The sequence below is a fragment of the Glycine soja genome, chromosome 7 (assembly GCF_004193775.1).
Source record: "Glycine soja cultivar W05 chromosome 7, ASM419377v2, whole genome shotgun sequence".
NCBI classification, from domain to species: domain Eukaryota; kingdom Viridiplantae; phylum Streptophyta; class Magnoliopsida; order Fabales; family Fabaceae; genus Glycine; species Glycine soja.
In genome coordinates, this window is record NC_041008.1 from 37,178,578 (window position 1) to 37,234,401 (window position 55,824).

At 31.6% G+C, this 55,824-nt stretch overlaps 7 protein-coding genes across 16 annotated transcripts; 4 read left to right on the forward strand and 3 right to left on the reverse strand.

Annotated features, from left to right (window-relative positions):
* Window positions 1-53: 53 nt before the first annotated feature.
* On the reverse strand, window positions 54-3,379 carry LOC114419407. Of its 4 annotated transcripts, none has more exons than XR_003668254.1 (3): window positions 1,640-3,379; window positions 565-665; window positions 54-475 (listed from the first exon to the last, which is right to left on the reverse strand). XR_003668254.1 is itself a non-coding variant. In XM_028385054.1 (2 exons), exons 1-2 carry the CDS (start codon window positions 3,014-3,016, stop codon window positions 627-629), a joined length of 1,416 nt encoding a protein of 471 aa, XP_028240855.1. In that variant the 5' UTR covers window positions 3,017-3,379; the 3' UTR covers window positions 54-626. The 4 variants fall into 4 exon arrangements, 1 of the variants encoding a protein (XP_028240855.1); XR_003668256.1 differs by adding an exon at window positions 1,315-1,420 and having other exon boundaries at window positions 54-665; XR_003668255.1 differs by adding an exon at window positions 1,261-1,420 and having other exon boundaries at window positions 54-665.
* A 9,410-nt stretch (window positions 3,380-12,789) lies between these two features.
* LOC114419408 (MADS-box protein SVP-like) lies at window positions 12,790-24,751 on the forward strand. 5 transcript variants are annotated; one of them, XM_028385055.1, is made up of 9 exons: window positions 12,790-12,921; window positions 13,586-13,771; window positions 15,183-15,258; window positions 17,447-17,508; window positions 17,605-17,704; window positions 17,948-17,989; window positions 23,414-23,476; window positions 23,579-23,688; window positions 24,327-24,751. In XM_028385055.1, the coding sequence occupies exons 2-9, from the start codon at window positions 13,590-13,592 to the stop codon at window positions 24,334-24,336; spliced, it is 645 nt and encodes a 214-aa protein (XP_028240856.1). In that variant the 5' UTR covers window positions 12,790-12,921; window positions 13,586-13,589; the 3' UTR covers window positions 24,337-24,751. The 5 variants fall into 5 exon arrangements, with proteins under 5 accessions (XP_028240856.1, XP_028240860.1, XP_028240859.1 ...); XM_028385059.1 differs by having other exon boundaries at window positions 23,438-23,476; XM_028385058.1 differs by having other exon boundaries at window positions 17,605-17,698.
* A 1,999-nt stretch (window positions 24,752-26,750) lies between these two features.
* LOC114419410 (guanosine nucleotide diphosphate dissociation inhibitor At5g09550) lies at window positions 26,751-33,405 on the forward strand. The gene is made up of 13 exons (XM_028385062.1): window positions 26,751-26,963; window positions 27,906-27,968; window positions 28,091-28,174; window positions 28,617-28,724; window positions 28,874-29,046; window positions 29,431-29,542; window positions 30,331-30,411; window positions 30,487-30,549; window positions 31,038-31,139; window positions 31,302-31,426; window positions 31,940-32,150; window positions 32,805-32,879; window positions 33,130-33,405. The coding sequence occupies exons 1-13, from the start codon at window positions 26,877-26,879 to the stop codon at window positions 33,181-33,183; spliced, it is 1,338 nt and encodes a 445-aa protein (XP_028240863.1). The 5' UTR covers window positions 26,751-26,876; the 3' UTR covers window positions 33,184-33,405.
* Window positions 33,406-33,972: 567 nt separating this feature from the next.
* On the reverse strand, window positions 33,973-37,515 carry LOC114419411 (ycf20-like protein). Of its 3 annotated transcripts, none has more exons than XM_028385064.1 (3): window positions 37,184-37,363; window positions 35,338-35,554; window positions 33,973-34,676 (listed from the first exon to the last, which is right to left on the reverse strand). In XM_028385064.1, exons 2-3 carry the CDS (start codon window positions 35,517-35,519, stop codon window positions 34,232-34,234), a joined length of 627 nt encoding a protein of 208 aa, XP_028240865.1. In that variant the 5' UTR covers window positions 35,520-35,554; window positions 37,184-37,363; the 3' UTR covers window positions 33,973-34,231. The 3 variants fall into 3 exon arrangements, with proteins under 3 accessions (XP_028240865.1, XP_028240866.1, XP_028240864.1); XM_028385065.1 differs by having other exon boundaries at window positions 37,219-37,357; XM_028385063.1 differs by lacking the exon at window positions 37,184-37,363 and adding an exon at window positions 37,397-37,515 and having other exon boundaries at window positions 33,983-34,676.
* Window positions 37,516-37,623: 108 nt separating this feature from the next.
* On the forward strand, window positions 37,624-39,949 carry LOC114419414 (magnesium-dependent phosphatase 1-like). The gene is made up of 4 exons (XM_028385067.1): window positions 37,624-37,770; window positions 38,409-38,580; window positions 39,280-39,396; window positions 39,598-39,949. Exons 1-4 carry the CDS (start codon window positions 37,658-37,660, stop codon window positions 39,727-39,729), a joined length of 534 nt encoding a protein of 177 aa, XP_028240868.1. The 5' UTR covers window positions 37,624-37,657; the 3' UTR covers window positions 39,730-39,949.
* On the reverse strand, window positions 39,806-43,964 carry LOC114419412. Its single transcript, XM_028385066.1, has 6 exons — window positions 43,620-43,964; window positions 43,434-43,529; window positions 43,281-43,321; window positions 42,226-42,343; window positions 41,581-41,661; window positions 39,806-41,049 (listed from the first exon to the last, which is right to left on the reverse strand). The coding sequence occupies exons 1-6, from the start codon at window positions 43,812-43,814 to the stop codon at window positions 40,993-40,995; spliced, it is 588 nt and encodes a 195-aa protein (XP_028240867.1). The 5' UTR covers window positions 43,815-43,964; the 3' UTR covers window positions 39,806-40,992.
* A 6,233-nt stretch (window positions 43,965-50,197) lies between these two features.
* On the forward strand, window positions 50,198-53,838 carry LOC114419415 (beta-ureidopropionase). The gene is made up of 6 exons (XM_028385068.1): window positions 50,198-50,433; window positions 51,019-51,126; window positions 51,854-52,042; window positions 52,129-52,356; window positions 52,441-52,665; window positions 53,162-53,838. The coding sequence occupies exons 1-6, from the start codon at window positions 50,323-50,325 to the stop codon at window positions 53,525-53,527; spliced, it is 1,227 nt and encodes a 408-aa protein (XP_028240869.1). The 5' UTR covers window positions 50,198-50,322; the 3' UTR covers window positions 53,528-53,838.
* Window positions 53,839-55,824: the final 1,986 nt, after the last annotated feature.

The following is a 55,824-nucleotide window of genomic DNA, read 5'->3' on the forward strand; positions in this document are numbered from 1 at the left end:
CACTTTTCTGTTTTACTCGAGTAATTTTTTGCTTAATAAAAACTAAATACAAATTGTAAAAACATATGCTATATATCTCGACATATTAAAATAAGTCCACTATTCTAGAAACGAAGGGTGTGTGGAAGCTTTGGCCTGAAAGCAGGTTGCGTTGGACGCAATTCCTATGCAAACACACCCTACGTTTCTGCTATCCAATTATATATACTTTGCTTGGACTTATTAAATTTAGAACTAGAAATCGCCGCATACAGAACCGAAATTCTGAAAATGCAAAAATTCTAATAGTAGAATACATTTGAGGAAAAAATAAACGAGCCTTCTGAGCAAATATAGTTATCACATCCCAACTACAGGGAAAATGTAGACAAATCAATAAAACAAGCAAATAAAGGAAAACCATTCTTTCAAAATTCATTAAGCTTCCCCTCTTATCCTGTTCATGACTATTTATATTGTAGAGAACTCCTTATGTCTGAAATGGTGAAAGAAAGTGTAACTTATGCTGATCAGATTTACAATTCAGATAAATAAAAGAACTCTAAATAGAATGTCTATTAGCACCTGGCAAGATGCTTTATCAAGATCCAGAACCACCAGTAGAAGTTTTGCAGTGCAGAATACTTCTAAAGGCAATAGATGCAGAGTAGAGGAGGATCGTCTACCTACAATTTGAAAATGTGAGATTTGCTAGTAGAAACTCAACAATTCACAAGTATATGAAAATACCAAATGCCATATTGGGCTTGGGCACATTCCAGTTAGTTAGAACTTTAATAATGCCGAGTCAGGTAGACAAACCATACTAAAACATGTTTCTCTTTTTAAATCATGAGTGACATTAAACTACATGAGTAGTTAACACTTGATGATGTTTTTAAGCCTGGATCAAACACACTACAAACTTAAAACTCCAGGGTGAACTGAACTTATGCAATGCAACATAACACAGGGTGAACTCAACTTAAACTCCAGATAAATGTTTCTTGAGCTTCTTTCAACATATTTCATTCTCGCAACATTTGAACATGTAAAACTAAAATAAGCAACTGACAAGGATGGATTCTATGGTACGAGTGGTAACATATCCATCTGAAAATAATGTTCACTACAAAACTAGAGAGCAAAGCCACACAACACGCAGAAGTAAACAATAGCACTAAAACCAAAACAAACAAAAAATCAACAGTTAAAATGCATTAAAGAAATGTTTTCTATACATAATTGCTAAAAAATGGTCAGGGCACCAACAGATAATACCTATGTTTATGCATCTGGATTGTCATACATACAGTCTGGAGTTTAAGGACTAACCGAAAGTCCAAAGCAAGCTCTCCCATGCTTTATTAATCAGCTTGTGAGACATGATCAAAACATCCATCGGCAATATATATTCCTTCCTCAATTATACAACCACAATCTACACAGAACGAAGTAATCCTCCTCAAATAGTTCAAAACCAAAGTAAGGAGATTATTGCCGCAAATTATTATATAATTTAACAGTGACAAGAATTCACTATAGCTCAGCATCATTTTGTGCATCGAGTACAAACATAAAAGTAACAACATCTAAATTCTACAACAACCAGGAAAGAAAAAAAAAAAAAAAAGCATCTACAAGACTAATGACCCTTAACCTTATCATCTGCCACAACATTGAGAATGGGCAAGCTACTGAGGAACTCGTCAAGGCCTTCAAAAAAACCAATCCCTTCAATATTATCCTCAGCATGTCCAGCAGCATTCCCTTCGCGGTCGCGCACTCCACGGGAAGGCTCCTCCACCTCATTGCTGAACTCCACATTCAAATCCAACTTCCCCAAGTTCCCAGCACCCCGCCTCCTCGAACCACCCAACGCAGCCTTCTTACTAGACTCCCCCCTCGCACCAGCCGGCACAGCAGAGGCAACATTAGCATCTGCACTAGCACCAGTAGCAGCATCACCAGAACCCAAATTCTCATTTCCTACAGGAGCACCCCTCCTAGGTCTCTTCACAGTTTCCCTCCTACCATCACCAGAATTTTTCTTCCCTCTAGTCCTCTTCCTCCCCCTATTCTTCCCACCCCTCCAGTCCCCGTCACCGGAATCGTCGTCGCTTGGGTCCGACAACTCGATAAACGCCGCCGCAGCCTCGTCGTCATAGTAAGCCCAATTCCTCTGAGGCCTCCTATAGGACGACCCCTTCAAGGGACAAGGAAACAAAGGCGAAAACGGGTTCCAATTCGAGGCATGCCCATTCACATCCTTTGAATTCCCAGAAAACCCTAATGGGAAAAACCCCCAACTACAATAAGAACCGTCTTTCCCACTCAACGGTGGCGGCGACCGTATCACCACCGCATGAAACCCCCTCCGACAACTCTGGCACCGTAAGGTACACTCTTCATAAACCTTCGGATATTCATACAGAACATAACAATAAGGACACGAGGTCCAGAAACTCGTTCCCGTGTCAGTTTCCACGGTCCGAGTCGACTCGGCACGGTTCGGGGTGGGATTAGGATTTAACTTGGCCGAATTATCCCTGGATCTAGGGTTCCGCCTCGGCGTGGGTTGAGGCTGCGGGGGAAGAGAATAATGTTGCGGCGCCGGAGCGGTGAGCAAGCGGAGCTCGCTGTCGTACATGGCTTTCTTGGCGGGAATGGAGAGCACGGACCAGGCATCGTTGACGAGGGAAAAGGCGTGGCTGGCGAAGGCGAACATGTTGCGGTGAGGGTCAAGGAGGAGCGCGAGGCGGCGATACTGGGCGGCGATGTGGTCCATGTTGGTGGTGTAGCGGAGGATTTGGAGGATCCCGTACCAATCGCGGTGGTGGTCGTTGATCCGCGACTCGCCGGCGAGGAGCGTGTCGATCACCGTCAGGAGGTGCTCCGAGGCCTCGTAGGTCGGGTCCGACTCACGCGCGCGGATCGCGAAGGAGCGCGCGCCGTGCAGGTCACGCGCGCTCAGGAGCTTGTTGGCGGTGTAGAGCCACCGCTCCGCCTCCGGTCGGTTCCCACCGCCGCCGACCATAGTGGTTGCAGGTCTTCGAAACGAAACGGGTGTTGGTAGTTAGTTAGGGATTGACGTTGTGGGGAGCGATGGCAGTTTCGTCATATGAATAATCTCTCGGGAGAGTGCCGCTGACATGGTTGTAGTAATTGAAATCACATTTCATGCTCTTTCACGTTTGTGCTGAGACAAGGCTAATGTTTTTTATTTATTTAATTATTTACTCTTTTCCCTTCACTCAATGATAGTTTAGGATGCTCGCTCCACTCTTCCATTTCTCTAGCTACTGTATCTCTGTGTCTGGATTTTTGGCCTGTAAGTGAGTGCCAAACAGGATCAGGAACACATACTCTATATATTCTCTCTCCTCATAAAATTTATTGAAAATATAAAATTTGATGGATCATGTTTCATATTTAAATTATTCTCTCATCAAATTTTATAATTTTTAATAACTAATTAAAAAAATATATTAAAGAGTATATCTCTAACATTTATCTTACATAAAAACATTAACAGCTAAATAGGTCTCTCACTAGAATTACTTTTCAAACTTATAATAATTCACACATATTATTTAACTAATTGAGTTAGGGTCTTTAATTTCTTCATATTTTGTTTCTTATCTATTTGTTTTATAAGAAGATTCCTAAAAAAAAAAACTTGTTATCACAGTTAAGAATTAATAAAATTACCCTGATTTATGAAACCTAAAAGTTGGTGCTTATGAATTCACGCTTACGGAATTAATTATTTAAGGAATCATCTCCATTAGAATCATAAAAGAAAATATAGATTTAAAGGAAAATACTTGGGAAACATGTCAAGATTATGGACTTACGCTGCGGAGTAAACAGGGTATTCAACACCCATTTAGGGCCTGCAGTCCACATAACTTTGAAACGGGCTCAAATATGCCAAAACCGACAAAACTAATTTTACGAATTATAACTCGGTGAAGGAAATTCCTATATATGCATTCCCACTAATTACTAAGTACACTACCCTTTCATATTTTCCCCCCAACTACCCTTTAATTGGCTGAAGTTGCAAATGAGTAAGTGTACAGAAATTGATTCCAAAATATATGTAACTCTTGTGAAAACTCAATTCCTAAAGTATTACAAGGAAATGCAAGCAAAAGGCATGTCCATAGTAACCTTGGTTTTGTTGCAAATTCATGGTGATTGCTTGCTCTTGATTGTGAGAACTTGTTATGAAATATACCTAGGTTGCAAGAATGTGGTGGATTAGACAACGGGAAAAGCGTCATTGATTCAGATGTTAGTGATTCTATTTAGGAGGATGGAAGCAAATTTATCATGATTCTGGTTCAGCATATCAATGTGGCTGAATTAATGAATGTTGTGTAGAAATTTGATGTGGATAACTCTATGATGCAACCTATGCAAGGTTTTACCACCAAGATTATGCACAACATTGATGGAGTTTTGAATCATGTGACACTATCAATGATGTTGGTCGCGCGTGATGGTGTGTTTGACATTGTAAATGGAAAAGGGTATTTAGGAAAACAAGTAACAAAAGTATGAAAAGGTGAGTGTACTTAGCATTTAATGGAACTGCATATAGTAATTTCTCTCAGTGAAATCAAGTTTTGGGCCTTCTTCGTCCAAGAAATGTTTGATTTCATTGTCTCCAACGAACTTTCAAATTAGCAAATGATAATTATACCTCCCTATTTGACAAATATACATTCCTTTTCCCTTTTTTTTTTACAATATTTTTCTTAAATACGATTCTAATTTATTCTCATTGGTTGGTGGAAATAATTTTTTGTTCACCCCCTTTTCTCCACCACTCGTCCCCTTTTCCGTGGCACTACCATTCACCCCCACTTTTACAACTTCGCCACTGATCACCTTCTTCCTCCGCCAATCACAATCAAGAGACAAGGAGAAATGTCTCCATGATTCGGCTTAAACAAGTAAACAAACACAGTCGCCGGTAACAAATTCACCCGAACTGATGAAATTAAATGAGGTCTATATTATATTATATCCTGTAAGTGTAGTTTTATTTTGTAGTGGCATTATTTTGTTGACTTCTAATTTAATTGTTTTTCTGGGATTGAAGGTGGAGCAACGGTACAGGCAAAATACCATAGTCAAGGGAAATTAGAGTTACAACTAAGAGTTTGGGAGAAGAGGATTGTTTTGGGGTTAAAATTGAAAGTTCTAGGCTCAAATATGTGGAGCATCATATAAGGCAACAACAAAGTCACTCGAGCTTATGAAATTGAATGCGCTTCATATTTTCCTACTCGTGGTCGTGGAGGAGGAAGGTAAATTGCAGGAAAAAAAACAAAATGAGCTTGTTTTCGAAAAACAGGGAAAATAATTTGAAATTGGGAATAAATAAGAAGGGCAATGAGGAAAAAAATATTGAAGAAAGGGAAAAGGGAGGTACATTTACAAATTAGAGGAGGTGTAGTTGACATTGGCCTTCAAATTTTCTTTTGTAGATGAATAGGAAAAAAAATGACATTTCCTTCGGCATTTATATTCTCACCCTCTCCATTTATCTCTTCTCACTCTTTTTTTTCTTTTAGTTTTTAAAAAGACCAAAATATCCCACCCTTTCCCCTACCTCCCCTCTTCTTCGAAAATTCCCCCTACCCCTTATCCCTTTCCCTTATACTCCCTCTCATTTGCTCTCATTTTTACACCCTCGCTATAGGTTCTAGCTCGATTTCAATTGTTCTTAAGCTCCATAGCAAGTTTGAGGAACTTTAATTTTTTTTACACGATGCAACGAAAACTTGTTTTTGTTGTTATGTATTTAGGTGTAATACGCAACAAAAATAACTTTTCATTGTGTATTAAAAGTTTAATTTTTTCAAAATTAAATTCTTTTTCATCTTTACATGCAAATTCTTGTGTATCAAAACATCATTTTTATCAAACAAGTTTCTTGTTTATTAAATTTTTCTTATTGTCTTTTACTATTCCAGGCACATTATGCCCTTATGTACTCGATATGTTAGACACAAAAGCAAGGTTTGTTCTAGCGAAGACGTGGTAGGTACATTCAAAACCAAGCAAGCTACACCATTTACTTTAGTGCACATAATTAAAGAGCAGCAACGATGCGACAAGAACAAGAGGCAATGATGTTCACTGAGAATGCATCGCAGGAGTCAGTTATTGCTTTTGAGATACAAACTTATTGTTAAGTCACGTGCTGTTATGGCCTTTTATACAAGAGGTCTTAAGGTCCTATGAGAACTGTATTTCCCCACAGTTGTGGAAAGAATGAAGCCCAAGAAACTAAAGTTGGTCAATCATAGGAGTAAGATGTTACCTATTTTTTAGGATAAGCGCGTGCATGGAGGTTTCAGTGGTAGAGACTCTAATACAAGCACATTATTGCATAGTAAACAAGGTTATGTTTGTGCTTTTATTAAGTGGTGGCACAAGGACATCAATTCCTTCCACCTCTTAGCAAAGGATTTGAAAATCATTGTAGATCATGTTGGACGCACAATATTTGCTGACAATAGTTTCACCCGTGTGCTGGTTTACTATCTGGTTTCAGTAAATACATAGAGTATGCATGGGATGCCACTATGTATTGAAGTTATTAGCTTGCAATAACTTGGAATGGAAATGTAAGAAGGAAACAGAGAATGTTGAGGAAACTCAAAATCAGTATACTGATTAACTTGCAGGACAAAAATTATAAAGTTGTATATCATCTAGTTATCAACTATATACATATATGAGGAGAAAGAGGAGGAAAATAATTAAACACAATAAAAATAGAATTATAACAGAATAACAGGAAGTAGTTAAACCCAGAATGGCAGCATATGCAAAATAGCAGAAGTAGCAGGAGATGCCTTGATCCAATACCCCCCCCCCCCCCCTTCAAGATGGGAGGAAGATGTTATCAATACTCAGCTTGGCAATGATACTAAAAAAGGTATTTCGGGGTAAGACTTTGGTAAAAATATCTGCAAGTTGGTGGTACTTTCTTACATGCATGAGCTTCAACCTCCTTGAGAAACCTTTTTCCTGACAAAATGTAGATCAATCTCTAATTGTTTGGTCCTCTCATAAAAAGTGGGGTTGGAAGCAATATGGATTGTTGCTTGGTTATCACAGTAGGCAACAACAAAGGGAATTCTGACATTGAAATCAGTGAGTAAATTTCAAATCCGTGTAATTTCACTAGAGACAGAAGCCAAGGACCTGGATTCTGCTTCTATTGAGGACCTACTCACTGTCTTTTGTCTTTTGACTTTTTAGGAAACCAAGGAATTTCCTAAGAAGATATAGAAGCCAGTGGTTGATCTTCTACTTTCAGGACATGATCCTTAATCTGCATCCACATATGCATGTAACTTTGCGTCTGAGTTGGCTCTAAATAGAATACCTTGACCAGCAGTGTTTTTAAGATATCGAAGTAACATGTTAGCAGCATGCATGCGGTTTGTACAAGGGTTGGAGACAAATTGACTTAATTTGTGCACACAATAACATATATCTAATATCAAGAAAGAAACCTTATTTCATGTTAATATGTTAATAAGTATTGATCTCTTTATAACTACTAATCGTTGTCTTTAGAAATTGTTTCACTTAAGCTCACAACACATTAACAACTTAGTCTATAATAATTAATTATTTATTTATTAGTTCTTAATAAGTTACATATCTCTCACATAAAACATTAAATTTTACATTCTCTCACTTGGCTCATGTGACATTACCTAATATCATGAGTGAATAAATAAATCAATTAAACTTACATAATGCAAAATAAAATGACTAAATCATTTCATACATTGAACATATCATAATTTCATAATTAAGAATAACTATGAATCGAGCCATGCTAGTTTTACATCACTTAATCAACATAATCTTTTTCATGTATCACAAATTAGACTTTTCCTTAATATGAACATAATTAGAAACACATAATGATCCAACATAATGTCTTTATTTAAGACGGTACATGTTTGCATTACTCTAATGCTAACATGCATACAACACTACTATAAAAGCTATTTATTATTACGTGTCAACCATGACGGTTAATAAAAATTGTTTTCAAAGAGAGTGACAGAATTGTAATTAAGTTCGTTAATAACGAAGACGGTTTTTGAATGACCATCTTGGTTAAGATTTTTCTTTCTCTCTTATCTTATCTAGCATGTTGATCCTTCATTTTTGTTCTTTTCATTCTTACTTTCTCTCTCTCGCTTTTCTTGCTCTCTCTCCCTCTGGCAGCGGAGGACGGCTGGGTCTGGATGTGGAGGCCCTAGACGGCGTTGACAAGGAGGAGGGCGTCGTCGCAAAGGGCAGGAATGAAGGCTTGCGGATGACGTTGGTGTCTCGGAGGAAATATTTAATATTCACCTATTTTCCTTACCAAGTTACCATGTGTATATTTACTCTCTTTTTTTTGTCAGCAAAATAATATTTCATTACGAGGGAGGAAATAGGGTACAAGGGCTATCCTATCCATACAGACATATATAAACAAACTCACAAGCTATAATGTAATATCTCCTCTCTCCACTCAGCTACCCTCATAATATAGCACCTGCACTTTTGTTAATTCAAGTAATTAAGCTATATATAAAAAACCTTCCCTCTGTTACGTACAGACCAATTTAGTAGAATCACTATCAGAAAGAAACCCCATTCCCAGTATACCACGTATTTATCCGATCCTGTGTTTATTTACTCTTATTCTTAATCTGTCAAAAAGGGTATTTAATTGGCCACTTCTTATTTCATATTATGATCAAAGTTTTCAGCAAAATTAAGAAAAAGGAAGAATGCACCAAATGGAGTCTATAGCTCGGTAATGTGTGTAAGTTTTTTTAATAGACAAATATTAATGGTTAGTTTTTATATTAATGGGAGAATTTGAGCTTACAATCTCTTCTCTATTCATTATGAATTCAATCTTATAACTTTTTTAACGTCCAAAAGTTGTAAACTCTTTAATATCTTAGTTTAGTTTTTGGACAAAAAGAATTAGAAAAGAAAAATCCCTACAATTTTCCAGCTGACTTTTTTTTTTTGAATTCTAGCCGACTGATTTGCTAACTTTATTATGTTAGTCTGTGTACGGACCAATAACCAATTATTTTAGATTTTTTTTATAAAAACATTTCTTTAGTCATAAGCTATTCTTGCTATTATAAGACTATTATGTTTTACACCTTGACTCTCGTGAATATATAGTTACGAGACTTGGCAGGAGGAGTAAGTTGAAGGACAAAGGGGTTTCAGTCATGATGCGTGTATAGCAATAGGGCTCGCGTACGGGTAAAATATCAGTCATAGATTGCTAAGGTGGGCCTTTGCTTTTCAGAATAAAATTAAGGATAAGTTAGGTGGGAAGAGTTAGAAAGTTTACATTAAAACTTCCAAGAAATAAATTAAAATGGAAACATAAGGAGTTGAATTAGAAAAGTTCACATGTTAAACGGGTATTCAATTGAGGCACCGGTTATAATGCTACAATTTCATATTTCATAACTTCTCGTACTAAAAAACAAAACTACTACGACCAATTTTTAACGGCCACAAATTAATAATTCATTATGATCTCAATTTAAAACTCCCATGTTAAAAATATCGTTATTTTCTTGATCTTTTGTTTATTTGGATACGTAGAAATGCAGCGAAAAGAAATAGGAAGAATGTTATAGAATTAGAGTTGGGTGCAATTGGGGCAAAATTGTTTAAGCTTAATCAAAGAAAGTTTGAGTGTTAAATATTACAACCGAAAGTTTTAATTACAACCTATAATAGTTTTATCAAACTCAAACAAAATATGGTCTATACCAAGAAGTTGAGTTAGATTAAAGTACAGTATGTAAGTATAGGGGATAACCCCACTAACTAACCAAAAAGCACACCCTTTAAAATCTACGTACTAGTTTAGCGAGAGATTTGTTTAACAAGATGAAATAACATACCTAATTAAGAACCTTTTTCTTAACCGAGTAGCCAAAACCTTCAATATAAAAATAGGCTATAAAATATGTTCCTGCTATGATATATATTTGGATTTTGTATTTGTTTTTTATAAATTTTTTCTTTTGTTTTTTTTCCTTGATATTTGAAATTTTTTTATTATAATCTCTACTATTAGCTTTCATCAATTTGGTGCTAACGAGTTCAACAAGTTGATGTTTCATCATTACATCATCATTTCAAATATGTTGTCACATATGCTCAAAAGATGAATTTATAAGAGCAAATGCAAAAACCCTTGAAATTATAGAAAACAAATGCAAACCCCCTAAAATTATAGGAAGCAAATGCAAAATTTCTGAAACTATGAAGAGTAAATACAAAACACTAACTCATCTTCCAATGCATATGGCAACATACATGACATGCTCTGTCAACTTAATAAACATATCAACATCAAATGAATAGAAATTAACAGTAAGGACTTGTGGCAATATTTCAAATTTCATGGAGAAAAAATGAAAAGAAAATTTATCTGGAAATAAATACAAAACTAGAGTATATATCAAGGAACACAAATATATTTTAACCTAAAAAATATGTATAAACTTGAAGATTGTACGTCATTGGATTATCCTTTATATGCATATTGTTTGGTGGATATTATGCCAAATCTAACTATCAACCGGCATAGCACAATGGTGGTAGAGTACCTACAAGCACTCCTTCGCTCAAATAAGTGTTTAAGGGAATAAAAGGATTGTGAGAAGCAATGTATGCCTATTAAATTCAATGTTTATTGTTATGAAGAGGCTGAGTTAAGATTTTTAGTAAATTGGTGGAAGTGAGTTGGTGAGTGGTCTATATTTTTTTATATGAAAATGTCATATTTTAAATTACTACTTTTGATTTTTTTTTATCCTTTTTAATATCTACATATAGCAAAATATAATTTATATTTTATTATAATTGATGAATATATTTAATTATTTTTAATTAATATGATTATAGGAAAATGATGCAATTAAACTTAATATGCGAATGTTTTATTTATTCTTTTAACCGTGATATATATATATATATATATATATATATATATATATATTAGCATAAAATATAATTTATTATGAATTTATCAGTAGATTAAAAATGATCTTTAGTATAATTTTTAAAATTATTATTATAAAAAATTAATAAATTTATCATTTACATAACCGTTTGAGTGAATGATAGTATTTTTTTTTTTACACTATTATTACATGTATTGGTTATTTATATATTAATATTTTTTTAAATAATCGTGCACGGTATAATGACTAAATAATTAACAATAAAAATATCAAACAGTTTTATAAATTTCAAAATTCATGTATACTTAATAGATAGTTTTATAAATAAAAAAAACATGAAATAATGAATCTTCATACTGCAAGAGTATCATCGTATCAGAACGCACAATTATAATATTATGATAACCATCCTTGCCCATGAGTTCATGCCACTAATGATCTTAAAATAAATTATTTAAGCGATTTTGTATCCGTTCGATCTTCTTCGTCTGTGAACCTGATATATGCATAAAAAATTTAAGTGAAGTACAATATAATGTCAAAATCTGTACTTAAATTATTAAAACATAAACTCATTCTTATTTTTAAGTAAAAAACAAAGTAAAAGTATATAAACATTTTACATTTTTATTCAACAGCATATTATTACAAACGGCAATTAAATTTATTAAATTTTATAATAATTTCTGATTAATGAATAAAAAACTTGTGGGTATAGGGTCTGCTACGAATGAAACCCAGCATAGGGGAGCACGGTGAGTGAGAAAGGTATTACGAGGGTAGGGTACATCAGTTGTCATTATCGTGCCCTCGACTCAAAATGGCTACCTGTACGGACACCAATCAACGAGGGTTGTGGGAAACCAAAAAGAGAAAAACCAAATAAATAAAGCAATATTCTACTTTCGGAAAATAATATTATAATTTACTTTTAATTTTCCCGAGCACAATATATTAATAATAATGTGACTTTTAGTATCATGAAAAAGAAAAGATGAACACTAAAAAGGATATTAATGTTGTGTTTGATTTAGAAGAGAAAAATAAAATAAATAAAAATAGATGAGAGATATTTTGTAAAAAAAGACAAAATAAGATAAAAAATAAAATGGTATATTTTGTTGTTTGGTTTAAGATAAATAAGTAAAAAATAGAATATAAATAATATTGTAAACCTATTTGATAGGGATAAATAGAAAATTAAATGTTTTAGACTCACAACCTGGTAACTTGTTTCTGTTCAAAATCATATGCACCATATCGCTTTCCTGAGCATAAAGATATTATTAAGAAAGATCTTGTACTAAATAATATTATTGTAAACCATGGTTTTTATTGTTGAATTGTATTGAGGTAGATAACCTCAAGTTGCACAAAATTACTGTAATTCACTGTATACAAGAAAACAAATTGAGAATAAATAATCATGTTTAACATTTGAAAATTATAACTTTTAATTTTTTAAAATTATATCTAAAACATGAAAAATTATATCCAAATCGTTAAACCGAAAAATTTATATAAATAAATTATAAGAAATCACATAATTAAACTTAATATAAGACCTTATCACAAAATCTTAAAGTTAAGTTTATGAATTTTGTCCGCTTGATAATGTTCAATCTTGGTGAGATTTCACCTCTATTTCAACATATTCACTCAAGAAAATGGCAGCTCATATAAGTTACACGTGGCATATAAAAGAGAATAAAGAGGGAAATTTAATAGTTACAGTACAGAGGTAGCAACTTGACTATGAAAGGCATAAGTGTGCTACCTCACACCCACATCAAATTGCATCCAATATATATCTATCTAACTGGCAACTAATTAACGTGTTTGGGACTCGCGAGTTGTGCATTCCTAACACCCATTTCAGGAAGCCCAAGCATTGGTGGGTTCTTACCCTTATTATTATTATTATTATAAGTTCCGTTTTCAGCTTTTTCGTCTTAGAACAACTGCTTTATCTTCAAGTTTTCCATTTTCTGGTACCCAAGAAGGACTCGTTGGTCTCAAATTCTTGTCCAAGAGACCTATTTCTTTTGCTATTTCGGGAATATAAACTCTGGTTTGTTTGTTTTTTATTTTTATTTTTATTTTTATTTTTATTTTTTATTCTCTCTCTCTCTATGTACCTCCCACTTTCCATATATGTGAATTTTTTTTTCTTCTAACTAAATCAAATTAGATTCCTGGGTAAGTGCAGTTTGAGGTACCAACGAAAATAATTGGTTATGTTTTTTTTTTTTATTATCTCATTTTGTTTAAGAAGCTATGGAGTGGTCTTAATTTGCTCACTAGTTAATTCCTTCTTCCTGGAGCATCCTAGTCGTACATGATTTCATCTTGATCCATGTTGTTAAGAATTATTGATGTTAATTTTCTCTATTTTATGATAAATCTGTTGGATTTACTTCATATCATATATATATATATATATATAGAGAGAGAGAGAGAGAGAGAGAGAGAGAGAGAGATGTCTATGTTTATCCGGAGAAATTGCCCTTCTTTCTTTAATTTCTTAGATGTAATGGTTTGGATGATTTTTGACATAGGGAGATGACTAGAAAGAGGATACAGATCAAGAAAATCGACAACATCAGTTCGAGGCAAGTGACTTTCTCCAAGAGAAGGAAAGGGCTTTTCAAGAAGGCTCAGGAGTTGTCAACCCTTTGTGATGCAGACATAGCTCTCATAGTCTTTTCTGCAACTAGCAAGCTCTTTGAGTATGCCAGTTCAAGGTATTTTCATTTTTTGTAGCATCACTATATATATATATATATATATATATCTTCCTTTCTTCTTCTTTTTTTTGTATTTTCTTCTGTGGAAGGAAACTTATAACCTGATGCCTACGTCTTTTTATTCAAGTGTTAATTATTTTGCTTCTTTGTGTTTCCTTAACTCCTTTAAAGAGGGAAAGAGAAAAGACTGATTCAATGTATATAATAATAATGACTGACTGACTCAGGAGTTCAGGAGAGAGTCATGGATTGTCTGAACTCATTGCCTATGTATACCACACTATTTTCATTTATGATTTTCTATATTTTCAAATTCTTTTTATATTTAAATTGTTGGTGTTGGTAGTGGTACCAACAAATTTCTCTCTCTTTACTACAACAGTACTATCTCTAAACGTTAAAGTTTGTCAAAATGGATTCTCCATATCTATACACTGTTGTAAATTAATATTTGTGCAACTTTCTGTTTTCTTAAACTAGCTAGTTCATTAGGAGCAATAAGTATGTGTAAAACTTCTGCAAGGAACTTTATGCTGCAAAAGTTGAAACTCCATTCTGCATTTTGCTTGCATTTCTCAACATTTTTACTTCAAAGCAAAATGTACGTTTAGAAATTAGCTTTCTATCAATATGAACAAAGTCTAAAGAGTAGTCTTATTAGAAATATTTCAAATGTGTTTTCGATTTCATGACTATTTCTCCTGAAATGCTTGACCAAGAAAGTAATTAATGAGAAATCCTTTAAGTACTCTAGCTATAAGATCGACTACTTTCATCAAATCATGCAACATGCATGATATTTTCCAATTTGTATCACACACTTGCTTTTTATGCAGAATACCTGACATTAACACTTAATAATACTTATATTTTATAGCATTTCACTTCTGAGGCTTTTCGTGGATCTTTATCTACAGGCAACACATTAGCTAGGCTTGATATAACCGTAAGAACATATTTGGTTTGATAGAGTGACCTTTGATAATAGAATGGAATATTCATTGTTATATTTATTTTTCGTATAACAGCAATGATATATGGTCATTATTCCCCCCTTTTTTTTTTATCACATTTCACTCTCTTCAACTGATTAGGATTCAAACTTTCATGATTTTATTTATCATTCCAGCGAAAGTAGCTAGAAACATAATAAAAGATAAAATGAATGCTTATATAATCTTCTTCAATCGAGAAAAATCAAATTTGATTGACCGGTTTTAATACAAGGGTCGACGGTTTTGTAGGCAATATATATGAAGTTCTTATTGACATTAATCTTCTTGATCACCTAAATATGAGCTATACAATGATATGAAGTTCTTAATTTTATGAGCATCACTAATTCAAAAGAAAGCAGAAGAAAATTTGAATAATTTGAACCTAGGTACATTCTGTTTGCTCTTTTCAGCATGCATCAAGTAATTGAAAGGCACGATCGCTATTCAGCAATCCATAGATTGGATCGCCCCTCTATTGAGCTGCAGGTTAGCTTAATAACTTTAACATGCTATTATTGTTGCTTGAATGATGATATATATAAATATATCCTGGCATTTAATTAACATTTGATCGAAAAAAATAAGCAAATTCTTTGCAAAACAACAGCTCTTCTCTAGAGTATTTGCTGGCTGTTCTAGGTCATCTATGAAGCATTTCTTGCATGTGTATTGATTTCACATCATAATCTCTTTGTTTTATCAATTTCTCATCATCGATGCACTAGTATATGCAAATTGATGTGTCTCTTGCAATTATTGCGTGAAAGATATTGCATGTTTCTACATAGCATTCACTCTTACGTCTCTATAACACTAAAACAAGATGTACAGGTAGGCAAAAGTTAATAAATAGATTTGGAATTTTCTTTGAAGTGAATACTCAATTTTATCCGAGATAAATTTAGCATAGGACATATTAATTAATCTAGTCTTGATGATATAAAAAGTCTACATTGGAAAAATCACTTACACAAGTCATAACAGTATTATTTTTTTTTTAAAACGGGACACATTAGTTTCTAAAAATGACTAATATGCAGTCTGCATTTGTGAATTTGAGAAACTAAAATGGGGTTTTTTACATTTTCAATACTGATGGTTCACCTGTAATGGGATGGAATTAGATCTTTACTTTTTTTTCTATTTGATAAGCCAAAATAGATTAAGGGGAAGCATAAGGGGAATATAGACAGAAAACGTCCTAAAGACCTTGGTATTCAATCCAAAGCAACTGCTAATACGTACACTAAGAAAAAGCTATATATATGCTCGCTGCATTTTTTATGAATCCAAATTAATTAAGGACTAGTACACTAATATGAAGTTATCTTTACATTTGATTTCTATACACCAATATTAAAATTGTACCTTGAGTTTTAAGTTTTCTCATCGACACATTTATCTAGAAACGATCTCCAATCTTCCTGGGTTATATTACCTACGTGTTCTTGTGATTGATGCTCAATATCTCCTTTTGCTCTATGTTTTGCTTGGAAAGTTCTGAACTCTATATAGGAACCTAGCTTTCTTTAAATACAAATATCACACTGAAAAAGATAACCTATCACTTTTAAAAGCCAACAGTAAAACAACATAATGTCAATGCAATTGTGTTGTCCCTAAAATTTAGAGGAATCATGTTATTTGCATATATATCTTCCTAGGAAAATGGTGATCTTATACTCCTTTTTTGTGTGAATTAAGTAGATGGAAGAGAGAGATATATAAAAAGAAAAAAAAAGAAGAAAAAAAAAGTGATAAATATAATAAAAAAATGCAACGAGAAATAATGACAGAAAAAACTAATATTATTAATATTATAAGAAATATAAGTAAAAAAAATAATTAATATTATATTAAAAGTTAAAATAATAATTATTTTGAGATAATTTTTTTTATACAGCAATTATCATGAAACGGATGGAACAACAATTATCATCTTCCTAAATGTTACTTTTGAAAAGATTATTATCTCTTCAAATTATTTTTGGTGATTGGTCCAATTTGACAACGATTCCAAAGTCACTAACAAGTTGAAGCTATAATAAATTCCAAAAGCAAACTTCAACACGATATTTTTGTTTTTTGAACAGCAAAAAAGTTTCAGTTAATTGGCTGTGAGTACAAGAGGCACTCACAATCTTATTTTAAGGTGGAGCATGAGATTGGGGTAGCTTGAAAGTGTTGACAATTTGCTTGAGAATGAGAATGAGGGTGGAGAGAGAGAGAGAGGGATAGATGATTGGAAATGGAGAGCATCAAGAAAATGGAGACTTTGGGGGAGGGACTTTTTTAAAACACAATCAATCCTTTGTTAGCAGTTCTAGTTGAAACTGCTAATAAAAGTTTTCATATTCAGTATACATATATTAACAAAATTTGTCTTTTTTTTTGTAAGCATTAACTGTTTATGTCTTATGACATACTAATTTACGTGGGGGAGAAATATACTTGTGAATTTTCTAGTCGTCGTGGCATAAATTGTGTTTCTTTTCAGACTTGGGAAGTATATTAATTGGTTGTGGTGCATATGTGCAAATTGATCTAATTATCTCGTGACTGCAATAAGAAAATGGAAAAGTACAAAAAATATATTATATGTTAACTGCATGTCTTCGACATTAATTGCATAATAATCACAAATTTTAACGATTGTTTTTAAATTTATGCTCAGATTGAGAGTGACTCCAACAACATTCTGCGCAAGAAAGTAGAAGATAAGACTCGTGAACTGAGGTATATACACATGCACTCCGCATAACTATCACTTTCATATATATGTTGCATATAGTGTATAAAATTATATCACCGAGACATCTATAACGTACACAGGCAGATGAATGGGGAAGATCTGCAAGGATTGACATTACAAGAACTGCAGAAACTAGAGGAACATCTTAAAAGAAGTTTGACCAATGTTTCAAAAGTAAAGGTCTGTGCCCTATATATGACCAATGATGCTCGCAGTTTAGTAGTTCATTTCCTTTTGCCATTTTTTTAGCAGGCAAAATGAAAATATTACTATTGTGTAGTAGTTTATTTCTCACAAGGGATTAAATCTAGAACTAGAACCTATGCATGCAATGTTGCAACCTTCTCCTTTAAATCAGTTATGGTTGTGGGGAAACGTATACATATATGCTTCTGACATATGGTATACTATTATGTGTTTTAGGATGCAAAATTTATGCAAGAGATCAGCACCTTTAAGAGAAAGGTAAGAACTAAACTAAATTTCTGATACATTTCAAATCTCACATACTATGACGTTGTTATTATTATATTATTACTATACTTTTATGAATTTACGGCTTAATGAAATTCATCCATTGATACCTAGGAGAAATTATTCCCACAGTTTTTGGTTGTTTTTGCTGTTCTTCGATGTGTCAGTTTGTATCCGACTTTTTGTTGCAGGATTAAGGCGTATCTTGTCCTATGGTCCAGCTTTCTTTTCTTACTGGAAAATTTTAATCTTAATACTAAATCTCTACCAAACTTTGGTGAAGATTAGAGAGGAAAAAAGAGAGAAATAAGAAGAAAAGAAAAAATAGAGAAAATAAAAGGATAAATGTAATAAAGTAAAATGATATGAAAGAAAGATAGATTTAAAAAAATAGAAATGTGATTATTAGGATCATTCTAGAAAAAAAATCATGCAGCCAAATCCTATAAGATCTGAGTCATTGATTAGTCATTGTACAATAAAGGAGAGATAAGATAATCAATGGTGCTAATTTTAGCAGAAGAGAAAAGCTTGAAGGATAGAAAATAGAGGATTGATGCTTGAAATGAGATGGAAAACAAAGTTTATATTTATAGCAAGTCATTCTTGTATATGAAATAAATAATTATAAACCTCCTTGCATTATCTTTTTACTAATCTTTCTATATCTTTTGAATAATAAGTATATAATTTATTTTATATTTGAAAGATATTAAATACATTTTTATTTTTATAAAATATTAAGAGGATTTTTATAGGAAGACAATCATTGCTCAAACAAAGAAAAGGATGTCAAACGTAGCTGCTAAATTGTCAGTAAGCATACGTTATGTCTGTCTAGAACCGAACATTGTGCACAGATCATATCAAATGCGTTAAAATGATGTTCGAAAAAGACACAGATATTCCTTTCAACTAATTATTTGTCATCTAAAGTAAAATACATTTTTTTAGAAAAAAAAATATTAATTACATGATCGAATAATTTTTTATTCATAAAAGTATATTTTTATTAAAAGAATTAGAGTGTATTTAAGAAATTTGTAGTTCAATTGGTAACACATCAAGTTTGTATATGAGAAAACCTAAATTTAATTTCTGCGAACTCATTGATAAGTGAGGAATCTTATTTATAACTAAGCTTTAAATAAATGATAAATTATTTTTATACTTAATTCAAAAGATTGAAGTTTGTGTTGATACATTCAGATCCCACACAAAAATCAAATGTGTTAATTATGGTGGTAAAAAATTAGAGTAGAATTATAAATTGATTTAAATATTTAATTTAAATATTTCAATGAAATATAAATAAATAAATAAAAGTATTATCGGAAAATAATTGGTTAATTCTTTCTTAATTTATCATTTCTGTAAAAAAAACACCCTTAATATCTTAAAAATATAAAATGCATTCATTTCCTTCTTAATTAAGTAGGAGAATTTGTAGAAAGGTACTTCAAGGAGGATTTATAAATTATGTTTAAATAAATCCCAACACAGATTTCACATAGTAACGTTATATCCTCCTATAATATTCTCTTAGTAAACCCTATATTGGTTTTCAAACAAGGAAAATGTTTGATAGATATCTATATATTGTGCTATTCAATACTTAGAAAAAAAAAGTAAAGAAAAATAGAAAAATGTAAATATGATAAAATTTATTATGTGATAGAAATTAAAGAAATATAAAAAATAAATAAAAAATATTAATGAGATGTTTAAAATAAAAATTGCGATTTATAGATAATTCCTCTTCAAACAAATAATATATCTATGCCAATCACCTTAGAGAGATTATCATTCCTATATTCCAAGGCCGACCCTAGGATTGTTTTGCAATGCGAACGTTCAACACCCCATGACCAAAAGGAATCCAAAAAAATTCAGACAGTTATAATGTCAGCTTTTCTAAAACTCGTTTAATGCTTAAATTTTAACTTCTTCAAGCAATAAAGTTTTTAGTTTCTACAAAAGATTTTTTTTTTTGGTGAATTTTCTACAAAAGAATTAAATGTTTATTTGTATATTATATTTTATATTTGTATGTATTTGAGGAGAGAAAATATTTTGTGTGTAATAAAATATACTTTTTAATGAAATTGTATGATTATTTTGTGTAATAAAATATATTTTAAAGGACTCATGCCTATCGTTTTCGCCATAGACCCATAAATTGTCACGACCAATCCTGTTAAATTCAAATCACCCTAATCAATGATGAATGTTGACAAAATTAATTTTAGTTAAAATTAATTTTGAAATGATATAATTTGTGTTTAAATGTTTTTATTATTATAAAATTAAATTACGAGTAAAACTTAGTGTTAATTTTTAAATTCAATGTAGAAGTTATTCGAAATTAGTTTAACTTAATTAATTTTAAATTTTTCTCCCATACGAAATCAAACATATAAAAAATATCAAAAAACAATTTTAGATTAATTTCCAAACGTGAAACCAAACACTTGCTTGTATGATGTAAAGAAATTATTTCTAAATGTAATATGAAAAGAAGTACTACTGTCAACAACAAAACTAGACTCATCGTATTCTCATCACAATTAAACCATGACAAGATCTTTTGCAGTAGCGGTGGTAAGTACTGGTAACACGATCATCTTTTTTTTTGCTTGCTCTTGTTCTCCTTTTTCAAATGATAGCAATACTTCATCTATTTTATTTATTCTATTTTTTTTTATAATATTATATTTTCATTCGAATTCATTTTATTTACATATTAATATTATATTCAAATGAAATAAATAACGTGTCTTTCTTTTATCACAGTGATTGCATTCAAGACTTTTTTTTGTAAGGACTTGGATTTGCTTCTATTATGGCCTATTTCTTTACTATCTTTCCTTTGGTGTCTGTGTTTGTTTCTACTATTTTCAGTAACTAAACCCTCGGCCAGCAAAAAAGATGTCTAAAGAATTTTCCTACAAACATCTTTATTCAAAATAGCAGTTTTAACATTATCCATGTTACAACACCATTATATTTGAATTCAATTGCCATCCCTAGTCAATTGTATACCTTTAATCAATGATAATGATGAAAACATGTATTTGCTCTGAATGGTAGAAGATAATATATCTCCTAATGATGGTATGTTCACTGTTGAAATATAGTTCCCAGTATATGTATATAATGATTAATGACTTGATAAATAGTTTTTTAAAAAGAAAGTATAGATTTAACTAGATAGTTCTACGTGTGACATTTGAGAATATACTTTGTGTAACACCCTTTATTAAAAAAAAATACTAAAAGAATACAAAATCTTAAAATTATAATAATCTTGAAAATACTTTTTTATAAGAAATAAAATCAAATAAATAAGTTTTTAGGTAAGTAAAAATATTATTCTCAAAATATGAGCATCTAAATTAAATGAATACTAAAAATATAACGAAAGCGACCACATCTGACACCTTATTTTAATGTATTAATTAAACTAAAATAAATGTAACTAAAAAAATTATGTCTTCAAGTCTCTTCAAACTCTAGGACTTATTTTTTGTGTTCTGAAAACAACACTTATAATGAGATGATTATCTTAATGAATAAAACAACTAATAAGAGTTTGTAAATAGTGTTTTTCTTAGTAGGCACAGAAATTCGAGAAATCAACCAAAGAATTTAGTATAACAATATATATGTATGTATATATTTATACACCAATAAAAATTATATTAAACAATCACATGAAATTTTGAATAAATATAATATTTAAATAAACGAAAACACCTCAACACATCCAAATAAATATATCAGACACAACTTAGTGATTTTCAAAATCACAGGACTCAATTCTTTGATTCATGGAACTAGTGTAGATCTTAGGTTCTTCAAATGGTATGTGAACTTTAATTTCATACAATGGTATCTCATTATCTTTCTCATCATAAATGAAGATATCCAGATCTCTTTCCTATACCAAACGAGGTATCTATAAATAAATATCATTCTCATCCTAGATGAAGATGTTTCTTTTTATAAAATAATAAAATAGAATAAATAATAGAGTGAGAGTAACTTAGTTATAAATAAAGATATATTAAGTTATATATTTCTACTCTCTCTTCTTCTCAAATTCATTATTGGGATAGAGGGTGGATGTACAGGAGATATCTAAGATTATAATGTCATAATAAAATGTATATCAACATTCCTTTTCAGAAGGTGATAATCAACTCATAAAATTACAAAAATGCCATTCTAAAAAAACCACCAACAAATTCCTTAATTTCGTGCATCCAATGATAATTCTCAAAATCACACCACAACAATAATAGAATCAACTAATAATACGAAACCACATACATGACACAATTATATACTGAATATAATAACTATAGCATATAATGTTTATAATGGCTCGAACATAGCACACATACATACAAATTGGTCCTAATCTTAAAGGTTAAATTATATATTCATTAATCCAAGGATAAAACCTTTATATATATATATCAAGAAAACACATTTGCAAGAATTCATACCATGGAGGTTTAGAAAAAGTTATTTTACTCATCTCTTGAAGTAAGAAATTTATATTTTTCTTTATTCTTCTTCTCCTCTACCAATTGCATTGAAAGAATTTAACGCTTTCTTTTTTTTTTTTCGTCCTTTAGCAATCCATTAACACCAAGAGAAACCGTTTATGTATGCAATTCTAAGAGGATAAATTGTTTATCCTTATATAAAAATTTAAGAATGATACATACTTTGAAATTTGTTTAACTAATATTTTTTATCTATTATTTCTATTATCTTTAATTATAATTATCTTTAACCAATCTAATATATTATTATATTAACATCTTTTCAAAATAAAAAAATAAAATTTTAATATTTTAAAATAATTTAATCTATCTTTTTCTTTAATAAAAAATATATTTAGATATATTTAATGCTTAAGTAAGATTCTATCAATACAGACATAACAGCTCTATGGAGGAGGGTAGTGTTGTATATGTTTGATATATATAATAATATTTGATTATCATTGCAAATATTGTTCCATCGTGAAGATCCGAGGAACTTGTTGTATAATATTGTATAATCCAAAGAAATCACATCTAAAGCTGATATATCAAGTGATGGAAATTTTTTTTTTCTTCTTCTAACATACTAACAAAACTAATTAAATCTAAAACATTTAATTTATTTATCTCTGCATATGAGGGTCATGGTCTAGTTTCAATTAATTTAAGTTGTTCGGATTAAACAATAAGGAATGTTGTGAATGAAAATAGACCAATTGGTACGTGCGTGGCTCTAAAAATTTATCTGATATATAATACCCAAATGAGTGAATTTTATTTTTGTGTATATAATGAAGTTAAATAAGATACAACCTGTTGCTGCATTAATTCTTTTTAACTTAACACTAATCTGTTACAGTGTTTGATTATGTTGCCCATACAGGGAGTGGAACTAATGGAGGAAAACCAAAGACTGAAACAGGTGATAAGCTTTTCAAACTCGTGCATATTTAATATTTGTATATATGTACAATCTCTGGAGGGAAATATTCTGATATAGTAATGGAATACATGTAAATTTTAGGTGCCGAGCCTTATCCATGCACATAGCTATAGGCAATCATCGGAATCCATTCTTAGCAATTCATCTAACCTTCCTGAAGATGGTGGTAGCAACACATCTCTCAAGTTGGGGTTAGTTTACTTTAACTATCATTTAAAGCTTATGTGTGGGTGCCAGTATGCATATGCCCTATTGAGGGTTTGGAGGGCTTAAGTATCATTTTTTAATTTATTAATCTTTATGAATATTTTAAAGTTCTTCTAAGCACGAGGATTTTGGACATATTCAAACACCTCTTCTGCTACCTATATTTTATTTTTATTTCTTTGATCTTACAACTCCCAAATACACCTAAACGATCAGAAGATTTTTAGCATTCCTATTTTTTAGAGTATGAAATTAAGGTCCAAAACCATGTTCAATAGTAGCTCAATATATTTGAAATTCTTAAAAGTTGATTCTTATACATACTTGTAAAGTACACAAATGATTTCTACAAGAGGTTAATTTACTGGAATTGATTTTAGAAGTGAATTGAAAGTAATGTTTCTTAACATAAGATTTGACAATCAATATTGCATAATTGATCTTGATGAGTAAAATGCCATAACTTTCTTACAATATATCCTTGTAATAAATGAACAATAACTTTATATAACTAATTCATTTTACAATACATAAATTAGTGTATATTATCTTGGTTTGTGAATGTTGCCCTTAGAAAGTTTGTTTCTACTCATCTGTGTTCGTCTCTCTTTGTGGGCTGCAGGTTACCTTAAATAATGAACAAAATGTAGATTATTTAGAAGTGATCGGTTTCGCTTCCTTTATATGTCAGTCAAAACCAATTGAATATCCTGTGTTGTTTGCTGTTTAAAAACAACTCGTGTAAAGTAAGTAAATCCAAAGGATGAGGTCCTGCATGTAGAATTGTGCTTGAATATCATCTTCTATTTTCTTTTGGTAAATTGATTCATAGCTAGGAAGTGTTCTATGTGCCCGAGTTAATGGTCGATGCTTCGTGTCTAAAGTTTATCATCATAAAAATTTGATTCTAATTACCCCTATACGTTCTTCTTTTTTGTTGCTTGGTTGAAAGAAAGAAAAAAGAGGGGGATTTCAAGAGAAGGGAGGAAAAATAAAACTTCAATGCAGGCAAAAAGGAAGGGGAGAGGTTTTCCATTCTTGCTTTTATGTCTTCCCTCCCTCCTTTCTCATCAAATACTATGTTAAAGATTGTCATCACCAATTTGACATTAATTAAATTAATCTTAATTTATATTGGTATGATTTTTATCTGATGAAAAATAAATTATCATTATTATAAACATTATGAAATTATTTAACAATATTACATAGTAAGTAAAAAAATAACAGTAAAAGATATTAGGTTCTACAGAAATTAATATATTAAATATTAATATATTATATGTTGTATTATAAATGTTGTAGTTTTTCTGCCCTCCTTTTCTTAATTAATTCTTTTTTTCTTATATATATATTAATAATTTTTCAAACGAATATTTTACGAACATAAATAATTCTAATGCCCAATATTATTTTTCTTAATAAATACTACTTTTTAATATTATGAAATAATTATAGCGGAGTGATAACTAGTTCGCATGACAACCTCACTTCCATTTGATTTTTTTGTTTCACATAATACATTATTTGGATATTCTTTTCTAATAAGCAAAGTTAACTTCTTAAATAAGCCCATTTGTTTCTTTTGAAAAAAAATATTCACACGCTCTTGTTTGCAAGAGAATTTATAATAAAAGTAACTCAATATTTTAGTTCAAAACTATTCAAAGGCCTCAATTTAGAAGTTCACAAATTAAGGAGTAAAATGAACTAAAATTGCACTTAAAAGCTATAAAATTATTAGTGGGATCTATAGAAGATGATATGTGGTTAAGTACTGCAATTATGTTTTTGTATATACTTCAAAAATAATTCTTTAATCCAATATCTTATATTTTTCACTTTTTTTAAAAAATAATAAAAGGATAACGTTGGAATTTAACTTCATCCTTTCGGGCAAGACAAGAGTTTATCATTCCATTATGTTTGTATACTCCAAATTAATATTAACATCAACCTATAAAAATACCCAAACCAAGCATCAAGTTATGGGAGATCATCCACAACAAGCTAGCATTAAGTATAGAAGAAAGGCACTAATAACGAAGCATCAACGTTAATAAATAACTCGAAATATATATGAGAGTAGGCTTAATTAGTTACACCAAAATAAGGGTGAGTTTAGCTCGCAATATAGTTAGAAATAGTGAAAGAACTGGAGAAAATGATAGGAGTCATGCATAGGAGGGTTCCAAGTCGTCACACATAACTCTTAAAACCAACAACTCTCGTCTAACAAGAGTAATTAAGCCTCGCCAAGCACGACTTTTAAGTGAAAAAGTTAGCCTATGGAATGATTTTACCAAGAGAAACAGGAAACTTACTTAGCAAATTTACTCAAAATAAACCCTAACTCTCCTGAAGACTTTACTCGTTAAGCGAGGCTTGAACTATCTTTGCATTCCATTATGTCTCATTTTTGCTAAGCGAGACACTGGCCCTTGCTTAGCAAATTTAACTTTAAAAGGTGGTTCTTCAAAAAGGACTACTTGATGAGCAAATTTTGGCGAGAATGGAAATTTGAATCTTGCCAAAAAGTTCTCCCTTCATTCCTCAATTCCTTCACCAAAAAGCTTGCAAAAGTAAAAATAAAACCTAATAACTAATTAAGCACACTTAGATCCTAATTATATTTGTACTTATTTCATATATGGTAGCTACTTGTACCTTTATAATATACGTTTGATACTCAAAATATAAGCATATAATTAAGACAATTGTCAGTTAAAGAAAACTCTACATGTGCTTCCTAGCCACCACCCGGAGGTTTGACACGATCCCTAGTTTTGAACATTGCTTTTGATACTGGTGGCTACAAAAAAAAATGATTAATAATATTGTTTTTTGAATATTATTATTATTTGTACATGATTATTGGCTTTTAAATAAATAAATAAAAATTACAATAAGTTTGGTTTCATAACAGAAAACACGTGTATGTATTATGAGAAGAGTTATTTTGGGGAGCGTTAGTCTCGTTACTTGGCGCTAAAGACGTGTTCTGCTTCAAACCTCTTTCACACATACAGAAACGTAAACACTTAAACACAACCTTCCCTTGTTCCTCTCATCTCATCTCATATATCGCTCATAAAAATTCAAAAGCTCTTTTCCTTTTGTGTCTACATTTCAATCTCTTATTGTTTATTCTCTGAAACTCAATCAATCCACTATGGATGAAGAGTACGATGTAATTGTGTTGGGCACAGGTCTCAAGGAATGCATCCTCAGTGGCCTTCTCTCAGTTGATGGCCTCAAGGTAGTTTAATTCTCTTCTCTCGAGTCCCAACAATCGAATTCATTGTTTTTCTATTTGGTTGTAATTTTTTTCTCTAACACTTCTTATTTTAATGTTAGATTGTTTTTCTATTTGGTTGCACATATGTATGATTTAAGAAATTTTTTTAAGTTAGATGTCCTGTTTGCATTCATTGATTTTTAAGAATCTGTTGTCCAATTATTGGAAGAAAAAAAAAAATAGAAAAAATGTTATACTTTTTATGCAAGAACGTGAAGAATCAATAGGGAAAAAAAAAGGTAATATTCTTCATATTAAGCTGATCCGGTAAGAAATAAATGTATTCCAAATAATGTTGCAATAGTAATTATTAGGAAATGAGATAAACTATTTTATGAAAGTTCTATCGAAAACAAATATCATAAAGAAAAAGGACTTTGCTCAAAATGAGAATTTAGATTTTGATAGAGTTTGATGAGATCATTGAGGTGTAGAATTAATTACGTAGTGATATTTGGCCAAGTTATTTATGTAATATTTATGAATATTAATTATGTATTACTTATTCAATATTTTGACTTATTTTTTTATTTAAATAATACAAAATTTTCTATTTTACTTTTTATTTAAATTTTATCATTTCAGTTCTTATACCGATAAATATACTGTATTTTATTTTATAAAAAAAATTAATGATCATGCACTCACTTGTGATTCAATCACAACTTATCTTTAATATGACTTTCATATCATTATTATAAAAATCAATAAACTTATTATTATATATAATAAATTATAATTAAATAAAGATTATGTATAATCTATTTTCTTAAAAAAAAAATAATATGTTTTAACTTCTTGTCGAGAGAATAAGATCATATAATTTCAATAATTTTTAAAGCCTATATATGAATAAAATTTAAATACAAGTCATTTCACTATATTACTATCCACTTGAACCAGGTGTTGCACATGGATAGAAATGACTACTATGGAGGGGCTTCTACATCTCTCAATCTTACACAGGTCATTCACTAATGCAGATTTGCAATAGAAGCATGTGAAATGTCACCTTTTCATTTTATTTTAGTTTTCTGTTCATGCTAAAACCTCATTTTTCTGTTGTTTTTTCTTCTTGTTGTGTTTAGCTATGGAAGCGATTTAGGGGAGATGACACGCCGTCAGAGAACTTAGGATCCAGCAGAGAATATAATGTTGATATGATTCCTAAGGTAACTGCTCTCATATGTCTTGACCTGTGGAACAACAGAAAACTAGAAAAGTATATATCACATTTTGTAGTTGAAAGTTGAAACATTAATGCATGCTGTATTGTATCTCTACATTATAGATTCCTTACTCTTATATGTTCTTAATTAAATTTACCTTCTAAATTTTGGTAGGACAATAGGCCTGTGCTAATTAAGTGTTAGGCTATGTAGACCAAATTCTCTGTTGGTTTCTTTTTTAGCATACAACTTGTGTAAAACAATCTTCAATGTGAAAAAACCAAGCAAGTTGCCTTGAGTTCTCTTCCATGAATGAAATGGCTTTTATTTTTGCCTTTTCTTGGATTCTCCATCATTTTGACTCTACTTTTTGCTTATATAGTTTCCATTTCAATTTTTCTATTTACTTATGACAAAAACCAACTTCTCATCTGTTTTTTTGTAGTTTATGATGGCCAATGGAGCTTTGGTCCGTGTTCTGATTCACACAGATGTTACAAAGTATTTGAACTTCAAAGCTGTAGATGGAAGCTTTGTGTATAACAAGGGAAAGGTAGGCAGCATATTCATCATGTTCTTTATTTTCTTTTGTACACAACTGCTACTTTTTTTATATTGCAAACTTAAATTTCACAAAACCTCTTGCATATTGACAAAAATCTTATGACAGAATATCTTTATTTATATATATATTTTTTTTAGATTTACAAAGTTCCAGCAACAGATGTTGAAGCACTGAAGTCACCATTAATGGGTCTGTTTGAGAAGCGCCGTGCTCGGAAGTTCTTCATCTATGTCCAAGATTATGAAACAAATGATCCCAAATCTCACGAAGGACTAGATCTGAACCAAGTTACAGCAAGGCAGTTGATATCGTATGCATTTAATTCCTTTATTTTCCTCTCTCATTACTTGATTTTGCATCGCTTTAAATCTGACTTCAGTCACTGTAAACCAAAAGAAAAGATACTATGAATTTATCTTTTACAAAATGAAGTTTTATCATCAGATAGAAAATTTGAGCACACTATACTTTGTATGGCATTAATGATACAGGACAAAACAAGATGAAATTTTATTAAGATTAATTTTTAATCTACGTCTTTTTTGTATGGCATTAATTTAGATTTTGCAGCACTTGGTCAATCTATATACTGTTGTTCCTATAGCAAGCTGCATATGATTTTAATCTAGTTTAAATCTATTTGTTGTTGATTAAATCTACTTTACTTCATGTTCAATGCTTTCTCCAAATGTAGGAAATATGGATTGGAAGATGATACGGTTGACTTTATTGGTCATGCCTTAGCACTTCATCGTGATGATAGTTACTTGGATGAACCAGCCAAGGATTTTGTAGACAGAGTTAAGGTACTTATTTACAAATTATCCCGTAAGCTTTTGTACACTACCAAAACTATAATCATATGCTACCTGAATATAGATCTCAAAGGGTCGATATATGAAAAATATCTCACAGATACGTAGTTGAAATCAGAAAACCAATATTCAGTATGATATTAAAATTCTTATTCCTGAAGGACTTAGAAGTCCTAGAAGTTACATGGATTTTCTTTCTAGGTCTTTATAAATGCATGAAAAATAGTAAGAGTTGTGACCGATGCATCAAGTTTCACCTTTATTATATTTGTCGGTGCCTTTATCATATTGAATTAATACGCCTTGTCTTGGTACCATAGAAGCACCCTAAGGACTAGGATAAAGGATTATTATTTTGTACCCAAAACTGAATCCTTAATGCATTATGCTAACGACAACTCCATTGGCAGAGAGAAAACTAGATGATTGTTAAAAGACTTCTACTATCAGTCAGAATTTAGCATCAGCAACGTCACTTCAAATATCAGTGTAACTGTAAATGTGTCGTTATCCTGTTTCTGGACCATACGGTCCTTTAGCATATATTGTTTTCTCTGTTAATTTGAAGAATCATATAATGTACTGATTGGATTTTTCTTTAAATTATAAATCTAAGAATAGCTTGTCTCTTTGGTCAATTTTGTTGCATGGCTTATGAAATTACTTGAAATCACGAAATTTTTGTCTTTTGCATTTTAGCTCATTACATTGATATTTTGCATGCATAACATCACTTTTTAACCTTTATTAGCATGTAATCTGTTGTTTGCTTCGTACAGATTTATGCAGAATCCCTAGCACGCTTTCAAGGAGGTTCACCTTACATATATCCACTATATGGACTGGGAGAGTTGCCTCAGGTTTCTCTATATCTGTTTCCCTTTTAAACTTAGTAAACTTCAGGAACTAACTTTGGTTTCTTTTATGTCCTTAAGGCATTTGCACGTCTGAGTGCTGTGTATGGTGGAACTTACATGCTGAACAAGCCAGAATGCAAGGTAAGTTTGTGAAGATACTTCTTTATTCAGGAAATAAATTGCATTATAATTACTTGTGGCAGGAAACTTGTATCTTGTATCTAGAGAATTAAATTGGATTTTGATTTTTATCTTGTCTCATACTTTCTTTTTGTGCTATTTTAAAGCAGTTCATTTTGTCCTTACCAGTTATTCTTATCTCTTTCAATTCTTGTAACTTAATCATTCCTTTATTTTGTGGCGCTCCAATTCCTCATAAATAGAAGAATTTATGATATACAGAGAAAAATGCCAATCAGTACTCTTAAAATATGAGTTAAGGAAATAAAAGTAGAAAGTATGTAATGAAAAAATCATATTAAAAAGGCTTAAAAATATTGATACTTACCTTAAGTAATTATAAGCATTTATTAGAATGTATATTAAATGCTCCTTAACCAATATATGTAAAGGTACTCTCAAGTTTCTTCTTGTATATTTCTCCTCACATTTAATCTTGTGGTGCACAGGTAGAATTTGACGACAATGGGAAAGCCATCGGTGTGACTTCAGAAGGAGAAACAGCCAAATGCAAGAAAGTTGTGTGTGATCCATCATATCTGTCTGATAAGGTTAGATTTCTCTGGTTACTAGGACTGTGAGCAAGGTTAAGTGTTCTATTTAGTTATTGGACATCATTATTTACTGTTACATGAATGTCTAAAGTCTAAAAACATGAATTGCAGCAAAGTGTGATCTTCACTCCATCTGACACTATTTTATTCATCCAACAGGTTCAGAAGGTTGGAAAGGTTGCACGTGCAATATGTATTATGAGTCATCCTATTCCAGACACCAATGACTCTCACTCAGCACAAGTCATTCTGCCACAGAAGCAGCTTGGTCGCAAGTCTGATATGTAAGTTTGCTTTATCTACTGCAATACTACCACATTTTACTAAATACACATGAAAAGAGCAAGCCCTAAGCAAATGCACAAAGGAATAACCATTTCCTGTGAGGGGTTTCACAATCCTGCAAAAAATTATTTGTCTTTCCCCCTTAAAGAAATGTCATGTTCAGGTTATTGACTAACAATACATTATGTTATCCATTAATTTGGTTAAGTTACGACTTAGAAATTATGAAATTAAAGAGTAGAAGAATGGACTTAGAAATTATGTAAAACTGTTCTATTAAGATTTTTAAGGCAAGAACGTAGAGTTCTGTTGCGTATACAAGTGCTTATTTAGAAGTTAGTTGAAAGAATCAAGGTGTATAAGTTGATTTTAACTTGTGCAACAAGTTTTATTCATTTTATTTTATTTTCTAGAGTACTTGTTGAGAAGTGAATTCAAACTAACTCTTACATGTGAATACTCTTTCTTCCAACTTTATAGGTTATGTTTGCTCATTTCCCTTGTTATTGCAGGTATCTCTTCTGCTGCTCTTATGCTCACAATGTAGCAGCCAAAGGAAAATATATTGCTTTTGTTACAACAGAAGCAGAGACTGACCAACCTGAGGTGGAATTGAAGCCTGGTATTGACCTTCTTGGACCTGTTGATGAAATATTCTATGACATTTACGACAGGTTTGAACCCTGCAATGATCATGAAGCTGATGGTTGTTTCATCTCTACAGTAAGTATTGAGTAGAATCTCTGACATGCATATTTTATTTTTCTTTTGTTGTTTTCTTATTTCCTCCTAACCATTGTGAAGTGGCACTGGCAATCGCAATCTGGCATGCTTATAAAAAAATATATAGAGCACTGGCACACCAATACATTATAAAGTTGCTTGTCATATTTGTTTGATGTAAAATATCCAAAGTCTATCAGTAATTAATAGGGGCAGGATATGTGGTAAGAAAGAAGAATCAAATATTCCTTTGATTTATATAAAGTAATTAAGATCTATAAAGTAATTTCGATCTCATGTTATGTGAGGTTCACAATTTAGAAACCTAAGGTTGGCTATGATTTTAAAATTGAAGAAAACTAGATACAGTACCTTATGTGCTGTTTTTTCTATTCTATCAGAATTAGAGTTTTACTTCGATAATCTGCATAATCCTTTAATGGTAACCTTTACCGCTTAGATTGTTGAGTTAAAACTCCAATTGAGATCGAAAAACAGCACAAACAACACCAGAAACACAGTATCTAAGTTTTGTTCTAATTTTGTGTAAAAAAAAAAACTGTTTTCCTTCAAGATAAACATGAAATCTTATCACTACTTGTTATTCAGCCGATGTAATGGAATTTCTTTCCTTGTTACATTAAATCCTTGCAGAGCTATGATGCTACCACGCACTTTGAAACCACAGTAAAAGATGTGGTTGAGCTGTACAGTAAGATCACTGGAAAGGTACATCTCTATTTGTTCCAAGTTCCAACCTCTGCATAACATAGAATTTCTGTATCTTCTGAGAATCTGAATAGGATGATTTTCCATATTTTCTTCGAACTCCTGGCCTGCATCTGCATGCACGAAAACATTTATGGTCCGTCCAAATATAATGTTGCATAATTAGAATATCATATCAAAGGGGAGGAAAAGGAAATAAAGTCTGGATTTTTTTTCTTGATCATAACATCATCTTCTTCATTTGTTTTAGGTTCTTGATCTTTCGGTGGACTTGAGTGCTGCAAGTGCTGCAACTGAAGAATGAGATTGCTTGAAATTATATAAACATGCCCAAGTTTTGAAAGAAAAGCTTTACTTTATTTCCTTTTATTTCATATGCTGGTGTTTTTAGATGATTGAATGGGAAGAGAACACATCCTTGTTCCTTTTGCTCGATGGAATTTTTATGTACCATTTATGACTGCATTCTTTAATTCAGACGAACTGTTTATTAGCCAATATAATTGTTGTGATCATTTTCCTTCCATCTTTAAATCCATTTTTCAGCTTATCGGCTAAAAGGATGTGATTGTGACACATGGTTAGATCATGGTAAAAATAAGACTGTAATGTGCAGTAAAAATTTGCCTTCCAAGAAGACTAGGGATACATTATACATTTAAACCATATAGATTTTATATATCAAGCTTATTGGTTATCATAGATTAGTCATTTGTCTATTTATTCATTGAAAATTGATAGTGAGAGCTTTATTAACATAATACTTTTGCACAAAAAAAATGTTCAATTATATAACTGATAAAAGTTTAGCAAAGTCATCATGCTGTCTTCATTATTCTAGTTTCCAATCAGGTCACCAGGAATTGAGTCCTAAAATTCCGTACTCTGAATTCACATTGCATACAACTTACCAGCACTACTCCAATGAATCAATAGCATCTGCTGACATATATTAAGAAAGAACAAATAGAGAGACACTACCTATACTACTTTGTATTTACAACCCAGCACAAGTATAATTTTATTAGCTCCAGTGACTCCCAATAAATTCTTTCCCTCTTAAACAGTGAAACTCAGACCACCAGTACAAATGTACAAACAAATTAATGTAACAGTTTCTCCTTCACCAAGCACATGCAAAATGGTGCACTGTGCAGTGTGCACAGAGCCATAAAGTCATTAAGCAATCGTCATATATACTATTCACATACTACAATTACATGTACACCACTAGTATAGAACTATAAGGTAGCAATAGAAGAAGACTACGGTCAAAATTATGGCTTAACAGAGTTTTATGACATACAACAAAAAATTGAAAAGACAAAACAAGGACAAGATTTTGCGGGTTCTTAGCTTCCCAACTTAAAAGCATCTACAAAGAGACCTAAACATATGCCAGCTTTCCAGTAGTTCACCAGCACTAGAAAAGACTGCAACCTCCCAGTCCTCGCGGTAGGTAGCTTTCTATATATTAGCATGCCAATCCCCTCAATTGCAGCCACCACAACACCAGCAACCAGAACATCCCAATCACCGGTTTGCCCAAGGATTGTAGCTAGTGCATTTGCCGTGTAGAAACCCAAAAGTAGCAGGAATACTTTCAAAGGGATGTTCTTTCTAGCTGAGTTCAGCTTTTCTAGAAGTTGTCTGCCACCTGCAGTCAATATCCTACCCAATCGAGTACCACCGAGATTGGAACTGGCTTCGTTGAAGCTTTGTTGGTCACCATTTCCAGACACTCCACCTGTGTTCAATGCAAAAGCTATTTTCCACCCAGCTCTTCTTCCCAGGAAACTGAAGCAAGGTAATGAAAAACATTTGATATTGCATGGATATAGAAATCGGCATATGATTCCCTTAATAGTAAGATTGAGAAACACCCAATAGGTCCAGTCAATTAAAAATGCGATCAATTAGACTTGTAAAGGCATATGCTTATTTCTAGCAACCTATATCATGCAAAAAAGAAATATTTTCTTGGAAACAAAGGAGTGACAATAATATATGAATTAGGTTAGGTGAAAAAAAAATTTACACCATGGGAAGCATGCATGAGTTCCATTTTCGGGTTTTTAACATAAGAGTTGCTAACAAATAATATCAATGATTTATACATAACAGTGATAACCAAAGTTTTTTTTCCCACTGAGGTCATCTACAACCTATATCAATCAAACAATGCCATTGTATTCTGTTAAAAAACAATTTTTCATTTTTCATAGAAGCCATTTAAATCTAAACCAATTCTAATAATAGCAAAATCCAAAGTCTTTCTTGGTCTTCCTCTACCTGTAATTATTAGTCTATTCTTAATTTAATCAACTGTCCTAACTGAGGCTTCATTCTCTTCTCACATGATCAAAGAATCATTTTATGTGAAGCGAAAAAATAATCTAATGAAAATTCACCCATAATTTTGGACCAAGGGACAAAATTTTAGAATAAGTTCAATTACCAGCTCTGAGCAAAAGGTGAAGATTTCATGCAAGCTTTTAGAGTTAGCCCGTTAAAATTTGGCTCACAGCAACAGCTGTGGATTCTGGAAGTTGCAAGGTTGACACATGACTTTTCAGAGCTTTCATTCTCTGTAATTGATAATCTCCAGTTCAGAGTCATAGTTCCCATTTGACAAGCCATGTATTAAGAAGTTAAAGTGCTTTCAAGCTCCTAATCTGCACAAGTCCAAAGTCTTGAGAAGTTATATGTACAGCTTCATATAATGCATCATCCATTAGACCACAAATCAACATGAGTTAAACTTAAAACTAGAATATATAGGATTAGTTTTACGGCATAATACCAAGGGGGTTGTAATTGGCAGTCACAGACCTCTTAAATTGTATTCACAATAAGATGGTTATTAAACGAGGCAATTGCATATAAATAATATTCATGTATGTAGAGAATGGAGCGGAACTTCTAAGGGCCCAGACCTAAACAAGTATCTGCATATTATTTTAATTACTAATATGTCACGCGAACTTTTATTTTAATTGATATACATGTTACACTAACTCTGCCTAGGGCTCATAGTCATTCCCAAGCCCAGGTAAAGATGGAGGATTGTGTTAGGCTCCTCGACAAGCAATGTAAAACTTGCCAAAAGCCCAAATATGGATCACTCATGATGGATACTTACTAATACTAAGTCATTACTTTGAAGGCACATGCTCTATGGCTCGAATATAGTTTTAAATGAGCTAGAGCCACCGTATGGGGCCTATCAACGTCCAAATGTAGTGTTAAATGAGCAAAGTTCCTCATATTTTCTGGATGGATGTAAGTAAAGAAGCAAGTCCAGGAGAGTTGATTAGGTTTAGTACTTGGAATATCGATACTTTGATGAGTAAGTCATTAGAGGTGGCGAACACCATAATAAGGAGAAGGATTAACATAATGTGTCTTCAAGAAACTGAATAGGTTGGAGAAAAAGCTAAAGAGCTAGACAATACAGGATTTAAACTTTGGTTCACCGATAAAGTTAGAGGAAAGAATGGAACGGGTATTATTGTAGGCAAGAAATGGAAGAAAAATATGGTGGACGCTAAATGAAGAGAAAGATCTTATCTTTAAAACTTATTGGTTACACACGAAACTATCAATATCATCAATGCTTATGGCTTATACACAACTAGGATCAGAAACACTTTTGAAAGAAAAGCTTTGGGAGGATTTAGAGGGGTTGGTTCAAGGCATTCTACAAGAAGAAAAGATTCCCATAGGAAGTGATCTAAATTGTGCTATCATCTTGTACTTTTATCATGACAGCAGCAAAATTTAGGAGATTTTTGCAGGTTTCTACACTTCAGAAGATTTATGGCTAGGCTTCAAGAGGACTGTTGTAACTTGTAACAGCCCTAGATCAGTACTATGAGTATAACAAGAGAATAATAAGGAGGGATCATGCTTACAGGTGGTGAGGTTTCAAGTTAGCAACATCAATGTACATTCTATAATGTTCTAAGCCCACCACTGTATCAAGATTATATTGAGAAAACAGATTATCAGATATATTGAGATGTTTGCATTTGCTTTTCTCAAGCTCAAATGCAGATTATGACGATGAGCAGAACAAGAAATGGGCAACACAAGCAATTACAAACGTAGTTACTAGTTTAAAAGTAAACTTCCATATTAGAACTTTTAGAAACTGCCAGCATAATAAACGAAACAATATGTCGGAAGTGAATAATAGTTTATAAACAGTACTCCCGAGGCATTCAACAATTACAAGAAAACAAACAAAAGCCACCAATTGAAAAACAATAATTACATGTAAAGAAACAAGTAATTATACTTGCCCTAAAAGGCTCGTAAGGGTATATGTATATCCAACCTCCATTGAATTTAAAAGTACATCACAACACTAACATCAATACCCAAAACGAAAAAATGGGTCAAATGAAATGGCCAAAAATTGTAGTGGGTTGAAGATCAGAGATTGTGTTGTGGTTGGTAGCCATAGCAATGAGTATGAGAAGAAAAAGAAGAAATAGAGTGTTAGTGAGCGTTACCTTGACCAAGAGAAGCACGTGACAGGAGGCACCCGAGCCTGTAGAAATGTAAACAAAAACCTTGCGTTTATTATCCGATGCCACCACTCTCAATTCGGGTCAAACCACTTTATCCGAACCGGTTATATCGGGTCCGATAAATTTTAATTAATTTAGAAAAAACCCTGTTCAATCAAAATACAAATAAATAAAATGATGATATGATTTCATTGGAAGAATATAAAAGAACCATTAACCCATCATCCAGTTGGAGAGATAACAATGGAGGACGTAGAACGGGTGAAGGCCGAGGCACTGCAAATAATGGGAGTATTTTCACTGCTCCCAAGGCTCGTCGTTTTCGATCTCGATTACACTCTCTGGCCTTTCTACTGGTACATACATCATTCACTTTTTTAGGATAATCCGAAAATGAAAAAATCAAATTTAGTTTCGGAATCTACAAGAAATAGGACAGATTCATATTTCATCTTTTAATATTAATTTGAATTTTTATCTTTTATAACACAAGTCCTTATGTCATTGTCTTGTACTTTAAGGATTAAAATAAATATTTATCTAATGATTTATTACTTTACCCATCTTTTTTATCATTAGATATTCAAAGTAATCTATCATGTTTGATTGTTTAAATGAGTTATTTATCACAAATTTATAAGTTTTATGATGTCACATAAATTAAAAACTTCATACAAATATATTTCTAATGCTAAAGTTTTAGAACGAGTGTTTAACTTGAATCACATTAAATGTTACAAATGAAAAATAGTTCATTGGTAAGAATGAGTAAGTGCTTATATAAGCAAGAAGCATATGTTGAAGATGCTCTTAGTAGTTAATTTTTATTAGTAGAAGGTATTCGAATTCACAATTTTTTTTCTTCAATTATTATTAAGCTAATCTTATAACTGCAGTGCTTATCATAATAATTTAGTCTATATTCATAATACTATGGTGTTTGATAAGATAATTTTAGCATCTGATGAAGAAGCAAGTTTGATTAATATTTCAGTGAGTGCCGGTCGAAGCACGACACGCCTTCTCTGTTTCCACATTCAAGAGGGATATTGCATGCACTCAAACAGGAGAGGATTGATGTTGCCATTGCTTCCAAGTCGCCAACTCCCGACATCGCAACAACGTATCTTGACAAACTCAGCATCAGGTCAATGTTTGCTGCCGAGGTCTGTCATGTTGCTCAATCACACTCTTTCTTTATTTACTTTTTTTATGAAGAAGAAAAAAAACACTGGTTTTGTTTCATGTAGTGGTTGGGTTGTGCCATGTTTTTATCCTTCTGTTGCATTAAAAGGAGATTGACTGATGAATATTGCAACAAGTAAAATATACCGGATTCGGTTTCGAATATAAGAAGAAAAATATCTTGAGTGTTGGTTTTAAATATCAGCAAATTTTAATTAATTTTAATTCATAATGAGACCATCTCCAAAGTACTTTTCATTGAATAGGATTTTAATTCCAATAACTTCTTCTGATTCTTAATATCATATTTCAATTAAGAAAATAACTTACTATTTTTTAATTGAAAGTAATGCTATAGCCCCCATCTTTTTGAGTTTGTCCTTAGTTGCAAATCTATTTTGAAAGATAAGCCAAAGCCTAAAAGGAAACTCGAGCGAGATGTTAAATTTGTGCCAAAACAGAATAGCCTAACTTACCGTAGGAGAGATATGAATGAATATCGTGATAAATAGAATATATTGCAGGGCAGTAAGAAAAGAAAACCCTGTGATTGTCTTAAAATCATTCAAAGTTCCTGTGTTGAATTTTGCGGATGAAATATTTACACACTCTTTTACGGCAAATGATTGCAATCAGATTAACGTGTTGACCAAATTTAAGTATTCTTTCTGATTGTTCAGGAAATATTTTACACCTGGAAGGACAAAACTGAGCATTTTCAGAGAATTCATTCAAAGACTGGGGTCCCCTATAACTCTATGCTCTTCTTTGACGATGATAATAATAACATCCCAGGGGTAATTAAGTGTGCGCCTGTAGATTTTTTATTTTACTTTTCTTAAATTCTCTTGCCAATTATTGCTTCACATTTTCAACTGAGTCCTTAATTGAATGGTTGGATTATATAGAATTATAAGTGTGAATTTGCCCTGTTTGGTTAGAAGAAGGATTATCAATTTATTATATATATGTAACATGATTTGTGGTGGCCATCACAGGCCTCAGAACTTGGAGTGACAAGCATTTTGGTTAGAAATGGGGTAAATCTTGGAGCATTCAGAGACGGCCTCACAAAATTTTCTCAAAACAAGGATGCATCAAAGAAGAACAGACCGAAAAGGCCCAAGTAATACTCTCAGAAGGAAGATACTCTCAACGATGATGCTGAAATTGAATATCCTACTGAAATTTCTCTCTGTGTATTTATTCAGAACCACATCGATTGACGATTTCAAATCTGTTGCCTCTATTACTCCCAATTCCCAGGAGGAAAATTTAAGTGTACCTGGAGCATTTTTAATATGAAAGTTAAATGTTTATCTACTATAATAAGAATCTCAACAAAGCAAACAGAAATAGCTTACATAGTACTACGAGAAGCCAAATATGATACATAAGATATAATATTGAAGTTGAGAATTTAGATTTCAACTGAGTAAACAAATTCAGACAATTTGGTTTACTGTAAAAGTGCACAAATAAAGATGCATGCTTTTATCTTAGGATTTGGTTTAGAGCTTAACTCAAACTCACAAAATTGGCTTGTAAGATAATAATTGCACAAGCCTTATAAGGACTATATTGATCATATCTTTTGTTTTGTTGATGTGAGATTTCAGCATTGCCCATAGATGATTATTTATAGGACATGGTTGAAAATTTCCAATGATTACCCTGAAGGTAGAACTCCACTTTTTTCTCTTATTGACACATTGCACTTGTCCCTCGTACAATAGCCAAGGATAAAGTTATTAAAAAGAAAATGCAAGATGCATTTGTTCTTGAATTAAATAGAAGACCGTTTTTAAGAGTTTTTTCCTGTCTTGAGTTCAATGTTGAGATTCACGCGTCTGAAAGAAAAAAATTGTTGGGAAGGACCTTCACTTTAGCGCTTGATCACACATTGAGATATTAGTTTCATACTTATTCAGTGAATACGTACCCCCGGACACTAAGAACAAAAAACTGGATGATAATGACAACGTTCTACACAAAATTCTAATATCAGTTCTCATATGATCCTTAGATGTAACATTAGTGAATTAATATGATCTACGTTCAAAATACCTTGAACCAATCACAGAATCAAAATTTAACTTTTACAACAGAAACTGCTCTTACAAACTGAAGAGTTAATTATATAACGTCTGTAATAATTGAATTCAAGCCTCTATAAAATCTGAGACAATTTTAAATATTGCTTTATATATTTACAAACAACAGGCCAAATAGCCTAGCTTTAATGGCTAACATTACATCTAAGAACATAACCCAATAGTTACAAAGAATGAACATGCAATTTTGTAAGCAATACTAACATAAACAGAGATTCATAGGTTTGCAGTAGACTTATCTTCACTGCAGATTAATTTCAGCGCTACGCTCAAAATGTTTTAAACTCTATCAGCAAGCAGTAGTTGTTCAAGCTCCTCTCTGCGGCGTTCCAACTCCTGGATGCGTCCATAAAAGCAAGTAAATAAAGCAGGTTTTCTTGATTAAAAAACATGTATTGTAGACAAGATCAGCTGGAGATAAGAAGTTGCTGAGAGAAATAAGAGTCTTAATCCTCTCAGTTAAGATTGAAAACAAGCCCATGCTATAGATCTTTGTACCCAATCTCCACCAATGATGATGGACATGAAAAGGAAGAGGAGCACTGTTGCAATATGACTACAACAATCTAACATGAAAAGATGAAAACCTTTTCAGTTAGGCGGTCCTTTACATTTTTCAATTCATACAGTAACTGTTCACAGCCTTCCAGAATTTGAAAATACCAACATCTGATTCAGACTGATAATATTATTCCATCTTCAATTACCAGGATTGATATATCAAAAGAAAATCTAAGATCTCTATAGCATGTAATCATGCAAAGCATGATGTCAAAATTAGATCTTCATTATGTCATTGCAACTAAGGAACCACAAATAATAGACGTAAATCAGATCAAATCATAACATTTGAAAATAGCAGCATACCTCCAGATCCTTGGTTGCTTGCTCTCTTGTAATCTCTTGCTTCTGGCGGGCACGTTTAAGAAAACCAATGCACAGGATACCCTTCATTGAGGATAGAAGAAATTAATACAATGAAAGCAAAATTAATGCCAGCTTGTCTTTCAATACCCATTTCCAAGTAGAAAATCATTATTAGAAAATTCATTGGGGAAAATCATTGGGAAAAAAGAGAGTAAAGAGTGAGAATAATCTATTAGAATATAATTTTAATTGTGTCCAACAAAATGCATATCAAACATGGACAGTGGGAACTGAGAACTGAAATAAAATACCAAGATTGTTGGGCAATAGAACATTATCTGCAACTGCAAGATATCCTAGGATGAAAAGTATTCAGGAAAAAGGAAATAGAAAGAAAACGAATCGTTTAAGTCATTTGACCTCACTCTGATGATACTGTATTAACTATCCATTATTTTGCCAAGTCGACAGAAAAATTATAAATTTTAAAGTTAATATACTTGCATAAAGAATGAAAACAAAAATCAAATTGTGTTGAATTGTTATTACCTATAACTATGAACATACCATTTTATGCATAGCATTTAAATTGAAGTAACAAAGACATTATATGACTAAATAGTTTGTTCTCTTCAATGATCTTACTGAAACAACATAAACAACGCCACAGCCAAGTAGCAAATAACTCGCTATGCTCTGAAGAAGAAAGAGGTCCCTTCGGTCTCCAATATAGTCAGGAAATGCCCTTGTCATGACTGCAGCACTGTACAAATAAAACCGCCATTGAGAAACTAAACCACAAAGTTTATGTATCATGAAGAAAACAAAAAACATACTAAGTAGTATTTACTTTCACAATATTTTGTTTTATTCTAAATACTAGTTCCCAATCCCAACTAACAACGCACTACTAACATTTACTTACTAGTGGCCATTGCTTCCTTATACAACATGCAATTAAACTAAGTAGCTAACACTATTGCTGTTTGAACTTTACAACTAAATATCTAATATTAAAACTGATTTTGTTAACCATTGACCAAGGGCTCCAGTTAAGAAAAGAAGAAAAAAAAAAGGCATTGATAGTGTGTTTAGATTCAATTCAATTTTCACATAATCAATTCCAATTCCATGTTGAAAGCCAAAGCAACAAATAGTAGCTTACACTTTTTCAATTTTTCACTTTGATTTTGGGAGCCAGAGTTGATTCTGGTAGCTATCCAAACACACTATTAGTATAGTGTGTATTAAATTAAGTAAGGAAAAGTATTTAATAATACCAAGGAGTTGATTATGTGGACCAAGATAAGGTCTCGCATCTAACATGTCATTTGAACCCCTACTTGTTTCCTTGGGTAAGGTAAATGTAAATACATTTTTTAAGCATTATTTAAGCTCAGAAACTTTCTGCCTTAGACCAAGGCCACATTCCCTCCACCTAATTTGATTTTATAATAAAAACATCCACCACTTCAAAATTAATTTTAACCAAAATCAATTTTGTCAACACTCATCCAAACACATGCTTAATAAGGTGTGTTTACTATTAGTTACATTTTTTTATCATATGCTGGGAACGCACTATTAACATTTTTTTTATCAAATGATTATGAGATCACATGATTTAACAGGTAAGTTAAATTAGAGCGTAGTGGAAGTAAGCATCATATAATTTAGAGTAAATCGAAAGGAACGCGTACAAGATCTGCAGCATACCCCTGGCAGCCCAATACTCCAAAACCTGTAAAGGACCATTCAATTATATCATAACGGAGCATGCGAAACAGCACGAGTGTTAAAAGAGCCTTATGTTTAGGAACGGAGGCAGTAATAAGTAAGCGAAAACGGAAAACCTTGGAGAACTTTAAGATGAAGCTCCATTCGGTCTCGGCGAGGACCACGAAAGCCGCCACGAGGACCGCGTAACACCGGAATATGCCGTCGAAAATCTGAAACCAACTCAAATTAGACGGTAACGGAAAGTGATAAGCGGAGATTGTAGATTTAGAGAGAGAGAGAGAGAGAGAGAGAGGTATTACGTCAGATGCGTGTTTGAAGGAACGGACGGCGGAGAGGAAGTTGACGGCGATGCAGAGAATGGCGGCGAGAGAGGTGAAAAAGCTGAAGCACCTGCACGCTACCAGGAACGGGTCTGTTCTGTTTCTTATTGTGCTCGACGACGACGTCGTCGAGGGGGCCGCGTTCTGTTCCACTACGTCGCCGTTTCGAGACATTTTATCGACGAACGCTGGTTATCGGAGGCAACACGAGATGAGGGTGGAGAACGCGAAGAGGAATCTGATTTATTTTCTCGCATTTGCGTTTGCTTTTGCTCTTTTCTCTGCTTCGATATCTGTGTCTGAGTTTGCATTCCAATGGGAACAACACGTGGCGGTTGAAACATTGGAATTAACCCTCTCTTACAAATGCTTTCTTATTCTGACACCTTTTTTTTTAATTTACACCCTAATATTTTCGTTAAGAGCAATTTTTTATAAAAAAATTTAATAATTAATATCCTTAAGACATTAATTAAAAAAATTAAAATATATATTTATTATGTAAATTATAAAAAAACTTAAAGCAAGACTCCCTAAATGCCTTTTTTTATTGGTAAATTATTAGTTTGTTAGTAGTAGAAATTGAACCGCCATTTTTTTCTTTTTTTAACACTCTTTACAAATCACATTGAAATGAGAAGGATATAGAGATTGTGTAGGTATGAAACTCTAGAGTTAAGGATAACTTAAAAGAGTTAATTGGTATTACCTATACCAATAAGATGCATCTATTTTTTTGATAACTTATCACTTAAAAACTTCACAGTTAAACATGTATTGACTTTGAAATATTATGGAATGGGTGACCTTCTAGAAAGTTTTAAGAAAGTGTGTGAGTGAAAACAAAGCACGCTGAAAAATCTCGTATTGATTTGTGGAGACAATTATTAATACTAGAAGTAGCCGAAGCAGATTGTTGAGGTCTTGAAATGATTATCTATGGAGGATTTTGATCGGTGGAAGTTTCTAACCAACAAGAAAATTGAGTAAAGTGTCATCGTGTAAAGCGTCATATAGTATGAGTCATCGGGATGTCAATAAACAAGGGCGTCACATTCTTTCCTTCTTTCTTAACCACTTAACCAACCTTATATCTTCCTAAATGTTGTCTCTAACTTTTAATAAACTCATGTCTAGGGATAAAATGGTATTTATTAGCTCTGTTTTAATCTTTGTTTTGATCTAAGTCACTTAGTTTAACTTGCCAAGGGATTGAGAGTTAAACTAAGTGATTTAGGTCTTTCTATTAGAGGAATCTTGATTGGGGTACTTTGTGGATTAGGGTAACACTTGAATGAGTATTGAGTAGTGAAAAATCTATTGCATCAAAAGTGGTTTAGTAAGGCTAAGTATCCAACAACTTCACATATTCAGCACTAGCCTTGTTTTTGTCTTCTAAGTGTATGTGTTTTTGCTTTTGTAGTTATGCCTTGTTTTGACTTATTATTTAATGCTTGTTGATTTTATGTTACTTTTAGTTTCAAAAACCACTTAATCAATTATTTCCATTGCTTAGAATTTGGTTGCACAAAACTATTTTGTACAAACGAAATCCTTATGGGCACGACACTCGATCTTACCGTGTATTTACTACTTGCACGATTTGGTTCACTTGTTAATTGATTAATAGAATCCCTCTAAGGCTTGTGATAGCATAAAACATAAGAACTTGATCTCTTTTGATTACGCAAGTGACAATAATGAAAATCTTTCGATTACGCAAGTGGCTTATAAAAAAGTCATGCACTTCACAATTTTGTGTATCCTAATAATAAAAAATTATTTTTTAATCTATTAATCAATGTCTTAAGGGCACTGATTAACATTTGTTTGTTTTAAAATACATGGACCAAAATTAGAAATTGAGTGAAATAGGAAGACCAAAGTTGTATTTAAGTCAAAATAGTTTTGGCTTAAATATGTTTTTTGAATTCTTCAAACTTTGATTATTTTTTTTCACAAATTAAAAATACTTTTTAACCCCACAATTTGAAAATACTATTTTTCTTCCCTCCTCGTTGATGTCATTAAAGGCACTACACATATGACAAATAGTGCCTTTTTTATCATGAGAATTTAGTTTAGTAACTTAATTTTTAAATATGAATTTTAGCTATTTTAAACTATTAGAATCAAGTAAACCAAACACAAAGTTAAAAACCTAAGTGCATATCCTCCATCCCTACAATCTTAAAACTCAAATTGAAATCTACACAATCAATCTCCAGACATAAAATTTCCAAACACCAAACTTCACTTCTTTTCCCACCTTGTTCCCCTTGTAGCACTCTCCCCTAACAAGCATCGTGCTTTCGCATTCCTCAAACTCAACTTCATTGACTCACTCAAATATGACAGCACTAAACCAACTTGTCTCTTGCTCATCATGACCTCTAATTTTGGCAGAGCCTAAAAAGGACACTACATCTAGAGGAAGGTGAAGACAACGAGGAGGATGAGAACAACTTGTAACACAAATATTAACTTAAAGTTTTTTTTTAGAGAGATTGATGTAGTTACACATCAAAGAGATTGTTAAACTTCACATATTACCTTCAGGCATACACAACTTTATTTGAGTTTGTCGTATCACCCGAAATGGATGAACTATTTGAGAAGGCAATTCAACATTATAGGACTTTCTACAAGCATGTGCGGCGAATCACATGAAAATTTTGAATGAAGTTTACCTTTGTTAGAATTCACCAAAAGCAATCATTTTCTTGTTGGAATTCAGCTAGAACAAAAAATTTCGATTGAGCATAAGAATATATGGCATCGTATAAAGTTTTGTATGGGAGAAGATTTAGGACACCATTATGCTGGTACCAACATATTTTAAAACAATTTTCAATTTAAGTGTTGTTCTATTAGTATAGTTAGGAATAAAACCTTTGCTATATGCTTAAAGAATCCAAATTATTAAATCACTTATGGCACACATTATAGGTTTTTTTTTGTGCTTTTAATTTCATAAGAAAAACAAACTTTGCTAATGTCAATATATTTTTCCCTACTTGTCATTTTATTTTAAATAGTTTTCTAAAACCTAAATTAAAACAAAACTTAATGGATTGACACTCATAAAATCTTGTGCAAATCACATTCATTTTATTGAGAAATGTGAGTATTTGATTGTTTACCTCTCTTACTCAAAATATATAGTTTAGTATATTTAACTCGTTAAACTAAATTATATTTTTCTTCACTAAAAAAAGGATGTAAGTATTACATTGTCATCCTTTTTATGTTCAAATATAAAATTTAGTCTATTTAAAATGAGATAATTAGTTTTAAATAAATTCAAAACTCAATTCCTTTTAATAAAAAAAATTATCTTAAAAGGATTTTTAAAATTAAAAAATTAAATAATTTTTATCTTAATTTCAGTTAATTTTTCAGACATATATAGCCTAACTAGCAAAACTTTTTAAAACTTTAACACCATTAGGGAGAAGAGATATGCTTCGTTTTTTTTTTTTTTGTTGAATTAGAAGAGATATGCTTGAAGCCTGGTGAATTATTATCAACATTACAATTATTAAATAATTCACGATAAATTCAACTTTTTACGCACATCATATAGCAAGGTTAATGTGTTGGCTTCCTAATTACTGAGTCATAATTGACAATCACCACGGACAAGGTTGGATTGCCAAACACGTAGTAATAAGTAAAATACTAGGTTTTATTTTTGTTATAATTAATAAAGCTAAAATTAGTACCTGTGCGTCGCACACAAATAGTATATCTATATCTTATTGTTATTGTTATAATAATTTTAAACTTTTATATTTTATAAAAATATTTTAAGAATAATAATTATATTACAATGTGTGATATTTTTATTATGTCCATTTTTTCTTATAATATTATTTTGTTACCATTTAAAATTTTATACTATTATTATATGAAAAAATAGGGTAAAATAATTTTATAATATTATTCAATAAAAAATAATTATATAGAATAAGTTTATTAACTTTTAAGATTACTTTAAAAGTTATAAAAATATAATCTTGTAATCTTTAATTGATTGATGGTGTAATTATTTTTTATCTATCATCGATAGTCATTAAATTCTAATAATATTATTATTGTAGTGGAAATTAAATTATTTCTCTTAAAATATAATATAAACCATGCTTGCGTAAATATACAAATTCTAGAATAATAAATAAGCTTGTATGTAGATACTGAAAATATAATGAAGAGTTTAAAAAATAAAAGAAACGAAATGGAAATTGTTATATATGAAATTAGCCTTTTAAACTTAAAATATTATTTTTGTGTTTAAAATACTTATTTAATATTACTAAACTTTAACGTATTATTTTATTTTTGGCTATTGTTTTTATTTTATAATGTTATCTTATTTTTGTTTTCTGATTATTAACTTTTATTTGTTATATTTTTTTGTCTGATTTGATAAATTCTTCTATGATTTTTTAATGATTACAGTCATATCTAACTTTTTTTATATTTTAGTATCTTTCTAATTTATATTTATGTCAATGTTGATAATTTTTAATTTAAATTATTTTATATTTTTCTTCTTTTTTTAATTCAGATAGGATTTATGTTGGCAAAATGCTCCAAAGATGTATTATGTGATGATGAAACTCAAGTCCTTCTTTACAAATTCAATGTGTGTTGCCAACTGAGTTACACTCATTAGATAAAAATAAAAATTCATTTAAAATAAATAAAAATATTAAATATATTTCATTATTTCTTAACCTACACACATATCAAGTAAAATAAACATTTAAAAAGGATAAATACATATTTTGGTTCTTGAAAGTATAAAGCGATGACAGATTGACTCCTAAAATGTATAAAATTCGAATTTAGTCTTCAATGTGCAAAATGTGCGTCATATTTCTCCTATCATCAAATTTGTGAGACAATTGTGTTATCAAGTTGTAATGTTCAATCACCAATTTGATAATAAATTATATTTTTTTGAGAATTAATTTGACATTAAATTACAAAGTCCATAGCAAGAACTAAATTCAAACTTTTCATTTTTCAAGGACCAATTTGTTACTGACTTACACTTTTAGGGATCAAAATAAGTATTTACCCTTTACAAATAACAAAACTTACACACTTTTTGTTTGGATAAATACTCATTTTCGTTATTGAATTGGTTAGCGCTAACAATTAGGGCAGTGAAAGATGAAAAATTGAAATTTTGTCCTTGAATGTGTAAAAAATATGACTTTTGATGTCTTATTCGCTTGAGACAAAAATATGACTACTTTATGAATAACCCTAGTTGTTGGTTTTGTGATAACTGAGAACTGCCACCTATGCTCCAATACATAAAGCACACGAAGCTATTGATTATAGCAGTTCCATTCATCATTGCTTTATGTTAAAAAAAAAGGCTACTAAGAAATATTTATTCACGGGTGAGTCAAGCTCTTCTATTATAATTCATGGTTTCTCTTAGCTATATGGTTTATGCAGGGGAAGAGATCAAGCTTCAAGAAATAATGAATGATCTTATCAAAACACAAATGCATATCTCCCCTAGAATTTTAATTGTACTTTTATTCATCATTGTAGAAATTAAAAATTAGTCCTATCGTTAGTTTTCTCCGTTAACTCAAACGACAGTGCCAACGTGACTCTTAAGGCGATGATGTGGCATCTAATGGTTTCCACGTGTCCACCATGTGGTTGTCATGTATTATCTATGTGGTTGTCACATGTCAAAAAATTGATTTTTCAAATTGATCTTTGAACTTAACCACTTAGTGTCCTTGAACTAAACTATGTACTATCGTTTTAGTCCTAGAAATTATTTTTGAATTTTTAATCAAGTTTCACACTGTCACACTGCATATAAATTAGTTTCATATTTATAATATAATTTAAATGGTAGAATTGCAACAACAATAAAAGTGATAAAATATGGCAATTTCTATGCTAATAATTCATGCAACATGACACTTGATTGAAAATTTGAAAACACTTTCAAGGACCAAAATACAAGTATTTGTTAAGTTTAAAAACCAAAATGTCAATAAATTGTTAAACTCATGACTAAAATGATAGTAAACGGTTAACTTCAAAAATCAAATTGAAAAGTCAATTCTTTTGACTCATGACAACCACATAAATGACACGTGATCATCACGCACGGGTGACATGTGATAATAGTAAGCTACCATATCATCATTAGGGACGTTATGTAAGCACGCCAGTTTCATTAGATGTAGAAAATTTAATGGTAACATAAATTTCTTGTACTTTTTACACATTTTAAAATAAAATACTAATTTTACATCTGTTAGATACTTAATTGCCAGCAAGAAAAGTATATTTACCCTTTTTGTTTTGAAGAAAAACCTTGCACATAGTTTTTTTTTTTTTTTTGGTGAGAACCTTGCACATAGGAGACATAGATAGAACTTGCAAAGTTCCAATAACGGTTAATATTCTTTATTTATTTAGGACATTGTGTTTGGTGGCATTGAATCCAGATAGGACAATCACTTTGTAATTTACTATTATTACTTATATAATGGTTCCATTTCAAAAGGGCACGCAACGAAACAATACAAAACATGTGAATAGAATACGTGATTCTATTCAATTCATCATACATTAAAATATCATCGTTATCATATCATTCCAGCGTCACTCTGATTGAGAGTGAAGAAGGTGGGAGATGGAGAAGCCACAAAACGGAGAAGAAAAGGAAGAAACCACGGCCTCTTTCTGCGGTTACGATTCTCTTCACCGTCTTCTCAAGGATAATCTTAACCCCCATCACTTCCAGGTGCCCACTTTCATCACCTCACTGATGCCATATTCATCATGCCAATAGTTAACTTTGCATTTCACTTTTTTATTTATTTATTGATTCATGTCATGGATTTGTGTGTTTTACTCTCCACATGCAACTTTCAAGGGATCTGGTTTCCGTACTCTGACTTTTCTGATTAGTTTGGATTCCAGCAACTTTCCTTGGCCTCTGTAAGAAGGAATTGAACATTATAACAAGTTTTTAAATATTGCCCGGACGCGATGGACGTAGTTGGCAGCGATTAAGCTCTGAACCGAAGATTAATCTCATAATCGGACTGAAGCTTATGGGATATCTCGGGGTCTCACAGGAGAACCAAAGATCCTAATTACAGTGGTTACAAAAAAAATGTATTTGGCTGAGGATTTTTTCATTTGTAAATGGTTCAAGTAAATTTTACATTTCCAACATCATCTTGAAAGCTATTCAAGCTTTACTGAAAATGGATCGTGTGTCTTTCTTTTTTAATTGGATTGATGTGTTGAGTTGGGGCTTGAATGAATCAAATATTAAATTGGCACTTTTTGCTGATGGCTCACTGATAGTGCCGTGTTGCAGGAAGTCAGCCGTTTGCTTACTGGGCTTAATTGTGGAAAAGCACTTGAAGCAGTTTCTCTCCCAGAATCTGCAACTTCCCTCTCTGCGGAACATGGTTTTGACATCCAGGTATGATTCAATCCACTTTTTACTATATGGTTTTTTCTTGTGTTGTGTTGAACTTTTTTTTTAATGTACTTGGCTTATGTAGTACTTGTGTTGTGCTTAACTCTTTTTTAATGTACTTGGCTTAAATGTATTTGAGCTGTGTTGAACTTTTTTTTGAAGAAATAATTGATTTTTACTATTGAGAAATTCTTGAAAGAGCTTTTAAAAAGGGTGGTTATTTTCACCCAAAAAAGTTGAAGTGAACTTTCTTGATCATGGAATTTGTGTTTAAATTCCGAAAGTATGTTTCAGAAGCAAATGTCTAGGCACCTCAAGAATGTCTGTACTATGCCTTCAAGATCATGATTTTTTTTGTTCCCCTCTGTTAAAACGTTGCGCATATCTTTGTGAAATGAAACTGTAATTTGCTCTTGGTGATTTTTCACATATGGTTCTATGGAATACGTATACGAGAGAAAAATTGGTTTCTTGGATGTACTAGTATTAAACATTTTACAAAGTTACACTATCTGGATTATGAGCAGGGGAACAGCTAATCTTTCTTTTCTTGTCTGGCTGTTATCTGTTGAATCATTGTTGAAATCTATTAACTCCTATTGGTTAAATGATATGAATTTAGTTTAGTCTTTTGATTAACGTCAGCATCTTTTTTCTGTATAGAAATTCTTACAGTTATTTGTGCTATGTCTCTGGTTGATATAGTGAATTTGAATCTGGTTGATTTCAGGCCTTTTCCTTTTGTGCTGACAAGGAACTATTAAGAGAACCTCGGATAGTGAGAGTTGGTTTGATTCAGAACTCTATTGTCCTTCCAACCACTGCTCATTTTGCGGACCAAAAGAAGGCTATCTTTGAGAAACTAAAGCCAATAATTGAAGCTGCTGGTTCTTCTGGAGTCAACGTATTATGCTTGCAAGTAGGTTGCATGTGTATGATCATTTGCCAATTGATTTCGCACAGTTGTGTGAAAATCATAAATGTTTTTATATAATTCCATTGCAGGAAGCATGGATGATGCCATTTGCCTTCTGCACAAGAGAGAAGAGATGGTGTGAATTTGCTGAACCTGTTGATGGGGAATCAACAAAATTTTTGCAAAGCTTTGCACTGAAATATAACATGGTGATTGTAAGTCCAATTCTTGAAAGGGATATTAACCATGGAGAGGTTATATGGAACACTGCCGTTGTAATTGGAAATCATGGCAATATAATTGGGAAACACAGGAAGGTAATTGCCTAAGCTCTCTGCTTCTAATTTTAATGCCAAATAGCTTCCCTTTTACCAATCTCATGAACACATAACATTTGGCAGAACCATATACCAAGAGTTGGAGACTTCAATGAGAGCACATATTATATGGAAGGAAACACCGGCCACCCTGTATTTGAAACAGCATTTGGAAAAATTGCCATTAATATATGTTATGGTAGGCACCATCCTTTAAATTGGTTAGCCTTTGGCTTGAATGGTGCAGAGATTGTTTTCAACCCTTCTGCCACTGTTGGTGAACTAAGTGAACCAATGTGGCCAATAGAGGTCAGTCGCTTTATATTTACGAACACATGCTAAATTCTTTTTGACTAATTATTGTTTCTGGTTCTTATATTGAATATAAGGCTCTTTCATGATGGCTATATATACAACTTTCAACCATAATTTGATGCTAAAGCAAGGTTGATATTTAGCATGAAATTAGTTCATAAGTGACTACAAGAAAATTGGACTTTACTGAAGAGGGTAGAGTGGGAAGTCCAATTAGTGGTTGGATATTTTAACAACTTCATAATTTGTTATACATGTATATATATTTTATCACAATCTCAACTATTGATTTCCTAGTCAACAAATTATCACTTTGCACCTTTCACTCTAAAATGCATCCACATTAGGAGTTAAATCCAAGGGAATTGGCATGTGTTATTCTTCCTGCTTAACCTGTACCAACTAAATTTATAAACAGACAGATTTTATTGTTTTGGAATATCAACATTATACATATGGCTTGAAACTTGAAAGTGTTTTTGTTTTACAGGCACGTAATGCTGCAATAGCTAATAGTTACTTTGTTGCTTCAATCAACCGTGTTGGAACTGAGACATTCCCCAATCAATTTACTTCTGGCGATGGAAAGCCGGCACATGCAGATTTCGGGCACTTCTATGGATCCAGTTATGTTTCAGCACCTGATGCATCGTGCACGCCATCTCTATCCCGCAATAGGGACGGCTTGTTAGTAACAGACATGGATCTTAACCTGTGCAGGCAGGTGAAAGACAAGTGGGGTTTCAGAATGACTTCACGGTACGAGTTATATGCCGACACACTCGCCCGCTATGTGAAACCAGACTTTGAGCCACAAGTCACCAGTGACCCCTTGTTGCATAGGAAGTCCTTGTGAACTATGCTCTCAAGTGTTGGTGTTAATATGTGTTCATTGCTTGTGGTTCAGATTCTGGTCTGTCGTGGGATGGCCAGTGGAAACAACCTTAAATAAAGTTCTTTCATGTTGAGTACATGTTCATGTATTAAATTCTGTTGTCAATGGTTCACCGTCATGGTTGGTTGATTTGGTCCCATTTTACATGGGAGAAATAATTATTTTTGTTTTCAAAGGCTGTTTAAGAAAACTGTAAAAGTATTCTTTTAAAGAATGCAGTTAAAATTACACTGTGATTCTATCTTATAAATTAAACTCTTTTATTTTTTTTATCATGTTATTAGTATTTTATTTATGATTAATATTCGTTAGAAAACATGACCGACCATCTTTGATAAAATTTTCTCATTTCAATTATTTGTTTTATTTATAAGAGTGAAACCCCCTAGACTGCCTAAGGAACCAAGTAGAGTACTCCTGAGACCAACTATTTGTTGGTGTATAAATCAAACTCTTTTGTGTAAAATAAATAATAATTCAAAGAAGTCCGAATCTTCTAATTGTTGTCTACGTACGTACAATGATTTTCTGTCCGACCAAATCGTGCTCCTTGGCTTTTTAATGGCTGTACGTATGGAGAAATTATGGAAATATGCTAGTTGTACTTGTATGTGTATGCCAGTGGATAAAGGCTTGGGATTGTCGCACAGGTCAATGATTAGAAGTGCCTTTATTACATTTGAAATGCATTTTCATCCAAAATTTATTTGGGCAAAGGTCAATGATCTGATTCTGATCTACGCACCGTTTCCAATGAAGATTATAACAAATACAAAAGTCCATTTTATATAAATGTATTAAAATTTTCTTTCGCTATAGTATATAAAATTCAAAATTTGTGTATATTAGAACTGAATCTTTGTTCTAACTATTAAGTTTAATTTTATATTTAGTGTGTACATCCAAAAATATTTTAATAAAATTCAATTTTAAATAAATTAAGAATATTATATCAACAACCTAAGTGTAATATGCAGGATAATTATTGCACACATAATTATATATATATATATATATATATATATATATATATATCATTAAATTGCATATTAATATATATATAAATTTATTGAAATTTATAATAATTATTTTAAAAGTTACACTCAACATAATTTTCAATCAATTTATAGTACATATATTTTTACTAATGTATGAAAATTAAATTCTTAAAATAATTATTTAAAAACTACTCCCTTACATGATGCAAATTATTTAATTTAAATTAAACTCAAGCAAAATATTAGCACTATGTTTTTACTTAATAAGTTAATACTAGTGTGGCTTAGCCTAACTTATCCGACAAAATAAGTTGTTTAGTGTCACCTGTTGTCAAAACTTTCACCTTTTTGAATGGCAACCCAAACTCATCAATAGCCACATGAAAAGAAAGAAATAAAAAATAAAAGGAAGTTAAATTCATTAATTGAAGGTAAGGTAAGAAGAGAAATTTTATTTGGTAAATAGTCACTTTTGTCCCTAAATGTATAATTTGTTAATAAAAATATAAAATTTAGTCTTCAAAAGTGTAAAAAGTGCGACAAATAGATCTGACTGTTAACTTTCATCCGTCACCGTTAATAAAATATCTCACGTGACATAGAGGGACGAATTTGTCATTAAAATAATTATCAGCATTGTTATCTCTAGTTGTCAACACAGGAACATATTTGTTATATAATATTTTATTAACTTTTTGTATTTCTGACCATCTGAGAATAGGAATGAATAAATAGCTACTTTTGCCTCCTAAATGTGTAATTGTTGATAAATACGTACATTAAAGATGAAAATAAAAAATTTAGTCCCTAAAAGGGTAAAAAGTACTACAAATATATTCGGACATTAACTTTTGTCCGTCACCGCTAATAAAATAGTCAAGATTCGAAGAAGTGAAATATGTGATATATTTATCTTTTATTTATAGTATATCGTGACTAATTATTATAATTTTGAAAAAATTTGTAATGATTGGTATACTGTTACAATGTTTATTTTAGTAAACTGATACAACATGCAATTTGGATAATTTCTGTTGTGACAGAATTTTTGTTGTGACTGACAAATTATAATTGATAATCAATATCGTTATTATTATGTTTGTTTAAAATTATATTTGCCAATATATTTTTTAAGTGATTATTGTAATATTATGTTTGTAATGATAAAAAATGATCCCTTGAATGAAACAAAATATTGAGTTTAACAAATTAGTCCAATAAAAAACATACTCATGTTTAGATCCTTACATTTTATCAAAT

Bases quoted from the DNA above. Each gene is read 5' to 3' on its own strand.
- LOC114419412 (XM_028385066.1), bottom strand. From the start codon at position 43,814: ATGTCTCGAAACGGCGACGTAGTGGAACAGAACGCGGCCCCCTCGACG. The intron at 43,530-43,619 runs GTAATACCTCTC...AGTTGGTTTCAG, and splicing joins CCTTCAAACACGCATCTGAC to ATTTTCGACGGCATATTCCG. The intron at 42,344-43,280 runs GTACGCGTTCCT...TTATTTGTACAG, and splicing joins AGGGGTATGCTGCAGATCTT to TGCTGCAGTCATGACAAGGG.
- LOC114419411 (XM_028385064.1), bottom strand. From the start codon at position 35,519: ATGGCTTGTCAAATGGGAACTATGACTCTGAACTGGAGATTATCAATT. The intron at 34,677-35,337 runs GTAATTGAACTT...ACCTTGCTTCAG, and splicing joins TCACCTTTTGCTCAGAGCTG to TTTCCTGGGAAGAAGAGCTG.
- LOC114419415 (XM_028385068.1), top strand. From the start codon at position 50,323: ATGGAGAAGCCACAAAACGGAGAAGAAAAGGAAGAAACCACGGCCTCT. The intron at 50,434-51,018 runs GTGCCCACTTTC...GCCGTGTTGCAG, and splicing joins TTAACCCCCATCACTTCCAG to GAAGTCAGCCGTTTGCTTAC. The intron at 52,043-52,128 runs GTAGGTTGCATG...ATTCCATTGCAG, and splicing joins TCAACGTATTATGCTTGCAA to GAAGCATGGATGATGCCATT.
- LOC114419408 (XM_028385055.1), top strand. From the start codon at position 13,590: ATGACTAGAAAGAGGATACAGATCAAGAAAATCGACAACATCAGTTCG. The intron at 13,772-15,182 runs GTATTTTCATTT...TGCTCTTTTCAG, and splicing joins TTTGAGTATGCCAGTTCAAG to CATGCATCAAGTAATTGAAA. The intron at 17,705-17,947 runs GTCTGTGCCCTA...TATGTGTTTTAG, and splicing joins CCAATGTTTCAAAAGTAAAG to GATGCAAAATTTATGCAAGA.
- LOC114419414 (XM_028385067.1), top strand. From the start codon at position 37,658: ATGGAGGACGTAGAACGGGTGAAGGCCGAGGCACTGCAAATAATGGGA. The intron at 37,771-38,408 runs GTACATACATCA...TTAATATTTCAG, and splicing joins ACTCTCTGGCCTTTCTACTG to TGAGTGCCGGTCGAAGCACG. The intron at 38,581-39,279 runs GTCTGTCATGTT...CTGATTGTTCAG, and splicing joins GGTCAATGTTTGCTGCCGAG to GAAATATTTTACACCTGGAA.
- LOC114419410 (XM_028385062.1), top strand. From the start codon at position 26,877: ATGGATGAAGAGTACGATGTAATTGTGTTGGGCACAGGTCTCAAGGAA. The intron at 31,140-31,301 runs GTTAGATTTCTC...TTCATCCAACAG, and splicing joins CATCATATCTGTCTGATAAG to GTTCAGAAGGTTGGAAAGGT. The intron at 32,151-32,804 runs GTAAGTATTGAG...AAATCCTTGCAG, and splicing joins ATGGTTGTTTCATCTCTACA to AGCTATGATGCTACCACGCA.
- LOC114419407 (XM_028385054.1), bottom strand. From the start codon at position 3,016: ATGGTCGGCGGCGGTGGGAACCGACCGGAGGCGGAGCGGTGGCTCTAC. The intron at 666-1,639 runs GTTAAGGGTCAT...TTCAAATTGTAG, and splicing joins ATGTTGTGGCAGATGATAAG to GTAGACGATCCTCCTCTACT.